This window comes from Balaenoptera acutorostrata, chromosome X (genome assembly GCF_949987535.1).
Source record: "Balaenoptera acutorostrata chromosome X, mBalAcu1.1, whole genome shotgun sequence".
NCBI classification, from domain to species: Eukaryota; Metazoa; Chordata; class Mammalia; order Artiodactyla; family Balaenopteridae; genus Balaenoptera; species Balaenoptera acutorostrata.
The window spans coordinates 49,556,954-49,629,042 of record NC_080085.1 but is presented as its reverse complement, the minus strand read 5'-3'; the positions used below and the strand labels follow the sequence as shown (position 1 = coordinate 49,629,042).

Genomic DNA, 72,089 nt, shown 5'->3' with positions numbered 1-72,089 from the left:
TATTATTAGGATAACTGGTGAAATTTGAATGGGATCTGAGGATTAGGTGGTAGTGATGGATCAACATGAATTTCATGACATTGATGGGTGAATTGTGGTTATGTAGGAAAATGTCCTTGTTTGCAGAAAAGCACACTAAAATATTCAGAAGTGATGGGGCACTAGGTCTGCAACTTGCTCTCAGATGGTTCAGGAAAAAAATTCTCTGTACTGTTCTTGCAACTTCTCTTTGTGATTGCTCCAAAATAAAAAGTAATTCATGAAATATTTGCTGGAGTATTTTAACCTAGAATCATCTGTTTGGCATTGTTGCTTCTCTCAATCATTTTGCATGCAAATCTGACATTTAGGCTGAGGAATGAGGCTTGTGGGGCACCCAAATCCAAATTTGAGATGGTCCTCATGACATAAACAACATTTATGGACATGGAGTTGGTCCTGGAAATATGATGACGTTGCAGCTTTACCCCAAAAGTTGTCCATTATGGTACTGTAGTTAATTTTAAAAATTATTTGTTTATTTATTTATTTTGGCCACGCTGCGCGGCTTGCAGGATCTTAGTTCCTCGACCGGGGATTGAACCCAGGCCCTCAGCAGTGAAAGTGCCGAGTCCTAACCACTGGACCACCAGGGAATTCCCTTGTGATGGTTAATTTTATGTATCAACCTTCCTGGGCCATAGGGTGCCCAGATATTTGGTCAAGCATTATTCTGGGTGTGTCTGTGAGGGTGTTTTTGAATGAGGTTAACATTTAAGTCAGTAGACTGACTAAAGCAGATTGCTCTCTCTGATGTGAGTGGGCCTCATCTAATCCATTGAAGGCCTGAATAGAACAAAAAGGCTGACCCTCCCAACAGGTAAAAAAGAATTCCTCCTGCCTGACTGCCTTTGAACTGGGACAGCAGCTTTTTTCCTGCCTTCAGACTCAAATGAAACAATGGCTCTTCATGGGTGGGTTGGACTTTGGGCCGTAACCACACCATCGATTCTCTTGGGTCTCCCACTTGCCGACTCACCCTGCAGATCTTGGGGCTCGTTACCCTCCATAATTGTATGAGCCAATTCCTTATAATAAATCTCTTTATCTATCTATCTACCTATCTATCTATCTACATTCTATTGCTTCTGTTTCTCTGGAGAGCCCTAATACTGATTTTGATACTGAAAGTGGTTCTAGAGGAACAGAATTTTAAGGATGAGTTTCTGAATTGGTTCTGGGGTTTCTGGAATTGGCTTTCTAATCTGATTAGATTTTAGAGACACTAATGACTATCCCAGTAGTAAAGAGAGCACGGATATTCCATGGCATGAACTGCTCATAGAGATACACAAAATATTACCAGTGGATACTCCTAATCAACCACTCGTAAGAAGCAAGGATCTGGGTGACTGTGTATTTATTTTTGAACATGTTTCTTAAATTAATGACTATAATGAGCTTGGCTGGTTGCTCCTAATGCTGCTCTACAAAGTGGGGAAAGTAAAGACCAGCTCAAGGATTTGAATTCCCAGCACAAGAGCCACATAAATGACCTGAAAGCTTCTAGGTGTGCCCTGGAGACCCTTATCTCCTGTAGTAGCAGGGCTGAGATTGCTGAAAATCAAACCCAGAATCTCATCCTGCAACTGGCTGAATTTCAACACAAGTTGAATTCCTGGCCTTACAGGGTGTCCCCTGTTAAAGTGAGAGAGCATGGACGGGGAACGAATAGGATCCTAAAAGTCAGAATGGTGAGCCCAGGTCTCCTTGAGGAACACTGCCAAAAGTTCATACTGTTAATCTTTCTCTCAGCCTTCCCCAAAGGGACCTACAGCCTTTTACCAGGGTAACCGTGCATTGAGTAAAAGGAAATAATCAGATCTTTGGGGGACTACTGGACACTGCCTCTGAACTGACACTGTTTCCAGGAGACCACACTGGTCCACCAGTCAGAGTAGGAGCTTATGGAGGTCAGGGGATCAATGGAGTTTTAGCTCAGCTCTGTCTCACAGTGGGCCTCGTGGATTCCCAAACCCATCTTATGGTTCTTTCCCCAGTCACAGAATGCATACTTGGAGTAGATCTACTCAGCAGCTGGCAGAATCCCTACATTGTTTCCCTGACCTGTGGAGTGAGGGCTATTATGGTGAGAAATTGCAAATGGAAGCCACTAGAACTGCCTCTACCTAGGAAAATAGTAAACTAAATGCAGTACTGCATTCCTGAGGGATTGCAGAGATTAGTGTCACCTTCAAGGACTTGAAAGATGCAGGCGTGGTGATTCCCATCATATCCCCATTCAACTCTCCTATTCAGTCTGTGTGGAAGACAGATGGATCTTGGAGAATGACAGTGGATTATTGCAAGCTTAACCAGGTGGTGACTCCGACTGCAGCTGCTGTACCAGATGTGGTTTCACTGAGCAAATTAACACATCCCTTGGTACCTGGTATGCAGTTATTCACCTAGCAAATGCTTCTTCTCCATCCCTGTCCATAAGGCCCACCAGAGGCAGTTTGCTTTCAGCCAGCAAAGCCAGAAATACACCTTCACTGTCCTACAGTTGTATAACAACTCTCCAGCCCTATGTCATAATTTAGTTCGCATGTAGCTTTATCACCTTTCCTTTCCACGTGATATCACACTGGTCCATCACACTGATGACATTATGCTGACTGGATCTAGTGAGCAAGAAGTAGCAACTACTCTAGACTTATTGGTAAGGCATTTACACATCAGAAGGTAGGATATAAATCTGACAAAATTTAGCAGCCTTCTACGTCAGTGAAATTTCTAGGGGTCCAGTGGTGTGGGGCATGTTGAGATAACCCTTCTAAGGTGAAGAGTAAATTGTTGTAGCCGGCCGTCCTACAACTAAAAATGAGGCACAATACCTAGTGGGCCGCTTTGGATTTGGGATGCAACATATTCACTTGGGTGTGTTACTCTGGCCCATTTACCAAGTGACCCAAAAATCTTCTAGTTTTGAGTGGGGCCCAGAACAAGAGAAGGCTCTGCAACAGAGCTAGGCTTCTGTGCAAGCTGCTCTGTCATTTGGGCCATGTCATTCAGCAGGTCCAATTATGCTTGAAGTGTCAGTGACAGATAGGGATGCTTTTGGAGCGTTTGGCAGGCTCCTATAAGTGAATCGCAGCCCAGGCCTTTAGGATTTTGGAGCAAGATCCTACCATCATCCACAGATAACTACTCTCTTTGCGAGAAACAGCTCTTGGCCTGCTACTGGGCCTTAGTAGAGAATGAACACTTGACCATGGGCCACCAAGTTACCATGTGACCTGAGCTTCCCATCATGAACTAGGCATATGACCCACCAGTCATAAAGTTGGGCGTGCACAGCAACACTCTATCATCAAATGGAATTAGTAAATACAATACATGATCGGGCCCGGGCAGGTCCTGAAGGCACAAACAAGTTACATGAAGAAGTGGCCCAAATGTCCACGGCCCCCACTCCTCCTACACTGCCTTCTCTCCCCAAGACTGCACCTATGGCCTCATGGGGAGTTCCCTACAATCAGTTGACAGAGGAAGAAAAGTCTCAGGCCTGATTTATAGATGGTTCTGCACAACATGCAGACACCACCCTAAAGAGGACAGTTACAGCACTACAGCCCCTCTCTGGGACATCCCTGAAGGACAGTGGTGAAGGAGATTCCTCCCAGTGGGCAGAACTTTGGGCAGTGCTCCTGGTTGTTCACTTTGCTTGGAAGAAGAAATGGCCACACATGTGATTACATATCGATTCATGGGCTGTGGCCAATGGTTTGGCTGCATGGTCAGGCACTTAGAAGGAACATGATTGGAAAATTGGTGACAAGGAAATTTTGGTAAGAGGTATGTGGATAGACCTCTCTGAATGGGCAAAAACCATGAAGATATTTGTATCCCATGTGAATGCTCACTAAAGCGTGACCTTAACAGAGGAGGATTTTAATAATCAAGTGGATAGGATGACCCATTCTGTGGACACTAGTCAACCTCTTTCCCCAGCTACCCCTGTCTCATCGCCCAATGGGCTCATGAACAAAGTGGCCAAGGTGGCAGCAATGGGGGTTGTGCACGGGCTCTGCAACATGAACTTCCACTCATTAAAGCTGACCTGGCTACGGCCACCACCAAATAACCCATCTGCCAGCAGCAGAGACCAACACTGAGCCCCCTCTACAGCACCATTCCCTGGGGTGATCAGCCTGGTGGCAGGTTGGTTACATTGGACCACTCCCATCACAGAAGGGGAAGCATTTTATCCTTATTGGACTAGACACTTACTCTGGATAAGGGTTTGTCTTCCTTACACTTAATGCTTCTCCTAAAACCACTACCCATGGACTTACAGAATGCTTTCTTTATGTACCATGATGGTGTTCCACACAGCACTGATTCTGATAAAGGAACTCACCAAAAGTGCAGCAATGGGCCCATGCTTATGGAATTCACTGGTGTTACCATGTTCCTTACCATCCCAAAGCCGCTGGCTTGATGAATAGTTGAATGGCCTTTAGAAGAGTCAGTTACAGGTCAGTTAGGTGGCAATGCCTTGCAGGGCTACAGCAATATGTGGTGTTGTTTCTCCCATAGTCAGGATTCATGGGTCCAGGAATCAGGGGTAGAAACAGGAGTGGCACCACTCAAATTATCCCTGGTGACTCACTAGCAAAATGTTTGCTTCCTGTTCCCATGACCTTATGCTCTGTTGGCCTAGAGGGCTTAGTCCCAAAGGGAGGAATGCTTCCACAAGGACACACAACAATGATTCCATTGAACTGGGAGTTAAGACCAGCTGCCCCACCACTTTGGGCTCCTCATGCCTCTGAATCAATAGGCAAAGAAGGGAGTTACTCTGCTGGTTGGGGTGACTCATCTCGACTACCAAGGGAAAACTGGGCTGCTACTCCATAACAGAGGTAAGAAAGAGCATGTCTGCAACACAGGAGATGCCCTAGGTATCTCTTAGTATTATGTATCCTGTGGTGAAAGTAAATGAAAAACTACAACAACCCAATCCAGGCAGGATTAGTAATGGTCCAGATCCTTCAGGAATGAAGGACTGCGTCACTCCATTGGGTAAAGAACCACGACCAGCTGAGGTGCTTGCTAAAGGCAAAGGAAATACGGAATGGGTAGTGGAAGAAGGTGGTTATAAATACCAGCCATGACAATATGGTCATTTACAGAAATGAGGACCATAACTTTCATGACTAGTGTCTCTTTATTTTGATATATATATATATATCTTTGTTTTCTTCCCTTTCTTATCCCCTTATCATGTAAAAGAAGATGTATTCACTTTATATCATAATATTTAAGTATTGTTAACTTTACATCATAGTATTTAAGTTATGGGATGTCAAAGAGAAGAGTAAACATCACACAAGGACTTTACCTCTTCTTCTGGGGAAGGGGTTAGTGCATTTTTGGTTGTATGCAGGATAGTTGTATCATGTTAGGTGGAAGGATAACCTTTTTATTATCTTCATTTGGAGATTAAGTGTGATTTAAGGAGATGCCTATGAGTGTCAAGTTGACAGGGGGTGAACTTGTGATGGTTAATTCTATGTATCAACTTGACTGGGCCACACACTGCCAGCTATTTGGCCAAACATTATCCTGGCTGTTCCTGTGAGGGTGCTCTGGGATGAGATTAACATTTGAATTGGTAGACTGAGTAAAGCAGATTGCCCTCCCCAATGTCTGTGGGCCTCATCCAATCTGTTGAAGGTCTGAATAGAACAAAAAGCCAGACTTTCCCCAGATTAAGGGAGAATTCTTTCTGCCTGACTGCCTTTGAACTGGGACATCAAGATTTTTCTTGCCTTTGGATTCGAAATGAAACATTGGCTCTTCCTGGGCCTTTGGATGGGAACTACACCATCAATTCTCCTAGGGCTCCTGCTTGCCCACTCACTCTACAGATCTTGGGGCTTGTCAGCCTCCATAATTGTGTGACCCAATTCCTTATAATAAATACCTCTCTCTCTCTCTCTCTCTGTCTCTCTCTCTCTCCCCACACCACCCCCCCACATTCTATTGGTTTTGTTTCTCTGGAGAACCCTAATACAGATTTGGAAACAAATATTTTTATAAATTAAATCTATTTATATGTTAGGTTCTCAAAAATGATATTTAATATTAGGATGCATTAAGAGTACTTAAAATGAACTTCACTGACATTTAAAAAATCTACATGTGGTAAATGAAATATTAATTTTTGGTTAATTTCATAATGAAAATTCTAAAAATTTTAAATATTCAAAATAAATATTACTTATACTCACATATGAACATATTTTGAATAACAGCGTTTTTGAAGTGATAAGGGCCTATAACAGCCCATTCTGACTTACTTAAATAATCCCATTATTATGTTTTCATATTTTTTTCTAAAAGTAAATGATAACCCAGAATGAAATTCCATCAAAAATCAGCATTTGGTTCATTGTTAACATCAAAACCAGTAATACAAAGAGATGGGGAAAAAGAGAAATTGGGGAGAGAGAGTGACAGAGAGAAAGTAGAGAGAGAGAAATAAAGAATAAGAGAAGGGACAGAGGAAGGAAGGGAGGGAGAGAGGGGAAAGAGAGAATGGGAGATAACAACAGAGAAAATAAACAAAATTAATGATGTTCCTTACAGCAGCACCTACTAATAGATGCTGATGATTCTGATAAGATATAACTTCCATAACTTCTGTATTACTAGAAAAAAATGTAAAAAAATTAAAACCCCAGATTGAATCTAATAAAAATTTAAATATTACACTTATGCACACAAAACAAATTATCTTGATGAGCGGGAACAAAGTAAAAATCATATTAAGTGGAATGATTCCCAGAGAAGGTCAGAGGAGTGTTGCATAGTGCAGCCTGCACAGAGCCGCTCTCTGATGGCGGAAGCTACGCATGGAGTCTTTCCTGGCAGCATAATAATCATGGGATCTAGAAGTTCACAGAGAAAACCATGCGAGTACTGTACTGTTCAAATATAGTTTCAAAATATTTTAAAACCGGTTTAAAAAAAGTTGTAAATGTTAGAGATATTTTTAAAACATTTGTCATTATTTTTAAAGTTACAGCTATCAATAACTCCCACCCGTGGAACTGATTTGCAGCACTGTAGGTTTCCTGGACACATGTGCTGGGAAAATCCACTTTAAAGAGTGAAGGCTTGTATTTTTGCCCTTGGAAGCTTCTCACTTGAAGAGACATACGTTTAGTTTTTTGCCTTTTCTTTTTGGGCTTAATGCTGTGATGAACACCCTCACATATGTCCCCTTATATATGTGTGTATTTCCCTAAGATTTATTATACCCAGGGGCAGAACTGTTGGGTCATACAGTATATGGACATTTCATTTGGCAAGGTACTGCCAGACAGCCTTCAGAATGGCTGCCCAAGTCCACACTCCCACCAGCCACGCAGGTGGGTTTACAGGTCCTTACAGCCTCACCAGCACTTGGCATTATCCTGCTTTCTAATTTTGTCAGTCTCATAAATGTAAAGTCATATCTCACGGTTATTTTAACTTCTCAGATTTCCAATGATCTTGAATACCTCATCATATATGCTGTTGGTTTTTCAAATTTCTTCTTCTGCAAACTGTCTGTTCTATGCTTTGCCCACCTGGTGGTGGTGTTCTCTTTTTTGTTGATCCACAGGAAGCCTTTGGATATTCTAGATATTAAATCCCTTGTTGATTTAGACATTGCAAATATCTTCTCCCAATTTGTAGGTTATCTCTTACCTTTGTCCATAGTCTTTCATCAAGACAAATCCTTAATTTTGATGTAATCGAATCAATCAACTCTTTACCATATGCATTATAGTCTTGCAGTTTTATCTAATAAGTCATTCCAAGCCCCTAGGTCACAAAGATATCCTCCCACAATTTCTCTTATTAACATTAGAGTTTTATCTTTCACATTTAGGTCCTCTATCTAGAGTCCATTTTTTTACATGGTGTGAGGTAGGGGTCTGGTTTTATTTTTCTCCAAGTCAAGAGTCAGTTTTTTCAACACCATCAACTAAGCAACTGTCCTTTCTCCATTGATCTGTTACACACTAGGTTCCTTTATATCCACAGGTCTGTATCTATGCTGTTCTATTGGTCTACTTTCCTATTTTTGTGCCAATGCCACACTGTTTATATTACTAAATTCAAAGAAATAAGAAAGAAATGATAATGATAAGGCAGAAATAAATGACATAGAGAACAACAGACAATAGTGGAAATTGACCAAACCAAAACTGGTCTTTGAAAAGACTCATAAGGGAGACAGACCTCTGACAAGAGTGATCAAGAAAAAAAGGGGGAAGGGGGAGAAAATTTCAAAAGCAAAATGCAGAATGAAGTTCTTTTAAAAGATGAATTATGAATGATATGCCAATGAATTTGAAAATCTGGATGAAAAGGATACATTCTTAGAAAAATATAACATGCTAAAATAGGCACAAAAGAAAGGTCTTGAATAGTCCAGTGAGTATTAAGGAAACTGAAATGGTAGTCAAGGAACTCTCCTCCTTCAAAACCCTAGTTGATTTTATAGGTGAGCTGTAGCAAACTTTCAAGTGTCCAATCTTATGCATAATAACAAAAGAGTGAAACTTATCCATTTAATTTTTTGAGCTTGGTGCAATCTAGATTGCAAAACCAGATAAGAAGAACCCAAGAAAAGAAAATTCTAGGACTGTTTCATTTATGAAATGAAAATCCCCAATAAAATGTTAGCCAACAGACATTAACAGTATATTCAAAAGTATAGATTATAACCAGGTAGATTTTACCCCAGGAATATAAGGATGTTATGGTTCAATATCAAAAGTCACTATATAAATGGTCTGAAGGATAAAAGTCATAAGATTAGTTCAATTGATGCAGAAAAATCATTTGATATATTCTTTTTACGTTGAAATTGGTGCATTATCTTGATTTTTGAGAACTGTGTAGGTGGGTTCCATTAGTAGTGAATTCCATTTCAGGAGAGTAAAAGGTACATTGGGTCTGATGAGTTGAGACTTACTGCTCTCAGGTGACACTGAGGCATATTGAGGACCAACAGGACAGTCTAGTTTCCCTACGGATGTACAGCCTGGGAAGGGACAGTTCAAGTTATTTGTTGTCGATGGTGGGTGAAGACAGAGTTTTGGGGAATTGGAGTGTCCTGAAACAGAGAAATAAAGAGATGCTCAGATCAATCTCAGAGGAGTCTGAGCTGGATTCATGGAGAAGATGATGGTGGGTTCAGAACTCTGAGATGAAAGGGGTGACATATTCATTAATGTGGTGTGGGTCCTGAACGTGGTGGCAGACCTGTTGGCTCTTAGGAATAAATTGCCTTTCTTACCAGGAGGACAGGGCTATTGCATAGACTCTGAGTTGGTATTAAGATGCCATGTTTGAGTGGATAACAACAAGGTCCTACTGTATAGCACAGGGAACTATATTCAATATCCTGTGATAAACCATAATGGAAAAGAATATTAAAAGAATATATATATATATATATACACACACACACACACATATACACATACACACACACACATAACTGAATTACTTTGCTGTACAGCAGAAATTAAAACACTGTAAATCAACTATAATTTTTTAAAAAAGATGCCATGTTTGAGGAGGACGTTGATGACAGGCTCTTTGGGACAGGAAGGTGGTAGCATATGCTGTGTAATTTTGATTTTAATGGGAATGTCGTAATCAGCTGCTCCCCCTTGTTAAGGTCAGCCATCCACAAGTTGACTGGGACATCTGTAAGAGCCCAACCCAGAAAGTTGGCTACTGTGGATCAGATCAGGTTGTTACAGAGAGCATTATACTCCAACTGGCCTACAGCACATTACTATGCTTCATTTGTAAGTAATATTTCTACCTGATATGTTAGTAGACACACAGGGGTTAGGCAGGAAGGTATATTGTATATAACACAGTAAGAGGGAGCCATTTCCTATGATTAGGGATAATCGGCTTTATCTCAATTTCAATCCCAGCAAACAACAGACCTAACGAGGCAAACTGAGCATGGGGAGACTAGGTAGAGCAGGTGGCCTTAGTATTGAGGGGGGAAATGCCCATTTGCCAGTCAATGGAGACGGGGATGCTAGGATTGGGGGACAAAACAAGACAGTGTGGCTAGGAGTGATGTGAGTAGACTCAGTGTAACCCCCATGATTCTTTTCCAGGCTGAGGATGGCTGAGGTTTACTCAAGCACTCAGCTTCCCAACTGCCAGCTTTTTGTTTCTTGTTTTTAAAACTATAGAGGAAATTTATTTTGCTTCTTCTGCTCTTCTAGGGACATGACTTTAGTCTCCTGTTTTCTCTGCTGGTTTTTGAGTTTTATTGTGAAATGGGCTGGTGTGCCAAGGGCTGTATTGGAATCCTCCAGGAATGCTGGGTAGGAGTCTACAGATAAAACTTTGGAGAGATGACCACTCAGAGGGGCCTTCAAAATCCTCCGCCTCGGGAAATTTTCTGTAGCAACCCTTTATTATAATAATCTTCATGTGATTTGACTTTGCACCTATTGGTTTTGGACAGATTTATAAGGCCCAGCTGCTTTATTCAATATTCAATTCATTCAATATTCATATTCAATATTCAGGTGCAGAAGGTAGAGGAAACTGTACTCCACATTATCTTTGACCACTAGAATGGATGTCTTTTTATTTATTTATCCATGCATTCCATTTTCTCTTCATTCTCCACTCCCATTTCCAACCCTCTGCCTCCATAGGTAGATATTCTAATGTGTTCACTGTGATTCTCTTTGATTCTACATGTTCTGTCAGGTGTAAATATTATTGGGTTTGAAAACTGTGCTTCTTTGAAAATTTTAACTGCATTCAACATATAGAAAAGTTTCTAAAACTTATTTGTACAGTTTAAGGAAGAATAATAAAACATCCATATACCCACCAACCAGGTTCAGAACTAGAACTTTACAGTATCTTAGAAGCCACCTGTGTATCCCTTCACATACCTCCTTCCCCTGCCCCAGAGGAAACCATTATCCTGACTTTTGTGTTACTCATTCCTTTGCTTTTCATTATAGTTTACCTAAATAATATATATTATTTTGTTTTGAAAACCGGAGTGGCAAACACACACCTAGCTGGTTACTGAAGTTACTGTTAGGTGAAGATGTCCAGGAGGGGATAAGCTGAACAGTCTCTCGGTCATAGTCTGGCTCCAGCTTCCCTAAGAGTTTATGAGAGCCGAGTCTAGGGAGGTCATCGGGGTGAGGTCACGTGTGAGTCCAGGGAAACACACATGGCTCACCACAGTCAGGGCACCAGAGGGCTGTTGTGCAGACCAGAAAAATTAGTTGTCTAGTAACAATATGGTTTGACGGGGAGTGGGCCCCTCTGACTTCTCTCCTTCTCATCTCCCCATGACCTGCTCCCCCCGCAAGAGTAGAAGACAGCAGATAACTTCTGTTGGGTGGAATGTATGTCCATGCCCGATCCAGGCTGTGCAGTACTTGGAGGGATGGGGTGCAGGAGCTTCGGCAGCATGTGGTCAAATTAGCAAAGTCCAGATACTCTGAGCCAGGCTCACCTGGGCATTCTGTCCTCAGGTTGACAGAGGACAGACGGGGCTGTTTCCTCCTTAGTGAAGAGCAGATGCTAAAGGATGAATGCCATAGAGAGTAGGTGACCTAAGACAAAGGAATACATGCTTTCTGTTTATTTTTTTCCTTCTCCCTTGCTTGTTTTGTTTACTCCCTATTATCCACACTCCCGTTCCACCCCAAATCCTACCTCATAGGCATCTCTTTGAATGTGTTTAACTTATATCCTTTTGTCCAAGTTCTTTTAAGATGTATATTTGGTGTATATGTGCATGTATTTGTAACTTATGTGAATAGTGTTTTGTTTTATGGCTTATTATTTTTCCCCCAGTGCTATGTGTTGAAGATCACCAGTGATGCTCTGTGTACATCTAACTCACTGATCTAACTGCTGGAAGGCCGACTATGGAGTGCATCCCTCACTATTTCCCTGTGCATCCCCTGGTGATGGACACCCAGAATGCCCCCAGCTCCCCACTGTTGCAAACCACACCATAACAAACATTCTCCTACATGACCTGTTATGGATCTGTGTGAGAATTTCTTTAGAGGGCACATGGGGATATTGAATTGGACTATGTACTGCCACATTCATCTCTGGGATGGCTGCCCAAGTCCCTTCTACCACTAGAAGTGCATGAGGGTCCCTATGCCTCATATTCCCATTATAGGACTTGGCACGATTGAGTTTTCTAAAATTTTGCCCATCCATGAGATCTAAAGTGAAATCTCATTGTAACTTTATTTTGTACTTTTCTGATAACTAATGCGTTTGAGCATCTTTTTTTAAAATAAATTTATTTTATTTATTTATGTTTGGCTGTGTTGGGTCTTCGTTGCTGCACGCAGGCTTTCTCTAGTTGCGGCGAGCGGGGGCTCTCTTCGTTGCGGCACATGGGCTTCTCACTGCAGTGGCTTCTCTTGTTGCGGAGCACCGGCTCTAGGCGCACGGGCTTCAGTAGTTGTGGCTCGAGGGCTCTAGAACACAGGTTCAATAGTTGTGGTGCACGGGCTTAGTTGCTCCACGGCATGTGGGATCTTGCCGGACCAGGGCTCAAATCCGTGTCCCCTGCGTTGGCAGGTGGATTCTTAACCATTGCGCCACCAGGGAAGCCCGAGCATCTTTTCTTATGCCCGTTAGTTTTTTCAGTTTTCTACTTCAGGAAATCTCTTGTTCATATCCTTTGTAGGCCTGTTTGTGGAGGCCCCTCTACTGTTTTTCCAGTGTGGGCTCTACTGACAGCACTGATCCTGTGGGAAGGCTGGACCCTAACCAAGGCTTCTGTACTCTGTATCACATTCTGTAGTGCCTTTGTATTTCCATATGAATTTTTTAAATTTATTTTTTAATTAAAAAAAATTTTTTTGGCCACCCCACGTGGCATGTGGGATCTTAGTTCCCCAACCAGGGATTGAACCCGTGCCCTCTCCACTGGAAGCGCAGAGTCTTAACCACTGGACCGCCAGGGAAGTCCCTCCATATGAATTTTAAGATTACCTTGTCAAGTTCTGCAAAAAAGCCTGCTGAGACTTTTAAAGGGATTATGAGGAATGTACAGATTGGTTTGGGGAGAATGGACATCTTAACAACACTGAGTTTTCTAACCCATGAACGAGGTGTATCTTTCCATTTATTTTGTTCTTTCAGCAATACAGGTGTACAGGTCTTTCTGTCAGATATATTCCTAATTCATATTTTTAGATGTTATTATAGCTGGAATTTTAAAAATTTCTATGTCCAATTGTTCATTGCTATATACAGTTGGTATATACAATTGTTTTGTGTATATTGATCTTGTATCTTGCAACTTGGGGAATTACTTATTAGTTCTAGTAGTTTGTTGTTGTTTGGTAGATTCAGCTGGATTTTCTACACAGTCATGTCATCTTCTATAAAAATATAGTTTTTTATAACTATAAAAAATATAGTTTTACTTCCTCCTTTCCCATCTGGATGGCTTGCCTCTCCTTTTCTTGTCTGACTGCACTGGCAAGAACCTCTGGTACAATGCTGAACAGAAGTGGTGAAAGCAGACATCCCTGTGTTGTCTCTGATGTTGGGGGGGGGGGTGAAGCTTTCAGTCTTTCACCACTAAATATAGTGTTAGCTGTGGGTTTTTTGTAAATGCCCTATATCAGGTCGAGAGGTTCCCTTACATTCCTAGTTTACCAAGAGGTTTTCTTTTTAAATCAGGAATGGATATTGGATTTTGTCAAATGTTTTTCTGCATTTATTGCAATAATCTTATGGGGTTTGGAGGGGGCTTGTTAACATGGTGAACTGCATTGACTTATTTTCTAATGTTACTCCAACGCTGCATTCCTGAGATAAACTCCACTTGGTTGTGATATCTTTTTAAATATATTGTTGGATTTGATTTGATAAAATCTTGTTTAAAATTTTTGCATCTCTTGAACTTTCACTTTTGACAGTTTCCTCAAATAGGCCTCCCCACCAAGCACTTATTTTCAGTATGACTCACTCCTCCTGTTCATATCCTCTAGATTGTGTCTGAGATAGTTACTGAGGCTGGGAATTTTCCCAAACTCAGAGAAGGCCCAGGAGAATTTAGAACAAAGACTGAAAGCATTTCTGATGTGGTCAGTCCTACCTCTGAGAGTGTGAATCAACTCCTGGGAGCAGACTTGCCCCTCAACAGAGTCATGTCCCCAGCCTGAAGAGCCATCACACCCTTTAAAGCCTCTCAGTACCTGACAGGTTAGTTCCAAAGAGAAAAGCATTATTAAGTGCTTAGGAAATCCCTTACCCTAGATTAACCCTCACTGTCACTACTCCCCCATTTGGTATTGTTCTACTCCAATGAGGAAATAGCCAATGTGGGTCACCTCTCAAGAGGGGCCTACCCTTAAACCCTGCTTCCCATTTTCCCACTGAAGAATCCTAACCCATTCTGACTACCTAATGAACTTGATATCCCACAGACTAAAGTACCCAAATAACTCCTCTAAATTCCCGACTTTGTGTTTTTCGTGAATGGCTTTTATTTCTAAGACATTAGGGGAACACACAGGGCAAGATATACTCTGTGCTTTCCTCATTGCACCATAGAAGCTTTTCTTCTCCCTTCAATTCCCTCAGCACAAAAGTAATAATGGTAATAATAGCAAATGCGTATATAGTGCTTACTATCTGCCAGACACTATTTAAACATGTTTTAGATATATTTACTCATTTAATACCCTCAATAACTCTGTGAAGTAAGTACTATTATTATCCCTGTTTTTACAGAAGATGAAACTAAAGAATATAGAGGTGAAATGACTTGCCCAGGTATGAAATGGCAGATCTAGGATTTGAACCCAGGCAGTCTGGCTCTAGAGTACACTGCACTACCATGCTATCAAGTGACGACTGTGGCACTGACCCATGCTTGTACACTAATGGAGCCCCCCTCAATATCATACAAACTCTCTCTAGGGCTTCAGAATAGGTTATGTCTTTGGTATCTGTGATGCCTTTGGCCAAATCTGGTAGCCAGTGAGTGTTTCTCACTGACACCCAAATACACATATTTGGAAACAAAAACTACGCAAGGAAAAGAACACTTTTTTGAAAGACATTATTATTTAATGTCCTCAGAGTGACAAGAAAAAATATTGTATTCATGAAGCAAGATCAGGAAGCTATACAAAGGAATATTCAGAGAACAACAATGATAAAAAGCCCTTAGAATCAAGCAACAATCAAAGAAGGATCTTCAAAGCAGCCAGAGAAAAAGAACACCTGAAAAAAAAAGACAATTAGACTGACAGCAGACTTTTCAACAGTAACAGTGGAAACCAGAAAACAGTGCCATAATATAAGTGTTAAGAGAAAAAAAAAGGTAATTCAGAACTGAGTACCTAGCAAACCTATCTTTCAAGAGGAATAAAGTGAAATAAAGGCATTTACAGATAAATACAGATTCAGACAGTTTCCTGTTAAGAAATCTGCCCTAAAGGATCTTCTAAAGTATATATTTCAAGAAAGAAAATTATCCCCAAAAAGGGGGTCTGAGGTTTAAGAAGGAAAGTGAACAAATAAAATAGTAAACAAGTATTTAAACACTGCACAAAGTAATAATATTGTTAATGTCCATCTAGTGTATATGTTAATATCTTCCTTAGAAAAGAAAATTATAAAATCCTTGTATTGTTTGGGTGGGGGATTATGATAATGTTTAACTTTAGACTTTAGGTTGAATATGTATGGTAAATTTTCTAGACTAACCGCTAAAAAAATCTCTGGAGGGACTAATCAAGAAAAAAAGGAAAAAGGCACAAATAAATAATATGAACAATATAAAAGATATAGCAGAAATTATAAAATAAGAGGATACGATTAATTTGAAAACTTAGATGAACTGGACCAACTAATTTATTTACTGGATGAGCCCACTAATAACCTTGACCAGACAAACATGGTAGATGACCAAAGGTGCAAAAAATCCTAAACAATTTATTAGCAAACCAAATGAGTAAAAAAAGATTTAACATAAGATGAAAATGTTGGGTTTACTCCAGAAATGCGAGAGCCAATTAACATTAGAAAGCTCCCATAACGAGGTAGCCCTATGACACTGAGGGGCTAGCTCAGTCCTCTTTGTTAGCCTTAGAGAGAGGGGGAAGCTAAAGGTAGGTCCCCTGGGGATGGGGGGGGTCTCTTGAGAGGGCAGGCGGGGGAGGGGTCTGGGGCCTGTGAAGGCTCCCACCTCGCATATATACCCTGCTACAAGAACACACATGATAACTCTGAGGTAGGTACAGTAACTTCATTTTACACATGTTCTAAGGCTAAAAAAGGTTAGGAAACTTGACCAAGGTCCCAATGCTAGTACGTAGTTGAGCTATAATCCAAAATCAGGTTGGTCTGGATCTTCAGCTCATGTTCTTAACCACTAGGCAGGCCACTGTCCCTTTAATATTGATAGTAGTAGGTGTTCAATAAATGGTAGCCAGGTGCCAGGTAACTCACATATGTTCTAACACCCACAACAACTGTCCAAGGTGGGTATTCAACTCATTTTACTGATGAGGAAACTGACACTTAGAGAGGACAGGTGACATGGCTAAGGTCACACAACCAAGACATGAGGGCTCCATACCTTGAAACTGGGCTTACCAGACTCCACAACCAACTTGTCCTAGATTATTACAGGTATGAATGAATCCCAGAGGACGTGAACCCTAATGTCTGAGGACAAGACAGACAGGCCCTGCCCATTCCCTGAAAGATGAATAGTCTTTATGCCACAGCTGGTATCAGGAGTCAGAAAAACTCCTCTCCACAATGAGATCTCCACACAAGGAGCTGAGGGAGACTCCATAACCTCCAGGACAGTGGGAATGACCCCAACCCCAAGGGAGGTACAAAGGAAGCAGGTAACATAAACACCATCATCTAGATAAGGAAGCCAGGAACACTGGAAGCTGGTATGAACAAGTTTGTGGACAGTTGTGTCCAACCAACTTTTCATTACCTTTCTGAAGAGTTAACAGATTAGCATGTCAAGGGAGGTCACAAACTCCTCATGTCAGAATTTTGGTATGTGCCAGAGTCTCCTAGAATGATCTCATAGAAAGAAAGGTGAACAGTGAATGCAGTTAGGTTGGTGTACACCATGCTGCTTCCCATCTTTCGGCCTTTGCCCATGCTGTACCCATTGCCTGGACTGCCCTCCTCTCCCTTGTTAGTCACCTAGAAGATTCCTACTCATCTTTTTGGAGTCAGTTCATATACCATCTCTTCCAAGAAAACTTCCTCGGTCCCCTGAGCTGGGTCGTGTGTTCCATAGGGGCTCTCACAGTCTCTCGTACCCATCACTATTACTGCATTGACCACACTGCCCTGAAATGATGGTTGTGTGTCTGAGAACACACTTTGTTCATCTCTGTGTCCTCAGTGCGGAACCGGAGGCCTGATACATAGTAGGTGTTCAGTCAACTTTGCTCAAGTGAACTTATAACTAGCTGGCTGGTTAAACCCAGTGTGATAATGATTAATGAACTGATGTTGGCCCGGTGGGGGGGGGGTCTCTAGGGGCGTGCCACAGGGACCTGTGTGTATTGATGGCATTCTGATGAAATTAGTGGGTTACAAAAAAACCAGGGGAGTAGGCCACACATTAAACAGAATTAGTACCCAAACAGTCATGGACAAACAGAAACACTGGAGCCATGCTGGCTCCCAAAGGGGTTAGGGAGAAAGTCAGGACTAAAACCTCACAATCTGTTGTAGCCTTTACAATGGAAAAAAGTTTTTTCTGAGCTGAAACTTACTTCCCTGAAGTGTCCACCATTATGATAGCACTTACTATGTACCAGGCTTTATACCAGCTCCTGTACAATTCCCCCCCAACCCAAGTACCACAGAAAAAGTCTAATGGTGGTGATTCGCTTGGCCTGGGGACCAAGAAACAGTTTCTCACAGGCAGGAGAAAGGAGGATCCTAGCTGGGACCAAAAGGCCTAATGAGAGCTGGGGCTTTGGTTTTCACTAAGTAACAGGCAGGCATGACAACACAGCAGTTTGAGGGCTGTTTGAAAAAGAGGCAGGTCCACCTTTAGGAGCCCAGGATACAGAGCGAGTCATACATGGGGCTTTGTTACCACCCTACCAACTCTGAACTTGCTCCTCAAAAGAACCCAGGAGCTATCCTCACTGCTTCTTTACAGCCCTCACCCTTCTGAACAATGACACCCAAGCTCCTTTGCATGGCATGAAAGGCGTTCATGCCTAGCCTAGTTCTCAATGCATTTCTCCCTCTATCCTCCACATTAATTCATTCATTAATTCATTCAGTTTATTCCACAAATATTTATTGAGTGTCTACTAAATATTACTATGCACTGTTCTTGGCACTAGAGATACAACAGTGAACAAAACAAGAGTCCTTGCTTTGTGGAGCTTACAGTCTATTGTGGAGAGACAAACACTAATCACAATAAATAAATATAGTATATCAGGTGGTGATCAGTGCTCTGTAGGAAAACACAACACATAAAGTAGGATAAGGGGATAGAAAGTGCTGGTGAATGGGGCTATTTTAGATATGTTTGTCAGGGAATGCTTCTCTAGGAAGGTGACATTTGAGCCTACTGGAAGTGGGTGGGCAAGTCATCAGATTATCTGGGAAGAAGAGTGTTCTAGACAGTGAGACTAGCAAGTACAAAGGCTCTGAAGAGGGGGGATACACGACATGTTTAAGGAACAGCAAGGAGGCCAGTGTGGCTGGAGAACAGTGAGTGATGGGGAAAGTGATAGGAGGCAAGGTCAGAGAGATGATGGGGACAAGATTGTGTAAAGACTTTTGGGCCACGGTGAGGGCTTTGGCTTTTATTCTGAGGGAGCTGGGAGCCATGGGAGAATTTTGAGCAAAGGAGTGACATGATCTGATATGGATTTTAAAAAGAATTTCAGAGACTTCCCTGTGGCTAAGACTCCACACTTCCAATGCAGGAGGCACATGTTCGATCCCTGGTTGGGGAACTAAGATCCCACATGCCATGTGGCGCAGCCAAAATATTAAAAAATTAAAAAAAAAAGAATTTCAGAGAAGAACTAGTAATGGTATTAGAACACCAGGCAAAAGAAAAAAAACCCCAGACAATTACTAGGAAAACAAAAAGGTATACAACAGAGGATATGTAATCAGACTGTACTATGTTGTTTGGATGTGAACAATATTTACAATGCCATACTTAGACAAACAGTGATTATTGGCTGAACAAAAATTGTATAACATGTTTAAAGAAATAATAAATGCAACCACAAAGATGAGCAAGCAACAAGAGACTATTAGGGATGACTAGGAAGATTAGAAAGTGAAATATATGAAGTTTGTACAAATGAAAAATACAATTCTTGAAATAAAAAAACTCGGTGGACAGATTAAACAGTAGATCAGACAAAGCTGAAGAGAGAATCAATAAGCTGAAAGATATATCTGAAGAAATTGCCTAGAATGAAGTGCAGGAAGACAAGAAGATAGAAAATATCAATGAAATGTTACGAGATGTGGAAGACAGAATGAGGAGGTCCAAAATATGACCAACTGAATTCTGAGAAAGAAAATACAGAAAGAATGGAAGAAAGGCAATATTTGAAGAGATAATGGCTGAGAATTTTCCAGAAATTATGAAAAACATGAATCCGGAGGCATGAAGCACATTTCCAAAGTAGAATAATAAAAAAGAAATACATACCTAAACATTGATAGAATGAAACTGCAGAACCCCCTGAATATACCCCTCCCCTCCAAAAAAGAGGGAGAGAGAAAAGTAGCCAGAATATAAGAAAACAAAAACACCTACAAAAAACAGCAATTAGACTGATAGTGGACTTCTAATATTACCTATAACAATCTACCTTTTAAGAATGAGAATATATACATTTACATATAACAAAGACTAGGAGAATTTAACACCAACAGATATGTACTAAAAGAGTATCTAAATATCGTAATCATAATGAAGGAAAATGATCCCAGAATGATGTTCTGAGATGCAAGAATGTATGTATGTAAATCCAAACACATACCATCTATATAAAATAATACTAATGATGATATATTAGTGAGGTCAGGGGAAAAAGGAACAAACTAACACACTCAAAAAAATAACATGTGGTCAAGATAGGAATGACTAGAGTTGAAGGTTTCTAAGGTTCCTGCATTCTTCAAGAGGGAGGTTAAAATACTGTTTAACTTTAAACCTTGTAAGTTAAACATGCATGGTAAAATTTCAAGGATAACCACAGAAAGAAAGGAAAAAGAATAGGTAAATTCCAAACAGTAGGGAGGAAAAAAAAATGATTAAGAAAGCAAACAAACAAATTTCAAAACTAAAAAGCAGGCAAAAAAAGAGAAAAATGAAGCATCGAAAAGGTGGTGGTAGGAAATAGAAATAAGAAAGTATGATGGTAGAAACAAGTCCAAATATATCACAATAAGTGTAAACAGACTAAACTTGACCATTAAAAGACAGAGATCATTATATTAGATGTTTTAAAAGGTGCAGCTATATGCCATTTCCAAGAGATATAATTAAAGCATAAAGGCATGAAAACGTTGAAAAGTAAAAGGATGGAAAATTATATACCACACAAATCCTAAGAAGAAGAAAAGTTTGTGTTGCTATATTAATGTAAGATAAAATAGACTTCAAGGAAAAAAATGCATTATCAGGAATAGAGAGGGTCATTACATGTTTACCAGGAATATGTAACAATTCTCATTTTGAATATTCCTAATAAAATACCCTCAAAATAAGTAAAAGGAAAAAAAAGAACTACAAGGAGAAATAGACAAATCCACCATCATAATTGCATATTAACATACCTTATAATTATTGGTATATTACAACCAAAAAAATCAGTTTAGATATAGAAAATGTGAACAATACGATTAACAAATTTGATAACAGACTTATGTGGAACTCTGTATTCAACAGTTAGAGAACATACATTCTTATAAATCACATAGGAAACATTCAAAAATACTGATCACCTATTAAGCTATAAAACAAGTCTCAATAAATTTCAGAATTGTTATCACACAGATCACATCCTCTGACCATAATGCAATTAAAGCTAGAGTTCAATAACATAAAGATAAACTTTAAAATCTCCACACATTTAGAAACACACTTCTATATAACTCATAGGTCAAAGAAGTAACCATGATGGAAATGCTGAAATACTTGGAACTGAACAGTAACAAAATATGACATGTCTGAACTTGTAGAAAAGCAGTAGTTAGAGGGAAAGTTACGTCCTTAAATGCGCGAAGTAGAAAACAAGAAAGACTGAAAATTAATAAGGTTGGTGTCCAATTTCAGAAATTAGAAAAATAACAACAAAATAAATCCAAAAAATGTGGAAGGAAGGAGATCAAAAAAAATAAGAGCAGAAATTAAAGAAATAGAAAACAAAGACAAAATAGAGAGGAGCAACAAAGCCAGAAGTTGGTTCTTTGAAAAGACTAGTAAAATAGACAAACCTCTGGTGAGATTGATCAAGAAAAAAAGTGAGAAGGCACAAATAACCAATATCAGCAATGAAAAAGGAGACATAACTACAGATTGTATACAGCAGAGAATAAAAAAATAAGGAAACTTTATGCCAATAAACTTGAGAAAGCAGACAAAATGGACCAATTCCTAGAAAACTATAACTTACCAAAACTGACTCAAGAAGAAAAAGAAATGCTGACTAGTCCTCTAACTACTAAAGGAATTGAAGCAGTAGTTAAAACTCTTCCTACCAAAAAACAAACAAAAGAACAAAAAACAACAGGAGGGAGAATTTTCCAGTTGATATGTGGATGACAGGTAGGTGAAGAAATATTAATCCCCTTAGGCCTGGAAGTGTCCACGTAGGCCTTAAGGCAGTGGAGACCCTAGGCAGGCCACTTCTCTCTATGGGCAGCCTCCTGTGGAGATCCTTAGAGGGTGGCCCTTAGTGAAATGGGGTCTGACAAATCCCTCTGCAGTCCCTGCAGGTGGTGAGCACGAATGAGTAACATCCAGCACTCAGTTACTGCTCTGTGGTAAATGTGCTAAGCAGGGCCGAAGAGGAGCTCTAAGACTCGGACAGTCTCTTCAGTAGCCAGCTTCTGTAGTCTTCTGCTCACTGAGGACAAGGGGCCTGCGGAGCTGCTGGAGGAGTCTGTGTTCCAGTTGCCAAGAAACACCACACGACCCAAGTTGTGACTGGATGGGGTGGGGTTGGGTGCAGGGAGGCCAAGCAGGGGCTTTTGGAGAGTGTAGCTCCAGGCAGAAGCCCTGAAACTCTGTCTTCACGAATATCAGATACTTCTATCCATTTGCAGCTGATGAGCCCTTTTAATGGTGTCCAAGCTAGCTGCAGGGTGATGGTTCTAACAATGATGCATGTTCTGCAAATAAGAGCTTTATCATTATTTTGAAATAGTTAATATGAAAGAGTTCAATTGGATTTGAAATCTAATCATATTATCACAAGACATTTTTAACAATATATTTGTCAGTGAAACAAAAAGAAAAGCTGTTAGATATAATTTCACTTTTTAAACATTTTTGAACAATTTAAAAGTTGGTTTTAAATACTTTACCACCTAATTATACAAAGAAAGATTTGTATTGATGGTGACCGTTAAGAATTTGAAGAATACATCATTAAAAAGTCTTGATCAGGATTTGTCTGTAGCCATTTTAAGCATAAAACCTGATATAAAATAAACATGTTATGGAAGCAGATTTCAAGTTTCTCATTCAAAATTTTGAAAATATTTTATTTAGAAGTTTAATATTCACTTAATATTAAAAAGAAAAGACCAAGGTGGTTTTACAGGAGAATTCTACCAAACAGATCATTCCAAAGTCATATAGTAGCATCTTCCAGAATATTGTAAATGAGGAAACACTGACTCATTCTATGATACCAGCAGAACTTGATGCCAAAGGCAAATAAGGATAGCATGAGAAAGGAAAATTAAAGACCAATTTATGGAAACAGATACAGAAATCCTAAACAAAATATTAGCAAACTGAATCTAGTATTGTAGAAAAAGGAAAAGATCATGACCAAGTTATGTTTATACCAGAAATGCAAAGGTAGTCTAACATAAGGAAAACCTATAAGTGTCATTTACCACATCATCAGATTATTGGAGGGAAAAAACCATAATCATCCTATGAAACAGAAAATGTATCTGATAAAAAATTCAACACCCTTTCATGATTTAAAAACAATAACAAAAACTTCTTAGCATGGAGGAACAGGATGGAACTGGCTTAATCTGATAAAACCTGTAGAAATCTACAGCAAATATCGTTCTTACTAGAGAAAAGTTAGTGGTCTTTCCTCTAAAATATACAACAAGACAAGGATGCCCACTGCATCTTTTCTATTCATCACTGTACTGGAGGTCCTGGCCATCTCAGTAAGACAAGAAAAATAAATTAAAAGCATAAAGATTGGAAAGGAAAAATCAAAACCGTCATTATTAATAGCTGATATGGTTGTCAACATAGAAAACACAAAAGAATATATAGACAACTTAAAAGGAAGCAGGGTTCCTTGAGAAATGGTCGATTCTGGGGTTGGGACTGGGGCAGGAAGATAAAAGATGAGTAGGGAGTATCTTGTAGCACTGACAAGTAAGGAAGTACTTAAAAACAAAAGGATGGGGCCATGTCAACGGGACACAGAAGCCAACCTAAAAGAGCCCCCGGTGGCCAAAGCTGGAACAATTTGAGCCACAAGACAAATAACAGTATTGGATTTATATCTCAAATTATTAAACAAATATGGCATGAGTTCATACTGAAATAAACAAGTAACTGAATAAATAAGTAAGTAAATAAAGGAGAAGAAACAAATCTTTTTTACAGAAGAATTCCAAATAATATATGTAATTACATCCCCTTCCAGAGGTGAAGCTTAATTCCTTCCCTTCTTGAGGGTGGGCTAGATTCTTTCAAAGAACAGAGAATGAAAAGGGAAAAAAAATACCAACTTTACAGTGGAGAAACCTGGCAAACACTACCTTAACTAAGTGGTGAAGGTCAACATCACCAGGGATGTCATAGGGATATCACATACCCCTGATATGATGTGATGAAAAGGGCACTTCAACTCTGTGGTATTCTTTCCAAGAACAACCCCAGTCTAATTATGAGGAAAACTTCAGACAAATCCAAATTGAGGGACATTCTATAGTACATCTCAAAACTGTTAAGCTTATAAAAAACAAGGAGACTAAGAAAATGTCATAGACCAGAAGACACTAAAGAGACATGACAACTTAAATGCAATGTGGTATTTGGAATTGGCTCCTAGAACAGAAAAAGGACATTAGTGGGAAAACTGATACATCTATATAAAGTCTGAAGTTTAGTTAATAGTAATATACCAATGTTGTTTTCTTAGTTTTGACAAAAATATCACGGTGAAGAGTATACAGGATCTCTCCATACTGTCTCTATTTACTTTTCTATAACTAAAATTATTCTAAACTTAAAAGTTTGCTTAAAGGTAATGAAAGTTTAGCAAGGTGAATGGCTATAATAACAATATAAAAAATCAACTTCATTTCTATATACCTGCAAAAGAGATAAAACACATTAAATAACAAGATCTTATTCATAATAGCAGTAAAAGTCATAAATACCAAGGAAAAAAATCTAACACAAGATATGCAAGACCTTATACAGAAAATTATAAAGTTCTACCAAAAGACATTCAATAATTTATTTAAAATGAAAGGATACATCATGTATATAGCTAGGAAGACTCAACATCACAAACATATCAATTCTCTTCAAACTGATCTACAGATTTATTCCAATTCCAATATTTTTGTAGAACACGACAAGCTTATTCTGAAATGTGTTTGAAATAACAAAGGGCCAAGAATATATGATACTCCTGAAGAAAAATAGGATGGGAAGATTTTGTTCTATCAAATATCAAGATTCTTTATGAAGCTAAAGTAATTAAAGGTAGTATGGTACTGATTCAGGGGCAAAAAGTTGGCCAATAGTAGAGATCCCAGAAACAGACCTACACAGATGTGAAACTTTGATGTACGATAGAAGTGGCACTTCAGATCATTAGGCTATCTGTGGGGAAAATAACACAACTGGCTTCCTATCTCATAACTTACACTACACAAAAATCAATTCCAGTTAGATTAAGGACTTAAAAGTTAAAGGTAAACCTTTAAACTTCTATTAGAAGAAAATAAAGAATATCTTCATGACCATAGGTTAGGGAAGACAACACACAAAAAGTGCTGGCTACAGAGAAAAAACTGAATTGTTCAACTCATTTAAAATTAGGAATTTCTGCTCATGCAAAGACACCATAAAGAAAGAAAAAGGCCACAAACGAGAAGATATTCACATATAACTGACAAATGATGAGTATCCAAATAATTAAATAACTTCTGTAAATCAATAAAAATGATAAAAATATCAATTTTTAAAATGGGCAAAAGATATTAACAGTCATTGCACAGAAGAAGAAGCGTGTGGCCAATAAACATGAAAAGATGCTCAATTATTCAGTAATTTGAAAAATGCTAATTAAGTCCATAAAGACTCACTATAATGACAAAAATTTAAAAGTGGCACAATATCAAGTATTAAAAAGGTGTATGTGAATCAATGGGACCTCTTACAAATTGCTGAAAGGTGTGTAAATTGGTACCAAGAGTTTAAAATACATTTTGGCATAATCCCATCAAGCTGAATGTTTACATGTCTTATTAACCAGCAATTCCATACATAGGTATATACCTTAGAAAAATGAGTGTCCATGTGTACAAGGAGACATGTACAAGAATGTTCATAATAGCACTTTTTATAAGAGCAAAAAGCTAGAAGTGACCCAAATGTCCCTCAACAGGTAGATGGATGAATAATTTAAGGTCACCCAATGAAATATCATATGGCACTGAGAATGAACAAGCTACAGCTACATGCAAAACAGGTGAATCTTGGAAACACGATAATGAATGAAAAAAGTAAGTCACAGAAGACCACATACAGTATGATACTATTTTTTACAGAGCTCACAACCAAGCCAAAACCACAATGTATTGGTTAAGCATCTCCACAAATATGAAAAAAAAATCAAAAAGAGCAAGGGAATGTTAAACACAAGACTTAGGAGAGTGGTAGTTTCTGGCAGGAGGGGTGAGAAATGGGACTGAAAATGACACAGGGATAGATGCTATCATTAATGCTGTTCTTGGGCGGGGTTGGAGTTCCTGGGTTTTCATTATTATTATCTCTATAACTTATGTATATAATGTATATATTATTTTATTATATGTGTAAGATATTTTATATGAACAAACAGTGAATGGGAGAAGAGTAGGAAGAAGTGAAGAATGACAACTCTTTTGAAGAGTTTTGTTGTTAGAGGAATAGAGAAATAAAGTCATATTTGCAAGGGGATGTGGGATGAAGAGAGTTTTACATTTTTTAAAGATGGGAGCAACAGGAGATCAATGGAATGGCAGAGTGAGGACTTTGGTGAGCCAGCTATCCCTCTAAGACAATGAAAATAAGGGCAAACCAACTAAAATCAATCAATTCAAAACTCTGGCAACTAACAAAGGCATAGAATGAAGTGAAAATCATTGATCCAAGAGAAACGACTGAATCTTGGCAAGACAGCAGGCTCTGTGCCTTTTTTGTGTGTGACATTTTAACTTGTGGCTATTCCCATCCTCCCTCCCTCTCCAGCTTAGTGGTTCAGTAGCCAAAAGCTGAATAAATTCCAGAAAACAGAGAGATGCCTTGGTCAGGAATTTAAAAGGAAATCCTGGAGAATGAGACAACTATAGAGAACTCTGAAAAGTTCTGACATATTCCTGGGAATCTAAAGGGCTGTGCACAAGAAAGAGCTGGAAAAGGAGAGGGCCCAAGTCATTACTTTTGGCTGACTGTGAGGCCTTGTGCAGGCAGAAAGTGAGAACTCAGGCTGCCCTGTAATCTGGCTGAAGTTTGAAGGCATGCCTTCTCACACAGATCCCCTTGGCAGAGGGTAGAAGACATATAGACAAGGTATTTAAAGACATCTGACCAATCAATGGCTGACCACCAAATTATACTTACCAGGTGTTACCCCTAGGAATCCAGGCTTAAAAATAAAAACAAGATCTTTTTTAAAAAATAGTTAGCAGAGAACTCAGAGGCCACATAATGCAGGTAATATAGAATCCACAGAATTAGTCAAGAAAAGTTGCCAAACAAATAAATGACAACAAGAAAAAAAACAATAACAACAACCACACAACATACACACATACACACACACACACACACACACAAAAACCAGAATAACAAACCTTGAGGGTGGAAGAGTCTGCTACTAGAGTTGTTAGAGTAGAATATCTAAAATGTCCAATTTTTAACAAGAAATTATGAGACATACAAAGAAACAGTAAAGTATGTTACATATACAGGGGAAAAAGCAACCAAGAGAACATGTCCCTGAAGGGGCCAATGTTTGGGACTTAATAGACAAAGACTTTATACTAGCTATTATAAATGTTTTTGAAGAACTAAAGGAAACAATATCTAAAGAATTGAAGGAAAGTGTGAGAACAATGTCTCACCAAATAGAGAATATCAATAAAGAGATAGAAATCATTTAAAAAATCAAATAGAAAATCTGGAGTTGAAAGGTATAATAACTGAAATAAAAATTTCACTTAGAAGGGCTCACCAACATATTTGAGCTGGCAGAAGAGAGAAAAGGTAAATTTGATGATAGGTCAAATAGAGATTATCCATTTCTTGAAAGCAGAAAGAAGAAAGAATGAAAAAAAAAAGAAACAGCCTCACACACCTGTGGGACACCATCAAATGTACCAACATATACATAATGGGAATCTTTGAAGGACAAGAGGATGAGAAAGGGGCCAAAACATCACAAATTTGATGAAAGATATTAATCTATACATTCAAGAAGCTCAAGTAGAATAAACTGATGAAAGTCAAAGACAAGAAAATCTTGAATGTAGCAAGAGAAAGATGACTTATTGAATATAAGGGATCCTCAATAAGATTAACAGCTGATTTATCATCAGAAACCATGGGGGCCAGAAGACAGTGTAATGATATCTTCAAAATGTTGAAAGAAAGAGATGGAGACTTCTTTATCCAGCTAAACTGTCCTTCAAACATGAAAGAAAAGTTAATATAAACAAAAACTGAAAGAATTTGTTGCTAGTAGACCTACCCTACAAGAAATACTAATTTCAGGCTGAAATTAAAGGACACTAAATGGTAACTTGAAGGTAACTACACAGGTATTATGAAAGAAAGTACTTTTGCTTGTAACACTTTTATTCTTCTATCTGCTTTAAAAGATAACTACATAAAGCAATAATAATAAAACTGCGTTGGCAGGCTTATAATGTATAAAGAGGTAATTTGTATGATAATGATACTATGAAGGAAGGGAGAGGGAGCAGAGATATATTAGAGCAAAGTTTTTATATACTATTGAAATTAAGTTAGAATTAACCCAAAGTAGATTTTCTCAAGTTAAGATGTTAGTTGTAATCCCCAGGGCAACCACTAAGAACGTAGCTCAAAAATATATAGTTAACAAGGAAATTAAAAAATTATACTAGAAAATATCTACTTGATATATAAGAAGAGAGGAATCGAAGCACAAAGAAACAGAAAAGACATAAGACATACACAAAGCAAGTATCAATCCTTCACAAACTCTTCCAAAAAATATAGGAGGAAACACTTCCCAATTCATTTTATACAACCTGTATTATCCTGATACCAAAATCAAAGACATCACAAGAAAACTACAGACCAATATCCCTTATGAATATAGATGTAAAAATCCTCAACAAAATACTAGCAAACCAAGTCCAGCAGCATATAAAAGGTATTATATAACATGACCAATTAGGATTTATTTCAGGAATGCAAAGTTAGTTTACTACCTGAAAATTCATCAATGTAATATACCATATTAATAGAACAAACATAAACTCCACATGATCACCTCAGTAGATGCAGAAAAAGCATTTGACAAAATCCAACACCCATTCATAGCAAAAACACTCAGAGAACTAGGAGTAGAAGGGAACCTCCTCAATTTGATAAAGGGTATCTATGTAAAACCCACAGCTAACAACATGCTTAATGGAGAAAGACTCAATATTTTCCCCCTAAGATCAGGAACAAGACAAGGATGTCTGCACTCATTACTTCTAGTCAATACTGTAGGTCTAGCCAGGCTAATTGGTCAAGAAAAATAAATACAAGGCATCCAAATTGGAAAATAAAAGTAAAACTATCTCTATTTGTAGATGACATGATTTTATACATAGAAAATCCTAAGGAATCCACTAAAAACTATTTGAACTAATAAACAAGTTCAGAAATGTGACAGGACAGAAACCAATAAACAGAAATCAACTGTATTTCTACACACTAGCACTTAACAATCAGCAAGTGAAAGTAAGAAAACAACTCCATTTATAATAGTAGCAAAAAGAATAAAATACCTAGGAATAAATTTAACAAAATAAGTGCAAGACTTGTACGCTGAAAACTACAAAACACTTCTGAAAGAAAGAAGATCTAAATGGAAAGATTTCCCATGATCATGGATTGGATGACTTAATATTGTTAAATGGCAATACTTCCCCAATTGATATATAGATTCAACACAATCCTTATTAAAATTTCAGCTGATTTTCTTTAGATATTGACAAGATGATCCTAAAACTCATATGGAAATGCAAAGGATTTAGAACAGTCAAAACAATCTTGAAAAAGAATTACAAAGTTGGAGGAATCCCATTTCCTGATTTCAAAATTTACTACACAGTTAATTTAATCAAGACAGTGTGGTCTGGCATAGTGACAAACATATCAATTAGTGGAATAGAATTGAGAGTCCAAAAATTAACTGTTACATTTATGATTTATGGTCAACTGATTTTTCACAAGGTTGTCAAGACAATTCAATGAGGGAAAGAATACTCTTTTCAACAAAAGGTGCTGGGACAACTAGATATCCACAAGTAGAAGAATGATATTTGGATTCCCTACCTCACAGCATGCACAAAAATTAACTCAAAATGGATCACTGGCCTAAATTTAAGAGCTAAAACCGTGCAATTCCTGGAAGAAAAAGGAATAAATCTTTGTGACCTTGGTTTATGGAATGGTTTCTTGGATACGACACAAAAAGCTCAAATGATAAAAGAAAAAAACAGATAAATTGAACTTCATCAAAATTAAAAACTTTTGTGCATCAAAGGACACCACCAGGAAAGTGAAAAAACAGGGACTTCCCTGGTGGTCCAGTGGTTAAAACTTCGTCTTCCAATGCAGGGGGTGTGGGTTAGAACCCTGGTCGGGGAGCTAAGATCCCACATGCCTCGTGGCCAAAAAACCAACCAAATAAATAAATAAATAAAACAGAAGCAATATTGTAACAAATCCAATAAAGACTTTAAAAATGGTTCACATCAAAAAAAAAAAAACCAACTTAAAAAAAAAAAGTGAAAAAATAACCCAGAATGGAAGGAAAGATGTGCAATTCATATATCTGCTAAGAGACTTGTATCTAAAATATATAAAGCATTCTTACAATCTAACAATAAAAAGAAAAATAATCTAATTTTAAAAGGGCTAAGGACAGAAATAGACATTTCTCCAAAAAAGATATACAAATAGCCAATAAACACATGAAAAGATGTTCAACATCATTAATTATTAGGGAAATGCAAATAAAAACCACAATGAGACACCACTTCATACCCATCAGAATGGCTATAACAAAAAAGACAGACAATAAGAAGTGTTGGTGAGGATATGGAGAAATTGAAACCCTCAAACATTGCTGGTGTGAATGTAAAATGGTGAAGCCACTTTTGCAAACAGTTTGGTAGTTCCTCAAAAAGTTAAACACAGAGTTGCCATATGACCAAGCAATCCCACTCCTAGGTATCTACCCAAGAGAAAAGAAAACATACATTCACACAAAAACTTGTACACAAATGTCCTGAGCAACATTATTTAAAATAGCCAAACGTGAAAACGACTGAAATATCTATCAACTGACTAATGAATAAACAAAATGTAGTATATTCACACAATGGAATATTATTTGGCAATAAAAGCAAATGCCACATGCAACAACATGGATGGACCTCAAAACCAGTATGCTAAGTGGAAGAAGCCACTCATAAAGGCCAATATATTGTATGATCCAATTTATATGAGATGTCTAGACTAGACAAATCAATAGAGACAGAAAGTGCGTTAGTGGCTGCCTACGGTTGGGGGGAGGGGAGTCATGGGGAGTAACTGCTAATGAGTATGAAGCTTCTTTTAGGGGGGAATAAAAATGTTCTAAAATTGATTGTGGTGATGGCTGCACAACACTGTGAATATACTAAAGACCACTGAATAGTACCCTTTTAAAGGGTGAATTTTATGGTGTGTGAAATATATCTCAATAAAGCTGTAACAAAAAGATGGAAGCAATAACAGGATGTCTGTGTGCTAATGGGAATGACCTTGTAGAGAGGGGGAAATTGAGGTAGGAGAGAGAGGGGGATATTGCTGAAGCAATGTACTCAAGTAGGTAAGAGGATGGGATCTAGTGCCAAAGTGGAAGGACAGGATTTTGATGACAGCAGGGACAGTTTTTCCATAATAACAGAAAAGAAGGCAGAGTATATGAGTACACATGCTGCTTGGTGGTTGGATGTGGTAGTGGGAATCAGTGGAGGTTTTCTTTTGATGGTTTAAAATTTTCAGTCAAGTATGCAGCCTGAGCCTAGGATGGGAGAGGAGGTGTTGGAGATTTGAGGAGAGAGAAGGTATGAAATAGTTATCTAGAAGGGTAGGACAGTGAATAAGGAAGTACAGTGGAGCTGGCAGAGTTGGATTTAAGCAGGGCTGGGGTTTTGCCTGATAAGTATGCTAAAGTGACAGAGGGCAAGGGAAGTGAGGATGTATGCAAGGGAATGATTATTATGATGGACCACGGAATCTAAGCTGATTAAAGGAAGGACATGGGAACATGGAGGAAGTAAAGGGTAGTGAAAACGTTCAGTTCCAGTGGCATTGAAGGATTGTTGGAATTGGGGTGCTAGAGGGAGTGAGCTAGAAGGATAAGTACTGGTTGGAGAGCAGGATGCCTGAAACTGAGATTATGGAGGAGATGCAGTCACAGGTACTGATAAGAAGGGTAAGACTATCGGGGTGCGTGGCTGAGGTGGGGCTGAAAGGCAAGAGCACTGTAGAAGAGCAGACAGAACTGAGAGACAAGACCACTGGAAGGGTCATCTACGAGGATATTAAAATCACCAAGAAGTAGGACTGGAGTAGTGTTATAGAGTGACAGTGAGCTAGTAGCTAAATCCTTCTAGGAATGAGGCGTGACCGGGGCAGGCATGTGTGCATGTCTGTACCTGACTATAACACACAGGTAGGTGATGGTATAGTCTGATGATTTGAGATTTAAAACAAAGTGGTTGATATTTATATAATCTTAATGTATCTCTCTACAAATTACTTATTAATTACAAAGGAAAAAGAGTAACTACAATGGAGAAACCTGGAGACACTAACTTAAACAAATAGTCAATGTGAGCAAAACTAGTATTGGGATAAACTGACATCATGTGCCTCCTGATATAAAGCACTGAAGACACATCTCTTCTGTGGTATTCTTGCCAAAATTACATAACTTAACTGTAATCACAAGGAAACATCAGACAAACCCAAGTTCTATCAAATAGCTGGCCAGGACTCTTCAGAAGTATCAAAGTCATAAAAGGCAAAGAAAGACTAAAGAACTGTCCCAGATGAAAAGTGCCTAAGGAGATATGACAACTAAACACAATGTGGGATCCTGAATTAGATCCTAGAATAGAAAAATTATATTAGAGGAAAAACTGATGAAATTCAAATAGGTTCTGTACTTTCATTAAGAGTATTGTACCAATGTTAATTTCCTAATTTTGATAATTGAACTGTAGTTGTATAATTTCTTAACATTTGGGGAATGTAAGTGAAGGATATATGGGAATTCTTTGTACTATTTTTATAACTTTTTAAAAGTCTGAAATTATTAAAAATAAATTTTAATTCTAAAAAACCAGAGTGTTTAAGAAGGAGGCAGAGAAAATGTCTGGGAAGGACATATAGAGTGAGGACACCTACCCCCATGTCCTGGCCTCCTGGCAGCAGGGGTATGAGGAGGCTGCTGGGGGAGCAGAGCGCTCAGGGGAAAGCCAGATTTCCATTCAAGCAGTGGTTCTCAGTGGGGGATTGAATAGACAGTCAAGGGGTGTTTCAGAGACATTTTTGACTGTCACAATAATTGGAGATTATAGTGACATTTAGTGGGCATTGACCAGGGATGCTCAGCATTCTGCAGTGCACAAGACAGCTCCATACAGCAAAGAATCGTACTGCATCCCATATGACTTTAGAATGTTCCACCAGACAATCATGTAGGTGAAAAACGTGTTCATTCATTCATTCAACAAACATTTATTGAGAGAACCTACTGTGTCCAAGCACTGTTTTAGGTAATAGGGATACATCAAGGCACAAAAAAGACAACCATCTCTGCCCTTCTGGAGTTTACAATCTAGTGGGAGAGCCAAACAATAAACAACAAACATAATAAAGATGTAAGATATATTATGTAAGAGGGTGAGGAGCACTATGGAAAAAACAGATCAGGGTATGTGCTAGGGGAGAGTTGCAATTTTAAACAGGATGGTCAGGGTAGGCCTCATTGAGAAAGTGACATCTGAGTAGAGGCCTGAAGGAGGTGAGGGCATGAGCTTTGTGGATATTGGTGGGGGGAAAGCATTCTAGGTACAAGGGATGGCCGAGTACAAGCCCCTGAAGTGGATGTGTGCCTAATATGTTCAAGTAGCCTAGAGGAGGTCAGGATGGGTGAAAGAGAGGGAGCAAATGGGGAGAGTGGTAGGAGATAAGGTCAGAGAGGTTATGGGAGCCAGATCATGGGTTTTAATATACAATGACTTTTACAGTAATTCAACAACCATATAAATTGAGGGAAGATTGCACTTTGTTTTGTTTAGAACCTCATGAAGAATTGTTCATCATCTAGGAAAATCGCATCACCCTATCCATGGTTTCTGAGTCACAGTGTAGCTGTCACACTCCCAGGTACAAGCATTGTATGTGCAAGACCATTTCATCATGTCTTCTAGTGGAATTATATTCCAGCCTTTACATATTGAAATACATATTGTTTTATTATAAATTATTTTTCCTTTATTTCTCCCTTATATTGAATTAGGACATTATATTGGTTTTGGGGGGAATTATGTGTGTAGACAGATTCTATTATCTATGCACTTCAATTCAGAACAGTGAAAGAGATGTTTCAAAACATACATCATAAAAATGGAGTGTTGTGTTCAAAAGGTATGAGAACCACTAAGGCATGGCAAGAAAACAACGGGACTATTCAGAAACCAGGCAGAGAATGAAGGGGATTTTGCTGATGACTGAAGGTGAGTTCCAGAGGCCTGGTCAATTCCAGGGCTGTATGGGAATGTAACTAGGAGACCCCTGGTCTCTGATCTTCTTGTGGAGACTAACATAATACAGGATAAGGGCCAGATCCACTTTTTCATCTAAGCTGCTCCCCACCCTGGGTGGGGGGGTCTCACCTGTTTAACACAGTAGGGTGGGGAACAAAGAGGGTTGTCTCCTCAATGAGGCCAGAAGCAGCCTAAGGCCAGGCTCCATTTTTTTACCCCCAGAACAGACAAGAACCCCAGACTAAGCTCATAGGCACTCTCAGGCCAAGCTCATTGCTATAAACAATGCACCTCTAACCTGTTTAGGGATGGGAAAGAGGCAGAAAGAGGAAAAGCAATAACAAAGAAAGACAGAAGCATTCAGAAAGAAGAACCAATTGGGGTGGGGGAAGGGTCAGAGACAGACAGGGAGAAAATAAAGCCAAAGGCCAAGAGAGACTATATTCTTTTCAATCATAACTGTCATTATTTATTGAAACTTTTCAAGAGGCCAGGCGCTGGGCAAAGTGATGCACTGTATTGTCTCAGGCGGAGATTATTAGACTCCCATTTGACAGATGGGGAAACTGAGGCCCAGCTGGGTGAGGCTCAAGGTCTTACGGCTAGCTTTAACTGGCTGGGTCAGGATTCAGCCTTATAGGTCTGGGCGGTCTACTATGTCTCAGAGAGGGAGCCAGACAGAAAGATAGAGACAGACAGACAGAAAGATGGAGATAAAGACAGAGGAAGGGGGAGTGGGGTGGGCAGAGAGTGAGAGACAGACGGAGACTTACAGACACGCAAGCAGACGATCACGTGAGCTGCAGACCTGCACAGTACACCGTTTCCCAAGAGACAGGAATGGGGGGAGCGCGGAGGGTGGGCATGGGCGGTGGGCTCCGCAGGGTACTCACCTGGTTGCCGTCTGGGGGCCGCAGGAGCACTCGCCCTCCCCTTGCTACCCGCACGATACTCCGCAACCCGCTGACCTAGGGTTGAGAGGCCGCCCAGGTAAAAACTCGCCCAGGTCCCACCCCTCACGCGCTCCGGCCCGGCGTCTTTCCCCCCGCGTCCTCCACCCGCCCCCGTCTTTATAGCGTCTCACCGGGAACCTCGGGCCGTCGGTGCAGCCGCTGCCTCGCACGAATAGACTCCAGGGACCGGCAGCTGGATCTCGCGAATAGACTGGACGCGTCCCTCCCGCTTGCTGGAGCGCTAGCGGGGTCGCAGGCCTCCACCGCTACCGACGGCTCCAGACTCCCATTGGAGGAGTGCCCTCCTGTCTTCCCTGGGATTGGCTGGAGATGGACACACTTTATTTTTACCCCCCAAGCCAGGATCCAGGCCGAAGAAAACCCGCCCCTTTGGGGGTCTTTGATTGGTTTATAAGCCAAGCCCACCCTTTAATAGGATTGGCCAGGAGGAGGATCTTCATCGCTTTTTGCCAGTCCATTCGACAGGTCTTCGGGAGGTTAGTTGGGAGCACGCAGGCGCGAACCCCAAAGTGAGGCCTGGCGCGAGTCACAGGACAGTCGGAGGTGCGCGGCTTCTTGACGTCTTATTCTCCGTAAGCCACCTTGCGTAAGCCACCGCTCCGCTAAGAGACACTACTCTGCCCCCAGTTTCCCATAGCTTACCCCTACCTGCAGGGATTTCTGAGCCAGGTTTCTCTCGCTCATAGTGAACGTAGTTCCTAGTTTTATCCCTGGAGGATGAGGTGGTTATAGGGGTCTGGCCAGTCACCCACCAGCCCCTGCTACTTACTGATTAAGACATTGGTCGAGTGACAGCCTCGCTTGGAGCCTCAGTTTAACCATCTGTCAAATGGGAAGATAATTTTTAAAAAAATCTTTCCTGAAAATGCCATTCATTCAATGCAGGATTCAATGAGAGAACATAAATTAATTGCCTGGAGCATAAACAATTAAGGTCTCCCCTCCCAATTCTTGCCTTTGCTGTTGTTTCAGACTTAGGGAACTATGGCCCAGAGAGGCAAACTGTTTGGCTTGAGGTCACATGGCAATAAGACCCAGCATAAAACCCAGGCTTCTGTCCTCCAAACGAAAGGGGTTTAAGAAGAAAGGAGATACAGGAAGGCCCTTCCTATTACCAGGGTTTCTTAATTTGGGTTCACAGATCTCCCTCCAATCCAGTCCAGGGACAGGGTTTAGAGGGGTCCATGAATTTGGATGGGAAAAAAATTACATCTTTGTTCTCACTCTCCTCTAATTGAAATTTAGCATCTTTTCAGTAAAGAATGTAACTCACCATAGTATAATAGTGATAGTACCTGTGACTCTGTCACTAATAGAAATCACAGAGATTTTCATATCATATTATAGATGTTGTACATTTCTTGAAATATCATGTAATCTCATCTCTATCTCAAAATCATGGTTGTCATTAGACTCTCCATTAGATCTCACAAGGAGCATATATATTACTATAACATATTTGCTTTTCCATATTTTAGTAACTATTTTTCAATATAGTCAATATTTTGTGGTTCTAGGTATTTTATTTTATGCATTCAAAAGATATTGTTTTCTGAGAAAAGACGCATAGGCTTCACCAGATCACCAAACAGGTCCATGGCACACAGAAAATGTTAAGAACACTTGTCTTCAACTCTGGGCTCCAGGGGGACAAAGACTTGGTCTATTCATGTTTCCTTGTTGTAGTCCTATCACCGAGTTTCTATCAGGCACACAGCAGGTGCTCAGTAATGTTTACTGAATGAAAAATAGGATGCTTCCTAATGAAAAACAGGATCCTCCACACCCCCAACTGAGGGAGCCACTGATGGCCTTTTTGATCACCAAAGAAAGAGGGATCTAGTTTCCTGGATCTAGTTTTGTTCCTGCCAATCTGCTTTTATTCACAGAAGTGGGTGGCACTTTTAAAGTCTGGCCCCAGGAAGTCCTTGGAACCTTACCCTCAGGAGCAGGGCCCTCTGCTCCAGGGGAGTTGGGTGAGTTGTGAAGGATACAAAGACAAGTAGCTTTGGCATGGGAAAGGCCCTGGGGCACATTGGGCCTATGACTCCTCATTCTCCTCCTGGTTTCTGTTTGGGGTCCCAGCAAATGGGCCTGTCTTCACTGGTCTTCAGCAAAGACTGTATTTTGGAGTTGGATGTGACCTTAAAGACCTAGAAGAGGGCTTCCCTGGTGGCGCAGTGGTTGAGAATCTGCCTGCCGATGCAGGGGACACGGGTTCGAGCCCTGGTCCGGGAAGATCCCACATGCCGCGGAGCAACTAGGCCCGTGAGCCACAACTACTGAGCCTGCGCGTCTGGAGCCCGTGCTCCGCAACAAGAGAGGCCGCGATAGTGAGAGGCCCGCGCACTGCAATGAAGAGTGGCCCCTGCCGCTCGCCACAACTAGAGAAAGCCCTCGCACAGAAACGAAGACCCAACACACCCAAAAATCAATCAATTAATAAATAAATTTAAAAAAAAAAAAAAAAAAAAAAAAAAAAAGACCTAGAAGAGTCTTCCCTTTTGGAGGACCAGACTAGGCAGGACCTGAAGCCACACCACACACTGAGGAGTGAGGGCACAGGGAAAAGATGTCACCCTAGGCAAAGAACATCTTCTCCTCCCATGCCTCAGTCCAGGACATGAGCATCCTGGCCAGCTATATTAGAATCACATAATTGGGTCCTAACAGTGTCCCTGAAGTCAGAGGCCCTCTCTAACAGGGTGGGTGAAGAGAGGCCTCAAATGCCAGGATGAGGGGCTAGGGATTTGATTAGAGAAACAGAGAGGAATTAGGTAAGAGCATGATGAAGGCCAGGCTTCAGAGGTCTGCTTCAAGGCTAGACTCCATCTTGGGATCTTAGGCTGGTTGCTTCTCCTGGGCTGATCCCCCAGCATGATTAGCCTATTTGCAGATGGGAAAACTGAGACCCTCTATAGAGGGTGAGGAAGTCACGTTGTGAGCCAGAGTATATTGAGACAAGGATACCCAGGCCGTCTCTCTCTTGAACTGACTGGGATCCTCTTGCCAGGCTGACCTCTTCCTGGCCCACTCCAGGTCCTTTGCCCCTCCTGCTTCCCCTGCCCCTCCACTTCATCACGTGCTCATTGGGACTGGCTCCAGATACTGCACATAGGCGTCTCTTCCCTCTGCACAAGATGCCTTGACTCAGCATCCTGCACTCTCAGCTCTGGCCCTGGGGCAAGATATTCTCCTTTCTGAGCCAGAGTCTCCTCTATCCACTTCTGACAGTGTGGTCCCAGGTCAGAACCAGAGGCATCCAAGCTTCCATGCTCTCCCCAAAACATTCATCAGAATCTGGAGTATGTCCAAGATCTGGTATTCCAACCATTTCACAGAGGAGGTCCCACAGCAACCTGGCAGTCATACCTGACTTCTCTCAATCCCTCTCTTCCTATACCTAAAGCCTGTTGATTCCAGCATCTTAAAATCACAGAATACACACATTTCTCGTACAGGAGAATTCCAATTAATTTATGTAGATACTTCCCCCTCGAGGAGTTGGAGGATAACTCCCCACTCCCTAAGCACGGGCTACACTTAGTGGCTTCCTTCCAAAGAGTACAGTATGGAAGGTGGGGGAATGGAGTAATTTTACAGTGGAGAAACCTGACATATACTACCTAAGCCAGGTGATCAAGTTAACATCAACAGTGATAAGGCATATCGATAGCGTGTACCCTTGATAGGATATGAAGAGAATGGTACTTTATTTCTGTGGTCTTCCTTTCCCAAACCCATAACCCCAGTCTAATCATGAGGAAAACATCAGACAAATCCCAGTTGAGGGACATTCTGCAAAATACCTGACTAGTAGTCCTCAAATGTTGATGACTCCAGGTCATCAAAAACAAGAAAAGTGTGAGAAACTGTCACAGCCAAGAGAAGTCTATGGCAACATGATGATTAAATGTAATGTTGTGTCCTGGATGGCATCCTGGAACAGAAAAAGGAAATTTGGTAAAAACTAAGGAAATCTGAACAAAATATGGAATTTAGTTAATAATAATGTATTGATATTTGTTCATCAGTTGTGACAGATGTATCATACTAATGTAAGACGTTAACAATAGGGGAAACTGGCTGTAGGGTATACGGACACTCTCTGTATTATCTTTGCGATAATTCTGTAAATCTAAAACTTCTAAAAGAAAAAATTTATTTAAAAAACCTTCCATATTGCCCCCATCACGCCACTCTCACCTTAGGTATAGCGTCAGCTTCCTCACTGCTCTCCCTCCCTCCAATCCATGCTCCGGGCAGCCAGCAGAGGGCATTCTGTAAAACGCAAATCTGACCGAGTCTGAAGACTTACAGCAAAGTAAGGGCGTTGGATGGAAAGTTTGGGAGGTATATTACAGAAGACATACCCAGATGTCTGTGTAAATTATCGTTATGATCCAGAAAGAATCTGAGAGGTTTTTCTGGTGTCCGTGGAAATAAAGTTACTGTATCCAAAATTTAAAGCCACTGGGCCTTTCAGACGCCCAACTCCCGACCACCCCCCCCCACCCCCGGTCACACAGCTACATAGTAATTTTCCTTTGCTTTTCTTTTATCTCTATGCAAACTCCCCAGTCTGGGCTGTCTTTTCTTGCCTTCTCTCCCAGGTCCAGCTCCAAGGATCCTGCACCCTCTTCCTAAGACGAGAGAGCACTCCGGCATTATTGGATTGTGAAGTCCCGACCGATATCATTTTTATTTTACTACATGCGGACAAGAAAAATGGATTCCTCTGGCTCCCCCACACTCAGCTCATACTAGGCCCGAGGAAAGGTTTGACGCACGATAAATAAAAAGATGAATCACTGAGTAAATGGATGTTCTAGGGCCCAGGGCGTTCCTGTGCGCCTGCGCGGAGGGGAAGGCGTGGGATGCTGTTTGCTACCTGCCTGGGTCTGCTGCGGCCGCCCGGAGAGGGAGGGGCTTCCTCGGCCTCGCTCTGCCATTGGCCAGGATGGTCCGCATTGGCCTGACGCAACATTTCTGCGGTCCCGCGGAGCTCGCCCCCAGCCAGCCACCCCCACCCCCAGCAACTACCATCTTGCAGGCCACTGCGTAGACGAGGCGGCTGCTTGCGGGCCTGTGGGAAGGGAGACTGGCTGCTGGGGACCGCGCACCGGGTGGGACAAAAGACTCGAAGCAGCACTTTGAATTTGCTCAGAATTTTATTAGGATTACCAGGGTTCACAGGGAACGAGGCGGGACTTCTGGGGGAGGGGGACCAGAATACCGCAATGGCGAAGCGGCCTTGCATAGACACCGAGGCGGGCTAGCGGGCACAGCGGGGAAGGGCGAGGGATGGAGGGAAAGAGAGAGACGGGAGAACAGGGTGGCGGCAGAGACCCCCAAGGCCACAGCGGCCCTCCCCGCTTTGGGATCAAGGGTGTCCACTCCACACAGCACGAGGAGGGGGATAGAGGGGCCCTGACCAAGGCATCACAATAAATACGTTTAGCAGCACACAGAAGCCTGCGGGAGAGGAGGGCCAAAAGGAAGGGGGAATCCCCCTTTCCCTCCCCCCAAAATAAGAACTCTGCAATTACTAAACCATAAAAATAAACTTTAAACCCGTGTACGAAGTCAGTCATCCCCCAGAAGTGTAATATGGGGCCGCTCGGCCCTAGCTGATACGGAGGGCAAATGGGGCAGGGGGAGAGGGATATAGAGAGGCAGCCCCCGCAAGGGTAAGACATTTATCCCGTTTTGCCCCTCTTCCCTGGGTTGGCCCAAGGGTTTGGGACCTGAAGCACCTCCTCCATGTCAGAGTCTTCTGAGTCTTCCCCTCCTTCTGAGTCTTCTTCGATTCCTTCCTCCTCCTCACTTCCTTCCTCATCATCACTGTCCTCACCTTCTTGCTCACTGCCTGTACAGGGGAGAGAGAAGTAAGGAGGGGAAAATGGAGGAGGATGGTTAGGTGGACAGGTAGATGTCACTCTTAATAGGGAACAGAGCCCACAGTCAGGGCTTCTGAGGGGCGGGACCATTCACCAAAAGCCTCTGCTTGGAACAAGCAGCCAAGTCTGTGTGAACTCAAGTCCAGAAAGTAAGGGCGAGTGGGAGGGAAGCAGGAAAGCAGAGTGGGATGCCTCTGTCCTATCAAAATTGATACATCTCTGAAAGTAGCTTTTTCACCCCCTGTATACAATGTGTGTCTCTTCCTGAGCTCTGACCTCAGCTGAATAAAACTTCTTCATCCAGAGGCAGCTCCCTCTCTCTTTCTCCCCAGTCTGATCCCAATAGGCCTCAGTCTGTCTTCTTCAGCCCAATTCCCCACCCCGGCTCCCACCCTAGGGTTGTACAAATAATTCTGCCTCCCCTTCTCTGAAAGAAGAGATGCCACCGAGTAGGAGGGGATGGGGCCGGCAATTCCCTCTGTTTCCCTACCTAGAAATATGTCTAGATTGTGGCTACTCGCTTATTCAATTCCTCCTTCCTCAGTGCCCTCAATGGAAGTTTGCCAGGGATCCCATGGTCAAAACCCCCAGGAGTGGTTGGTCTTCCTGCACCTTCCACCTACCCCAGGGGGCTGCCTCTCCTCCATCTGCCTGCCTACAGCCAGGCTCAAACATATCCCTTGTGTGCCTTCTGCCATCCCCTTCCTAGCCAAGGTTTGACTCTACTGCCTTAACCCCTGTTCATTCCCTCCCCATTCCTACTGTGGTCTGGCTCTACCCCCACCAATCCACTGAACTTACTCTTTCCAAGGTCACAGATGATCTATTCAGCCCCCAATCCGATGGACACATCCCAGTCCTCATTTTACTTGACCTTTCAGGAGCACTGAACACCAGTGACGATCCCCTCCTTCTTAGAATGTTCCACGACCTAGTGCTCCTCCTAAGTCTACCCTCTCAGAGCCTCAGTTTCCCCATCTATAAAAGGAGGATTAGTAGTACCTACCTCATAAGAGTTGCTGTGAGGATTAAATTAGTCAAAGCAAGAAAACCATTTAGAATAGTGCCTGGCACATAGTAAATACTTCATTAATGTTAATTGGACCCAATTAACGTTAACCAGCCCCAGAATCCAGAGGTAGGATTCTGCTCTGGCTTATCTCCTTTCTTTACAATTTCTGACTTCCCAGGCATATCACCAACCACCTGCCTCTAAGCCACCCATACCTTATATCCAACAAGCCCTTCCAATTCCATGTTCCTCCCTGCATCCCATCAATCCCACCACCATGCCCTTCCCCATCCCAGGAAATGGTGCCTCCTTTGGAGAGTCATCCAGGCCAGAACAAACCTAGCAGTCACCTTAAATACCGCCTTCTCCCTCAACCCCCCATATGCAACCCTTCTTCAGCATTTCCCAAAATGTATTCTTTGGTGGACAGTGAACAATGGCCTTTGTGATCAAGATGTTTGGGAAATGCTGACTTCCACAATGTTTAAATAGGTTTCTTAGAGCAGGACTTATCAGAGCCTTTAAGGTGCCAATGCACATGTGACTCTACATAAGGATATTATTGTATGCAGTATTTCCCCAACATATTTGACCACTGAACCTTTTTGTGAGCAGCTTTTGGAACCAGTGAAGGGTCCTCAGATGACAATTTGGGAAACCCTGCCCAACATACCATGCATTTTCACCCTTCCAGGTTCTTTTTCATGTGATCCCTTCCACCAAGAATGCCCCATAATGCCCCTTAATGTGAAGGCAGCCTCCAATTCAAATGTCACTTCTTTTCTCTAGTTCTCTCCTTCTTGATTCTGGAGATAGAATTAGCTCCTCTCTCCTCTGGACTCACTGAGCACACTGTTCACTTCACCCCCAGCTCCCCAAACAAGCCTGGGAGTTCCCAGAAGGCCAGGGCTGGGTACAGAGTGTGCTGAATTGCAATATGTTTGCCATTTTTTTCCCCTCTTTCTGTGTGAGAACCTGTCTTACTTAGTATACCACCCACTGCCTCCTATCTCTTCTCTCTGCTTCATTTGTCTTGTGCTCTGTTACAACCTATCTACCCATCACCAAGAATTGAAATTTGTTTTGGTTTTGTTACATTTGTGAGCTAAATGTTCCCTGACCTTGCTCTGTTTAAAAACTTACTCAGAATGCTTTTTTTTTTTCTCTACAAGAGCAGATTGTGCTCATGCTTTGATACTCTGACCATGGGCAGATTTTCTCTGAGAGAAGAGAAAGGAGGTAAGACAAGAGGTGAGGGTCTAGCTCACCTTCCTCACTGCCCTCCTCCTCTTCTTCCTCCACTGATGATTCTTCTACGGAGATGTTCTCTACCTCGTCCTCATAGTCATCCTGGTTGGTGCTGTTATGGTGATCCTTGTCAGAGTCTTCAAGGTCATTCTCATAGTCTTCAATGTCTCTGTCGTCATCATCGCTGCCTTCATTGTCACCTTCATTGCCATCATCATCACTACCTTCATTGTCACCTTCGTTGCCATCATTATCTTCAATGTCACTGCCGTCATTGTCTCCATTGTCACTGTCGCTGCTGTCCTGGTTGCTGCCGTTGCTGCTGTGGTTGCCACCTTTGGGGTTCTCATCATCACCATTGGGGTTCTCGTCACCATCAGTGTTCTCATCGTTATCATCAGTGTTCTCTTCGTTGTCATCAGGGTTCTCTTCATTGTCATCAGTGTTGTTGTCTTCAGGGTTCTCACTGTTGTCATCGGGGTTCTCATTGTTGTCATCAGGATTCTCATTGTTGTCATCGGTACTCTCATTGTTGTCAGTGGTCTCGTTGTCATCAGCACTCTCATTGTTATCAGTGGTTTCGTTGTCATCGGGGCTCTCGTTGTTAGTGGTCTCACTGTCAATGCTCTCATTGTGGTCAGGGCACTCGCTGTCACAGAGGCTCTCGCTGATGTCAGTTATCTCGTTGTCAGTGGTCTCGAAGCAGTCAGTGGTCTCCATGAAGTCAGAGATCTTGATGTCATGAATGGTCTCATTGTCGGTGATACCATCACTGTCTGAGGTCTCTCCAATAATGTCTTCCATGATGTGATAGTCATCAGAGTCTTCCACGATCACCACCTCATATTCATCCCTGTTTTTACTGTGGGGAAGCCTGGGGTTGAGTATAGGGTTGGTGGGAGGTGGTGTACCCAGAGCAGACACTGAAAGGTGGTAAGTAACTGGGGAGGCAGTAGGCTACAGGGGTTCCCAGGGACGAGGCTAGGTGGGGAGAGTCCCATTTCTGCCCCTGACTACATAACCTCAGGCCGATCACACCCCATTTCTGGGCATCACTCCCCACTTGTAAAACATAGTGGACTGGATTATCTCAAAGGTCCCTTTTGGCTCTACAAATACTGTGTGACACTAGCCTAGTCTTTGCCCCACCCCTAACAAACCACCTCTCAGCCACCAACCCCCACCATCACCTTTCTTCCTTTTCTTGCTTCTTTCTGCTTGCCCTGTAGCCCCCTTCTCCCATCATGTAGTAACGCACAGGGTTAACCCACAGGTCATTCTTGATAATCTGTTGAAAGAGACGGGGGAAGGGAGAACAGAGTTATGAGTACAAGCCACAGAGCCTACTCCCAATACCCCACGCACCCAGGGGCAAGCTAGCAAGGCCTTCCCTGGCAATGCCAGGAGGGGCCCCACCTCAGCAATCCTGTCGGCCTCTGGGAGGCTATGGTTTGAGAACCAGCTGAAGAAGCTGTGGCTGGCATCCTGGTTCCTGTGCCTGTGGGCCTGAGGTTCCTGGCCCCGGTGCCAGCGAATTGGGGTGGAGTGAGACACCAGCCGGCCTGGGGGGAAAGGAGGCTATGGAGAGGGCGCTGGACAAGGATAGATGGGGTGGGGGGCATGAATTTGCTCTGGGACTGCCTCTTACCCGAGCGATTGCGCTGGAACTCCTTGACGATCACCATATTTGTGAAGTAGGGGTTTGTCTGGAAGTACAGCTTCATTTTGTAGCCCATGGAGATATGTCTGAGATCCTGTACCTGCTCAGGGTGGGGGTAATGGTGGAATTCCCACCACACCGTGACCCCTCCCACCCAACCCCCCCTCACCTCCAAGGACCAGATTCCTTGCCCGGTCCTGGTAGAAAAGATATCTCTTTGGCCTGACCTGCAGATTGGTCAAGTAGCGGAAAATGTCTTCATCGCGTTGGTTGATCAAGATTGAAATTTTGGGGTGGTTGAGGAACTGATGGAGGGAGCAGTTTAGGTCAAGGAGTGACTGTTCAATGAGAAGGAGGGAAGGAAGGCCAGTCAGGGCTAGGCAGGGCAGAACAAAAGAGAGGCTGGAGCAGGAGAATTCCTTTTGTGGTCAATGGGACATGACCCATACTTTTATTCCCATGATACTGTCTGTGTGGTAAGAGCCTATGTTTATAAAATGTCAAACCTCTGTATTAAGTGGCCTTGCCATGGTTCATAATTGCTGTGTGTTTGGGTGCTGGGAGTCTATGTCCAAGTGATGTTGTGTCTCTGGGTGCTGAGGGCTTGTGTTCACAAGACATTGTGTGTCTGGGGGCTGAAGGCCCATGTGCAAATGATGCTATATCTGGTTGCTGAGGCCCTGTCATCACACGATGTTATATATATTTGGGTGTTATGGGTCTGTGTCCACATGATGTTGTGTATCTGGGTCTGAGGGTTTGTGTCCAGGTGATGCTATGGTCTGTGTACTGAGGACCTGTGGCCACATAATACTGTACCTGGGTGCTGAGGGCCTGTGATCATGTGATACTTTGCATGAGAGTGCCAAGGGTCTGTGTCCATATAATTCTATTAGGATGTTAAATCCATGTGTTCCTAACATGTTGCATGGTCCCCTAGAGATAAACTTATCACCAATAGTGAATTCTTGTTATTTTGCCCTTTCCTTCATTTAACTCCTTTCTCTCCATTCCTAGGTACTCCTTCTCCTGATCCTTCAGGGCTCCAGCCCCTTTCTAGCCCCCTCCTCTCCAGCCAGGATTGGGGTCTCCCTAGTATCTAAGCAGAGACCTAGGCTTGCACAGCCATGTGTGACTTGGGCACCCTTTCTGGGCCATTTCTCTGCTGTGTGCCCTTCTCCTCCCTCTTCACTGTCTCTGAGTCAGTTTATCTTCTGTGTGACCCTCCCCTCCTCCTTTCACCATCTCTGGTCCAATTTTTCTGCTGTGTGCCCCTCTACTATCCTCCCCCTTTCACCGTCTGTGATCCATTTTCTTTTATGCTATGCTCCTCCTCTCCCCCTTTCCCATCTGTGGTCCAATTTTTATGCTGTGTGCCCCCCTCCCCCCTTCACCATCTCTAGTCCAGCTTCTCTGATGTTTTGCCACACTCCTTCCATCCCTCCTCCACCAGACCTCGTCATTCTTCCAATAGGGGCCCGCCCCCACACCCTTTCACCCAGCCTGTCCCTCCCCCCACCGCCCCCCATTTCTGGTCATGGGCTCCTGGCCCATGAATATAGATGACAAGGATACTGCTTTGACCCAGAAGCCTGGGATATGCTGGATGATGAGATCTCTGCGCTCCAGGAAGGGTCTTCGCATCTGGATGAACTTGCGCTTGAGACGGAGGAAGGCCTTGCCCGCCTTGATATTCACCGCCTCCAGGTCCAGCTGAATGTTTTCCAGCGCCTGCAGGATGCACTCTATCTTCTCGGCATTCTTCTCTCGGCTTTCCCTCTTCACCTTCCTGGGCTTCCTCTTTCTCCTCCTCCTCCTCTTCCTCACACTTTCCTTTTCATCCTCGTCGTCGTCTTCCACGATGATGACGGTCTCTTCCCTCCCCCTTGGACCGGCTAACCTCTGGTACCCCCGCCCCCCTGCGCTACAGGTTTCTAGGGCCTTCTCTCCTGCAAAGCTGCTGGGCTCCGTCACCTGGAAGTCAATCTCCAGGCTTCCCCCAGAAACCTCCGAGGGAGAAAGCGTTTCCAGGCTCTCCGTGGGAGGGGGCGCCCCCCCGTACCCTGACTCGATCGCGGGCTCCCAGCCGGGACCCCCAGCCCCCAGGGTGAAGTACGCGCGTATCCCCCCCTCCTCCAGAATGACATAGGGCGGCGGCGGGGGCAGAGCGGGGCCCAGTCCCACCCCCCTCATGTCAGCCAGCACCTGTGCCGCCTCGGTTTCCTCCCGGAGCCTCGGGCGCTGCTGAGGTGGAGGCAGGGGCAGGCGCAAGAGAGGTGGCGGAGGCGGCGGCGGCGGCGGCAGCTCGCTCTGAGGGGACTCGGAGCTACTGAGGCGGCGGGCCTTGGCCGGAGGCCCCTCATCCGGGCTGTCCATGGTGACCGCGTTCGCACAGCTCAGGGGCTCGCGCTCGCCCCTTCGCTCTCAGTCAGGCCGCCGCTGCCTGTCACACCTGAGGCAGAGCCGCGCCTCACGCGACCAGCTCTGCTCTCAGCCTTGCTCTGGCGCTCCCTCCCACAGCGCCTGCCCTACTCCCTCCGCGCCAAGGGCCAGACCCCGCCCCCTCGCTGACGCCAGGGGCCATCCCGCCTCCCCATTGGCTGCCAGCCGCCGCGGCTGCGCTCGCGGCCCCCCGCCCCCTGCCCGCTCGCACGCAATCTGCTTGCCAACACCGCACCTCATCACTTTCCCATTGGCTCCCCTCGGGCCCGCCAATCACCGGGCCACCTCCCTCAGCGACCTTAGAGACGGTGCAGGACGATTGGCCTCGGGGAGAGCTGAAGGGAAGAAGACCCTCTACCTCACCCTGCCGACGTCTTATCCAATGGGAGAAGTACCAGTAGTTCTGAAGACCCAAACGCAAAACAAAAAACAAGCGCAAGCAGTGAGCGGGATGTGCTCAGATAGACTCAAGAGCCTCGCTGTCGTTCTCCCCCTCCTCTCCCCTCCCCGTCAGCAACTACGCACTTCTTAAATCTGCCCCTGCCCCAGCCCTGGCTTTCGCCCCTGCGGCGGCGAACTCGGAGGCGGCTCCTCGGGGCTCGGGTGGCACTCAAGGAACCTGGGGTTTAGAAATCGAGGGTCTTTGGTTTGGGGCCAGGTTTTGACGTGGCGTTTCCCATTTCTGCAAAATAGCTCTAGCAATAATAATTGCACCAAAAAAAGTAACTTCCTCTGCGTCATGAAAATGATTGCGATTCAGTTCATCTGCTAGATCTTTCTAGGACTTTCTATCTCTTCATCGACTCTATACTCTCTTTCCCATCCTTTCCTTTCCATTTCCTCAGTGTACGCTGTTTTAAATTCTATTTTAGATTTTGGGGAGCCAGCTGGATGGTCTCTCGTGAGGCACGGTGGTGGGGTTCTGGCTTAGGTGTGGGATTCGCGTCAAGGATCTGCTCCTCACTTAAACCCTGACCAAATCACTGCCTCTCTCTGAGCTTGTTTCCTCTCCTCTAAATAAGGAGTCCCTAAAAAGACATGTAGGAAACTGCCCATTGCAGGCTTGTTGTGGTAGCAGAGGATTGGAGGCAACCTAGAGACCCATCACCCAGGGGAATGAATAAGAAAAATGTGATACATGTATAAGATGGACCACTAGAATGAATTAGGTCTACATACGGTAACATGGCTGGATCTCTCAAAAACAGAATGTTGAGTGAAGAAAGAAACAGAACAAGATTTATAGTACAATACTGTTTATGTAAATTAAAACACATAACAATACCATACATTTTTCACAGATACACATATATGTAAATAAACACATGAACGGTGGATTGGAAGGACGTACGTTAAATACACGAGAGTGGGTGCCTATGTGGAAGGGGGCATGGGATCAGGGATGGGCGATGAAAGGGACAAAACAAAACAAAATAAAAAATATAAGGGCCTCATATGGACCAATGATGATATAGTGTGCCAAGAACTGAGGAGTATGGTCAACTCAATTCTGTGCATCTGAGAGAGTAAAGTAATTGAGTGCCCAGGGAACAGGCTGGCTGGGGAGACTCCCAGGCTATTTTTTTTTCCCCCTGTGACATCCCTCCCTCTGAATTTAATCAAAGCTTACCAAAATCCGAGCTGTATACAGTGGACCCTTCCGAAGGGCTCCTATCCCAGACTGAGCAGTCTCTCCAGAAGCCATTATTTTGTGTGTGTGTGGGGGGCGGGCATTACCTAACCCCAATAGTTCCCCCCAAGTTTGATCCCCAATTCCCAGTCCCCATTCTCCATGGTGGTCCACTTTCAGGAACACCTTATCTGGCTTTTTGAGAGGAGACTGATACAGGAGTTGGGAGTGGTACCTGGGGGCTCCAGGCTTTGGAAAGAGTTGGGGTACTCAAGTATCCTGTCCCCCATGTTCAGAGCCTGGGCCAAGGGAGGAAAATCTTATGAGATGGGAGTCTACCCTCTTGCTACATACATACGTACCGTTTTCAAGTTCCATCTCTCCGACCACTCTACTTCTTGCTGCAGGCACATACTCTATTTTGTCCCCTCTCAATTAGGTGCATATGTGTACATGTGTGCACATGTGCACTGTATATGTCTCCACATACAGGCATTTGCTCACATGTGTGCCCCAGGCAGGAGTGCCCCCCAACAAAGTCACGCAGACACACTGTCTCACTTGACCATACCTCCCCACGTGTAGTCACACAGACAGGACACACACACACACACACACACACACACACACACACACACACAGAAAGAGAAAACATCCAATATAGCATTGTTCATTTCAGTTTTCCATTTACAAAATCCAATGGTGAATCCACGCAGTTAGAAAAAGGAAATGGAGGAAAATCCTCCTGAATGTACCCTATCTACCCCCACCCCTGTGGTGCCCCCACCCCACCCCCCTGAAAGGCACCCCCATCACTATCACTGAGAGAACAGGTACCCCCCACCCCCAGCCTCTCAGCCACTCTGGCCTGCCTTTCCAGGGCCACTCCATAGCCAGGCTCATTCATGTCTCTCCTGCCTAGAGTACCTTCTCCACCCCTCTTGGGTCAAGGCTTGCCCAGTTCTGGAGCTGTCTTGGAGTAGGGAGGGAGTGTAGGACAAGGGCTTCTGTAGGGAAGGGAAAGGGGGTGGATAAATACAGATCTCCCTCTCTCCCAGGAGATGAGAGGGGGACAGAGAACTTGGGCAAGACCAGGCAAAGAATGCCAGTTTGGCTCACCAGTCCATAAGACTTGATGGGAGCCCAGAGTGGACTCTGCCCTGGGAAGGAGGCTTGGGATCTCCCACCTGGGGAATCTGGCTGCAGTCTGCTCCGCTTGGGGTGGAAGTAATGGTGGAGGGAGGAAGAGAGGAAGGGCTGTTCAGCGCAAGGAAGTTGGGGGCTGAGGGCCCAGAAGGCCAAGGGTTACCACAGAGGGGCTTGAGGCTCCTGAGGCTTGAGGGGGACAAAAAGAGATCAGAGAGGAATGGACTCAAGTCCACAGTGCCTTGGAGTTCATACCACTATGACTTACCAAGGCCCTCAAAGAATTTTCATCTTCAGGAGAGTATCATGAACTCAGGAGACAATTCTGGGGTTGAATTCCACTCTGACCCCAGCCTTTGGGATCCAGCCATTCTGGAGAGTTTGACTTTCTCCCTACACTTCCATGGGGTTGGAGTGGATTTCCATCCTCAAGAAGAAGAGTTGGGGGACGGGGATCCAGGAAGCAGCTTGAGAGAATGCAGCCAAGCTGGGGTCTCTTCAGCTCAAGGCATGTACTCACATCCTGCTCTTCACCTAACCTGGGCCCATCCCAGAAGCCCTTCTCCCTCCCCTCCTGGCTTCTCAAACAGATGCTCAAGAAACACTTGGGAGGTCTGGACATGGTGGGGACAGAGAAAAGACCGGGCTTGGGACCAGGGTTAGCCTAAAACAACATTGCACACAACGTAGCAATTAAACATTCCTTGCTCCCTGGGAACCCAGCACGCCCTTCGGTCCCTCTTGTCAGCAGATCAATTTCTCCCTAAACATCCAGGCCTTGCTAAAGGACTTGGAAGGGGAGGGTACGTGGGAGCAGAGGGGACAATAAGGGCTCTGGAAGTCTATTTTACAGGACAAACTTACCCCTTCTGGACAATGTCAGAGGAGAGACATTAAAGCAAGAAAGCCTGTCTCCTCAGCTGTGAGTAGAAAAACCTGCATTTTCAGGTTTTTTTTTTCTGAATTGTCACTTCTGTGTGTGTGTGAGAGAGAGAGGTGGGGGGGGGGGAGAGAGAGAGAGATTGTAGAAGTGGAGAAGGAGGTGGCGGAGACGGGCCCCACAGAACTAGAAATGCCTCTTTCCTAGTCCCCCACCCAGTCCCCAACCCTGGGGAGGTGCTGGCAAAGGTGCCTAGATTCCAGGTGGTTCGAGGGGCTGGGGCTGGAGCTCAGAAAGAAAGGCTCCTGTATGGAGCCCCACCTCTCCCCTTCTGTTGGCCCCATCATGGTGGCCCTGACTTTCTCCCTGCCTGTCTGCCTACCAGCCTGCTTCACATGACACAGTAGGGTTCTCTAGGAGCCGGGGCACCTCCTGTGCCCCAGCAGGGGGCGTGAGTCCTCAGGCACTTCTTGAGGTCCTTGTTGAGCAGGAAGCAGACGATCGGGTTGACGGCAGCCTGGGCGAAGCTCATCCAAACAGCGGTGGCCAGGTAACGGTGGGGCACGGCACAGGCTTTCACAAACACTCGCCAGTAGCAGGCCACAATGTAGGGTGACCAGAGGAGCAGGAAGAGCAGTGTGATCGCGTAGAACATACGGCCCAGCTGCTTTTCACCCTTGACCTCGTCCATGCCCAGCAGCCGCCGGCTGGCTGCATGCCCATTCTGCCGGATACCCAGCAGGGTTGGTGGCATGGGCCCACGGCCAAAGCCAGCGATCCAGTTGGCAGCAGCCTGGCCGGTGGCCCCAGGGCCATGGAATGTCCAGTTCTGGCTGATGGCTGGCACCATCTGCACGGGCTTCATCTTGCGGTGTCGATACTCGAAGAGGAGCAGCTTGCCATAGACAGCATGTGTGGCTGCCATGAGCACAGCCAACATAAGCATGAAGCCCAGCGTGTCATTGGCCTTGAAGTAGCGATGCTCAAAGATGCACTGGTCCTCCTCACGGATGAACTTGTAGGTGCCCACGTCGAAGACAGGTGGGAAGGCCATGGCCACAGACAGGGTCCAGGCCATGCAGATGACAGCTGCGCATGTCCAGAGTGTCATGCGCTTGGCGTAGAAGCGGTGGTGGGCGATGGCCATGTAGCGTGTGACGCTGATGCAGAACAGCATGAAGGCCGCATGGAAGCAAAAGAGCACGGCCATAAAGGCCACAATCTTGCAGCTGAGCGCACTGAAGGTCCATGAGGAGCCGTGGCGCACAGAAGCCAGCACAAAGGGGAAGCAGACGGCAGAGCGTATGCCATCAGCCAGGCACAGGTCCAGCAGAAAGTAGTAAGGAGCCTTGTGCAGGGCACGCTCCTTGAGCACCAGCAGGGACAAGATGGCATTGCCCGCCAGGCTCACGCACATGATCAGTCCCAGCAGCACCAGCTTCACGTAAGCCGATGCTGATGGCGGAGACAGTGCGCCGCTCACCTCCTCGGGCTCTCCAGTGGTGTTGGCCATACTGAGGGGCAGGGGCTGCTCCCAACCCTATGGGGTCAGCCAGTCCGGTACTCGATGGGCCCCGGGGGACTCCATCAGTTGTCCTGCTGGGCTGCACCTGCAAATGAGGACACAGACACAGAGAGACAGAGATATGAGGGCAGGAAAGAGACAGAGAGAAAACACACACACAGGGGCACAGAGACAGAGTGAGAAAGGACAGAACAAAGAGATAGAAAATGGACACAAATTGAGACAGAAATGGAGGGGATGAGAAAGAGAAGAGATAGGGAGAGAGACAGAACCAGAGAGACAGGAAGTGGGAGAAAGAAGGAGGGCGTAGGGAGGGAGGGAGAAAAACACAAGAAAAACAGACAGTGAGAAACAGGTGGAAAGGAAAGGTGAGGAAGAAACAGAAAGGGCAGTGTTAGTATGTCTAGGTGGCCTCCCCACTTATTCCCCGGCTGGTGTCAGGCCCTGCCCCTGGCCCACTGCTGCTCCTCCTCCCTCCTTGCTGGGTGAGGAGGTGCTTCGTCTCTCTGGATGTCCTCGGTTACCTGTTTCCCCCATTGGCGGATCTGTGGGATGGGGATGTTGGTGCGGCTCTTCTCTCCCTTTGCAAAGCCCAAAGTTTGTGTTCTTCAAACTTTTTAAACTGCCACCCATAGTAAGAAATACATTTTACATCACAGCCTGGTACACATACAAGCACGTGTACATAGAGCTGAACCAAAAGTTTCACAAAACAGTACAGATCCTATGTATAATGTACCTAGTTTCTATTCTGTTTCACAGTTCTTTTGGTTAATGCTGGTAGCCACTCATTAAATAGGTTTCTTTATTCATAACCAAGCATGTGCTTAGCATGCTCGTGGAACAATGGGAAGACCAGTGTGGTTGGAACAGAGTGGCAAGAGAGACAGTGGAAGGTGAATTCACAGAGGGGTCTGGGGCCAGATCGTGCAGGGCTGTGGGCCATGACAAGGACTTGGGTTTTTACTTTAAGTGAGGTGGAGAGTATATGTGAATATAAAGACGTAGGTATGCTTGTGTGTATTCATTTGTTGAAAAACTATTTATTGAGCACCTACTGCATGCCAGGCACTGGTGATACAGCTGTGAAATAAACCGACAAAGATCCCTGCCCTTGTGAAGTTGATATTCTAGACAATAAAGAAGATACATAGGTGAAGTATACTAGGTCAAATGATGATAGGTTCCTAAAAATAAAAATAAAGGAGGGAAGGGGGATAGGAAGTGCTAAGGGTGGGAGAAGTGCAGTTTTAGATGAGGTGGACAGGGAAGGCTTCATGGAGGAGGTGTCATCTGAGCAAAGACATGAAGGAGGTGAGAGAGTGAGCCATATGGACATCTGGGGGAAGAGAAGTCCAGGCAGAGAGAACAGCCAGAGCAAAGGCCCTGAGGTGAGACTGCATGTGGTGCATTTGAGGAAGAGCAAGGAAGAGGGTAGAACAGAGTGAGTGAGGGGAAGTGGTAAGAGGTGAGGTCAGAAAGGTGGTTAGGCCAGATCACATAGGCCATGGTGAGGACTGACTTTTACTCTGAGTGAGATGGGAGCTGTGGGACAGTTTTGAACAGAGGCGAGATGTGATATGACTCAGGATTGAATGGGATCCTGCTTTCTGCGGTGAGGAGCACAGATCATGTGAGGCAAAGGTGGAAGTAGGGAGACTCCTTAGGAGGCTCTTGCAGTAATCCAGGTGAGGAATAACAGCACCCCCGTGCCTCTTGCCCTGCTTTGCTTCTCTTCCTAGAATTTCTCTCTTCTAATGTACTATATAATTTACTTTTTAAATAGTTGTTTTAATTAATTAATTAATATTGATATATAGTTCATGTACGGTATTATGTAAGTTACAGATGGACAACACAGTGATTCACAATTTTAAAGGTTATACTCCATTTATAGTTATTATAAAATATTTACTTTAAAATTTTGGTTTATTGCCTGCCTCTCCCTATTAGAAGGAAAGCTCCACAAGGGTAGGGATTATCAACTCACACACTCTCCTCTAGAAGAGCAGTGCACAGCCCATGGTAGGCCCTCAGTCAAAAGCTGTCAAATCAATTGGTTGAGGAACTAGAGGGGCTGGTGGCTCAGGGAGGGCTGCCTGGAGGCGTCCAGGTAGGATTTGCTGAGAGAGCTGTCTGGGCAGTGAGTGAATGGGACAGCACAGGCAAAACTTGGGGGGAAGCAGGAGAGCTCCTAGTGTGTGCGGGCTGGGTGTGGGGTGTGACAAGGTAGCAGGGCAGTTCCCTGAGGAGAGGCAGCAAGGCAGAAGCTGGAGAAGCTCAGAACTCCTGCTGGGACTGGGATGGGCTTGAAGTTGGGGGAGGTGGGGCTTGAGTGGATGTCTTTCTACCTCCTCCCTCCCAGGAAAACGGCTCCCCTCTGCACTGTTTCCCAGCTCAATCCAACCTGGCCTGCCACAGCCATCTGGGGCCAGACTTTGATGGCACCCCAAAGTCTCAGAGCTGGTGCCAGTGGGCCAAGGGAAGGTGCTAGGGCAGGGGCTTGAGAGAAGCGGAGTTGGTGGGCCCCTTCAGCCCCTCAAGGCCTCATAGCTCCCACACAACTGTGGACCAGCCGATAGCTGGGTGAGTGTAAATATGCACACACACACACACACACACACACACATACACACACACACATACACACACACACTCCTTAGCCTTGAGGAGAGGCAGGGAGGAAGTGATAGAGACAGAGAGTGAATGTAAGACAGAGTCAGAGAGACACACGAGTGACAAAGAAGGAGAGAGGAGCAGAGAAAGAGAGAGAAAGAGAGACAGACAGATGGAGACATAGGAGGGAGGGAGGGAAGGGGTGGGAGAAATACACAGAGAAAGGAGAGAGCCTTATACAGAGAAGAGGAGCTAGAAATAGAGACAGAAAGAGGAAGAAAAGATAAAGTGAGAAAAAAGACACACACACACACACACACACACACAGAGAAAATGCAAGAGATAGACAAGGGAGAGAAATAGAGACAGAAAGAGAGAAAAAATAGAGACAGAAAAAATAAAGACAGAGGGACAGAGGGAAGGAGGGAGGGAGACAGAGACAGAGAGATAGAAGGAGAGGGATAATGCCAGGAAATAAAGAGAGAAAGATATAGAGAAATAGACAGGGACGGGGAGTGAGAGACAGATAAAGAGGGGACAGAGACAGAGGCAGAGACAGAGACAGAGAGAGGCAGAAATAAAGATGGAGACAGAGAGAGGGAGACACAGAGAGACATACTAAGACCGAGAAGGTGGATAATGTGTAGCCCAGAGTCTCAGTGAAAACAAAAACAAACACTAAAACAAAACAAAAAACCATAAAACAATAGAAGCAAACAAACAAAACTCTGGTGTTGCCTGGAAAGCTGGGGTGATTATATAAAAAGTGAGGAGAGTGTTCTTCTAAGCATAGACTGGCAGCCACAGCCCAGGACCATCCGAGACTAAGGATGTGTGTGCATACACATAACACGTACACACCTGCTCGTGCTCAGATGCCCTTAGAGATACACAGACACCTACACACACACTCACAAACACATAGGCTACTCCTATAGAGACCCATGGACAGCAACCAGCTCACACACAGGGGCACTGGTGTGCACACACGGCACTCACACACACACATACACACACACACACACACACACACACGGTATATCGTGTATGCCGCCTCATTCACACAGGCACAGTGTACCCTGCTTAAACACCAGTGCTTTGTCCTCAACAAAGGCATTACTGCCCCCTAGGGGACATTTTGGAAATTTATAGGAGCATTTTTGGTTGCCACAGTGCTGGGTGTGTCCTTCCAACATTTGGGGTTCTGGGCGAGGATGCTGGCCATCCAGTGACCTGCAGGGCAGTCTTACACAGCCAACATATGTCCCTCATCCCATAGGATTTTGGACTTGGAATGAACTGAACCTAGAATCTAACTCTATTTCACAGTTAAACACAGTTGTTCCTTTGATTTAATATACCCTGAATTATCCAGGAATGTGGCTGTCATGTAAGTCTAGAGACTGTACTTTGTTTTGTGGAGCACTTTCCTTGAGTTGTTCAGTATTTCGGAAACTCTCACGCCTAGGCCTTTGCCTGTCATTTGCCTGCACTTCGTACAAGGGGCAGCTTCTGATTTTTCCCTTCTCCTAAATCCACATTTACTCGTTATAAGATGTTACAAGCTTCTAATTCACTGAATCTCCTGGGGAGTGTCATGCCCAAGCATTTCCATATTGAAATGCAAATTATTTTCTTATAAGCCACTTTTATTTCTTATTTATTTATATTAGAGTTAATATAATGTGGCTATTGTATAAAATACTATATGAATTTTCTTTTGAAATTATATATGCAGAGAGATTGTATTATTTAAGAACTTCATGTCCAGATAGTAAAGGGGTGTTACAAAATATGTTACATAAAAGAGGGTGTTGGGTATGAGAGGGCTGAGAATTGCTCATATGCACAGACACACACACACGTGCAGTGGCCCACAAACCCACAATTATAACTCCCCTAACATACACACAAACTTTCAAATCGTGACAGATACACACACACAAACCTACTCATTGTCACTCACACGTAGACTCATATATACCCTTTGTCCCAGTGTACCTGATTATTCAAATCCTCTCACGTATTTAAACTCTTGCAACACAGCTGCAAGAAAACAGTGGCATACCTATATCATCACATATACAAATATGGTTACACACGTTAACACTCAGTCACTTACATACGCCAGCATGCTCACATGCACTTGAACCCTGCCACACATATGTATACACAGACTGCCCCTCAGATACCCACAGAAAAAACAGACAAGTAAAAAACTGCTCACATATACACACATGTACATATGCTAACACACTCTAACATACAGAGACCAACTGATCCAAAACCTCTCACATAGATTATGCACACTCACCAACACAGATGTGTACACCCTAGCACAGGTATACACAGATGCCCATTCATGTACACGCTCACTCATGCAGAGAAGTAGACCAGCTCCAACACAGACACAGACACACACACACACCCCTTAGCAATATGCAAGCACAAGCAAACACAAAGAAAAAAGCCAGATATAGTGTATACAGATACACTCTCACACACAGACGTCTATACACACACAAACTTGCTCACAAGCCAGATACTTACTTGACATATACAGCCTGCAACAGGTATACACCCAGAGACAAACCCGTGCAAGTGCACAGAGCAGCCAACTCCAGAACACACAGGTGGAAACATTAGCAGAGCTGTCTGGGGCTGGAGCAAGAGAGGGCTCGAGGGGACCATGTGAGAAGGGAGGTTGTAAATGTCTGGAATGCTTCCTGTCGAAACATCCCAGATAGTCAGATTATTACTTTGGTTGCCACTGGTTGTTCATCATCAGTGAGGTTTTTTGGCTTTGCCCCTACATGTACAATGTTTGTTTTTCTTTTAATTTGATCTCATTCTTATTTTTCCACAATTTTTTCTACGAAAATAGAAGGGCTGTATGATTGTAGCTGTTATTACTATTATATAGATTTAGGTGTTCCTAAAGAGAATATAACAATTTTGTTAATTTCCTTGATTGTTGCTTCTTTATTAAAAAAATGTTTTCTTCTAGAACATTTCAAACAAAAATGTAGAAAGAATCCTGTAATGAACCTCAGGGCATCCATCACCCAGACTCACTAACGATCAACTCATAGGGTCTTGTTTCACCTATAACCTCACCCACTTCCCCCACTTCCAGAGTATTCTGAAGCATATCTATTATGCCATTTCATCCATAAGAATTTCAGTAAGTATTTCTAAAAGATAAGAACTCTCGGGCTTCCCTGGTGGCGCAGTGGTTAAGAATCCACCTGCCAATGCAGGGGACACGGGTTCGATCCCTGGTCCGGGAAGATCCCACATGCCACAGAGCAGCTAAGCCCGTGTGCCACAACTACTGAGCCCGCACACAACTACTAAAGCCCGCGTGCCTAGAGCCCGTGCTCCGCAACAAGAGAAGCCACGACAATAAGCTCACGCACTGCAACAAAGAGTAGCCCCCGCGCACCACAACGAAGAGTAGCCCCCGCTCACCACAACTAGAGAAAGCCCACGTGCAGTAACGAAGACCCAACGCAGCCAAAAATAAATAAATCAAATAAATAATTTTTTAATTAAAAAAAGATAAGAACTCTTTTTAAAACATTACATTTTTATTATTTCTTTGCTTATTTATTGATTTACTTGCTACTGTCTTTTAATATTTAAAATTTGGCAAATCTGATTCTTGGTGGGATTTCATAATTAATTTCATAATTAATTATTATCTTTTGTTTTTAGGTAAAAATATTTGTCAGTAAATGAGTGCAGCCTGACTATAGTTGAATTGAATTGATTCATTAAAGGGAACTCTAGGCCTTTCTGGGTTTGTCTCAGAGTGCTGCTTAAAAATGCAGAAGACCTAAAACTTGATTTTTGGAAAAAATCAGTTTTCAGAAGTCACAAAGGGTCACACAAAGGGTCAGTCTGCTGACCCCTTCAATACTTTATATTCACGTAGATTTAATTTTTAAGATATTTCTTTCCCCATCAAATTGGACTTTTTGATTAAAGCTGGAAAATCAAGAGACTCATAAGACAAACACAGTAGTCTCCCCTCCAAAATAATCCAGGATGTTCCTAATTTAAGCAATTTAATGAGGATTGTCTCAAATTTGAGTTCAGCTGCCCAGTTAGCCCTCTTTTCCTCAGCCTAAATGTCCAATCTGTGTGGAAAACTTATCAACAGAAACCTTCACAGTAGGCTATGTTGGTCAACTGACCACAAAACACTCTATCACACAGAGAAAGATTTGGAGTTTTTGAAGCATCTGGAAGAGCAAATTAAGAAACTGGGCTCTTTTTTGAGATGAGTTAGAACATTCTTAGATGGAGTTCAACCAGCTAGTAACAGGGTTATACAATTAACAAGTAAAGCTAAGATGCCCACCCAGTAGAATCTCATATGTTAGCAGTCTGCCGGGAAATTATCCACACTATATTTGAGACCAACAAGGTAGAAGAAATAGGACAGGGGCCACTTTCAATTATTTCTGTTAGGAGATACGCTGGTGACAGGTCAAAGGACATCGAGATAACACTAACCCAGAAGATTGCTGAATCAAAGGGGTTTTCATTTTATATTGATGTATCTCAGGATGTTGATTAACTGTGCTTGGTTTATAGTACTAGTCAGAAAGCCTGAAGAGAAATGCCAGAAGCACCAAAATAAACTAAGGTTGAAATATTCGAAGTGATACATAAATATTTTGAAATACTGTGGAAACTCTGCATAAATCTGTGGACTGGCGCTGCTGTTGTGATGGCAGGAAGTTTACAGCTGGAATTTGTTCTGAAAATGCTGAGAGTCATCCACTGAGGAGCCTTAACCTATAAAAGTTTGCCTGAAGGTCTAACTTCCAGAGTAAATGATGCCAGGTGAATTTAATTAGATCCAAGGCACTACCCACCCACTTGTCAGCTTTCTGTGAAGCACTGGAATCAGTACACCCTTCTCTATTGTTTTAAGCCTAAGTGTGTAAAGATTTTATAATGGATTTATGAGCTAAAAGAAAAATTTCAGCATTCCTCTGTGAATGATTCTCACTTTGCAGATTTGATGCTTACTGGCTTCAACACACGGCTCTTTGAGCACATGAATAAAATCACATCAAAAATTTTCGACACTCAAAGATACATGAAAGTATACCGACAAGGTTTATGGATTTGAAGCTAAACTTCAACTTAGAAGAAATCAGGTCAAGTATGGTTCCTTGGGTGATGTTTAGTTAGCACTATAAGTTAAACACTAAAGAAGACTTACTAGGATGAATAGAACAAGGTCTACTTAGGGGAAAACTTCATCATTATTTTTAAATACTCAAAATGAAAATTTTCTGTTGGATTCAAAATTCATGAGCATTTGTTACAAGAAATTTCAACATCACATTTGACTGAAAGAAAAGAAAGAGGCGTTAGATTTAAAGAAGGATCTCACCTTTGAAGTACAAAATTCAAAGACTAAGAATTATAGATTATTGATGAGAAAAGAGTTTTAATCAATTAAAAAATACCCTTTGACCATTTGCTGCCACTTAGGCAAAGGGTTTCCTGTTGATGGTGACTACCAAGAGACAGAAGAGATTATGTAGCTATTCTGAGCATAAAACCTGGGTCTCTGCCTGGGCAGAGCAAGAACAAGTGAGTTATAAAAGGGAGGTGAAAAAGGGAGGCACGAACAAGCAGTTGTTCCATTTGTTAAGAAAGGTTGGTATGATGTGAAAGCACCAGCCATATTCAACACAAGAAACTGCACCTGATGCTTCAGAGAAACCAAAATGATACCTGATGACCCCAAAGCTCATGCTTTTGAGGTGAGTTTTGCTGACCTACACAACCATGCTGCTACATTTCATACATTCAAGCTAATTATGAGGACATTAGGGCAAACTATGCCTAAACAACCTCCATGGAATGGGTATTACCTTCAACAACATGCCTTCCAAGATCAAGAAGAGGCAGGCCACAATGGAAGTTTATATCCGTGTCAAAAGTACCAATGGTTATTTGCTTCATTTGTTTTGTTTGGGTTTTTACCAAGAAACACAACAACTTGGCATAAGGGATCTACGCTCAGCACCAAGTGATTTACCAAATCATGATGAAAATGACCGTAAAACAAATCAAGACAGTCATGACCAAAGATGCAGAACAAGTGGGCACGAATGTTGACCACTACAGATTTGCACCAGTGGATTAAAAAGTTATGTTTACAGAAGTGAGCTCAAGTGTACTATGAAAAAATTTGGAAAAGATTTCATTTGCAAGTTGCATACAAATTCAATATTAAATAATTCTCCTAAAACTTGGCATTTTAATTTTTCTTACCACAATTTTTATAATATAAAGAAAATGTAAGGAATTTCTTTTCACCAAACCCCAGTACCCCTAAATCCTCTTAAGTTTACTACAGTGTGCTATACAAATATTTCACCTTCTCTGTGTGCCTGACACATTCACAGCTAGTCGTATTGCGTGGACACTTGCACACATGAACAGATACACAGCACACAGGCATAGGTGTACATGGAGATTCAAATTTACACACACATCCAGACTTACCCCAGCTGATAGGTGCAGTCAGATGCTCACACACACACCTCTTCTACACAGAAAGAGGCATGTGTGTAGGTGCCCACTTACCAGCAAATCATGCAAAGATTTATATAACACACACACACATATATAACCACCCTTCTATAGAAATACAGGCCTAGGCACCGATACATTTGCTATTCACATGGGCACGTGCACACACATACACCTACAGACCAAATCGTACGGACCTATATGCTTTCAGACACAGTCATGTATGCACAGATATAAGAACTTGACATTCAGTCGCAGGGCAAGTGCTGCTCACATCCTACAGATCCAGGCCCTTCCCCACCCCAGGCTCTTACACTAAGAGATTAAAACCTACCATCTTATATGAACCCTGCCCTGGCACACATACATATATACACAGTACAGACTTGCTCGCGCATACAGACACATGGCTCAGGCTCACTGCTACACACAGAGGCAGGCAGGCAGGTGAAGCAATGCAGACTCACACATACACACCCACATAGCCACTGCTGCTTATAAACACAGACAGACACACTCATTCACACCTACACATACATTCACATGACACAGATACACACATCCTAGTACATGGCCATATAGGCATAAATCCTCTACACACACACGCATCCACCTACATCATCACATATAAACCTGAATACCAACCTTCTTACATTTACAGACACTCACAACATGCACACATTTACATCCTGACCACTATAAACCCGTTTACATATTCAGATAAAAACGCACTGTGCACTACCACAGATACAGGTATATGCACTCATACACTCAGATGTGTGTATGCTGGGAAGCATACACACAGGGCCAAACCTCTTCCATCAACCTCCTAGACCCACACTTCCATCCTCATACACCCATGGTTTTATATACACACTGGGACACATATAAGTACAAACCCACTTTTATGTATAAACACACCCTCACATACACCCACGATCAGCTCATTCTCTCACACATACATGTGGATACTGATAATGTGGCAAATATACACATAGAAACTACCCCGTTCACACTTGCAGATAGACACATACTGTCACCTACACATAGGCGCATGTGACAATTATAGTACTGGGTAACACCTTATATGGCAGAGAGGACTCATTATGTGCCAGGCACAGTCCAAAGCACTTTTTGAATATTAACTCATCCAATTCTCACTCTATGAGATAGGTAGTATTATTACCCCTACTTTATAAATGAGAAACTAGGGCTTAGTTGAGGTTAGGTGACTTGTCCAAAGCCACACAGCTAATAAAGGCAGAATTAGGATGTAAACCCAGAGCCTGGCTCAAGACCTTACAAATCCAACTTACTCACATGTAGAAACACACTCACCTCATACACATATACAGATACACACTACTTTAGCACAAGCACATGCACACACAAGCCATGTACTGACAGGCTCAGGTACAGTTACACACATACACATACACAAACATGGACATGCTCACATTTACAGACACTCCAGCAGAGGTATATCTTGCCCCAGGAAAGATATACACATTCATACAACGCCCACAATCCTGCACCCCACCAAAACACACCCACACTACTAAACACACAAAACACCCACATATACCACCTACACACCATCTAAATATATCCACACTCACATACAGATGCACCCACTTTCTCAGATACTCTCCCCACCCAGATATACCCAAACGCTCTCACACACACTACCCACATATATTCACATGCACACACATCACCCAGATATACCCTATCTCCCTCCCATACACCATCCTGAGAGAACCGCACACATCCTACTTAGATATACCCACTCCCACACGCCCCAGCCCAGGTGGCTACACATTCTCTTTCTCACACACACTATTCAGATGCACCCACTCTCACACACACACCCAATACTGATACACACTCTCTCACACACATCCCATCTAGACACACCCATCCTCATACACACATACCTCAAATACACCTACACTCACAGGCACTCCACCCAGATACAGCCACACTTTAAGCAAACTTCCAACTCAGTACACCCACACTCTCACATACAACATTCAGATACACCCAAACTCACACACACTCCCAACCCAGAGCCCTCATACCCAACCCAGGCAAACCTACAGTCTCTTTCACATGTGGTATCAAGATACACCTACAATGACACACACACCATTCAAACACACTACACTTACACCCCACCCAGATACTCACACTCACCCAATTCAAATACATCCACATGCACAGATACCCACCTACACATAATCCAGAGACACCCACTCACAAACAAATCCTATCCATACATGCCCACACTTCTCATGTTCTTTCTTTGTCTCTCTGTCTCTGCCTCTCTCACACATACACACACAAACAGAGCCCACTCACACAGCCCCAGCCAGATACATCCACACTCTCATACATACACACAACATCCAGATTCATCCCATGTGGACCACTGAGATACATTCACACCCATATGCATCATCTAGATACACTCCACTACCATCTAGATACACTTGCAAATTCACACACACACATCCCATCTAGATAATCCAACTTTCATACATGCCATCCAGGTGCACTTCCCCAGACACTCCACTGCCCAAATACATCCAATGTTCTCATCCTCTCCACACCACCCAGATGCCCCCACATTCCAAACTCACACTTCCCACCCAGTAATGTCCCCCAAACTCTCTTTCACACACCTCATCGAGTTATACACACACTCACACACATACCCAAGTACACATATACCCAGATATGCAACCGAAGCTCTAACAACACACCATCCAGATATACCTTAATACATACTCCACCACCCAAATACACCTGTGCTCTCACCCAGCCACCATCCAGATGCACTCACATTCAAACAAACTCCACCCAAAATACACCCACACACTGTCTCACAAACAGCCCAGATGTACCACACTCTCTCACACATCATCCAGATACACCCAGCCACATACCAAAACACTCACATTCACTCCCTGACCCAATCAAACCCAAACACTTCTACCCCATCCAGATACACCTACACACTTCTCCCACTGGATACATTCATGCTCTCACACTCCCACCACACTCAGAAACACCTATGCACTCTCTTATACATACACACAATCCAGCTCCCCCCCTCTCTTAATCACCATCATCCAGAATACCCACACTCCACGCACACCACGCAGGTATACCCATGCTCTCTCACACACCACACACACCTCACTCACATATAGCCCCCACAGCATCCACAGATACTCCCAATTATATACACACTCACATACACCCCACCCTCACCCAGATGTGCCCAAATTCTCTCTCTTACACACACACACACAGACACACACACCATCTAGATAAACTCCATCACACACTTATATTGCCTAGATACACTTGTGCTCTCACCCACCTACACACCATCCAGATATACCCACACTTGAATGCCCCCACCCCAATAGACCATACGCCTTCATATGCTCACTCTACCCAGAAACACCCACACTCCCTCTTACACACGTAACATAGATAGGTCCCCACTGTAAAACATACATCATCTAGATAACCCCCCACTCTCTCTTGCGCCATCCAGATACACCCATACCTACATACCCCTCAAATATATATATTCTCACACATATTCCCACACAGCCACACCCAAAGTGTTACTTATACCATCCTCCACCGAAATAGGCCAATGGTCTCATAGTGCCTCACAAATGCACCATTCACACACACCCACATCCACACTCATCCCTCTCAAACACACCCAAATGTCTCACACTCAAACCTTACCCAGAAACACCCAGGCTCTCTCTTACATACACGCAACCCAGATCCCTTCTCTCTCTCTCTCTCTCTCTCTCCCTCTCTCTCTCTCTCTCTCATCAAATATAGCACCCACTCCACACACACACCCCACTTCACCTGGATATACCTTCACTTTTCACTTATACATACACATTTAGATCCAGATTTCTCCCTGGATAGCACAACTTGGGTGCTGTGTGTGAAAACCATTTACTAACCCTTGATACCATACAATGCCATTTTGTCCTGGGCCTTTGATGGTGGGGGGAGGATGGGAAAGGAGGTCTTTGTGTTTCAAGGAATCCTTTTCTAAAGAGGTCACAGGCCCCCTTCCCTAGTAGGATATCAGTCATTTTTGGTTCTTACTTCTTGAGTGTGAATGATGACAGGAATTCTCCTGAGACCCTCACAGAAGCCCAGCACATGGTCAAGGCCAGAGAAATCCCAGAAGGGGGTCATGGATTGCTCAAGTGTTTTGGCTTCCATCATCTAGGATGTCTACACAATTAGAGCCAGACATGGTCTAGCAGGGTACCTGGCTTTCAGATAGGCACATAAATACACGCTGGGGTAAACATAGCATCACGCAGACTCATAAGTACCCTCCCTTATCACCCTCTCAATAATAAGGCCTATCTGAACAAGCCCAAGGCCAAATCTTTCTCCCTCTCTCACATACATACCATGAGACAGGCACATGCACAAATACCTACACTCATCCCTACAATAGGCACACCCACAGCAGTGCACACTCACACTGCACTTGGTCCCACATATGCACATCCATTTATTCTCAAACACAGACATATATGCATAGCATATACTCACATGACATAATGCCCACGAAGGACATACTTTCACTCACAAACACAGGTGTACACACAGGCATATTTACATATGTCCACAGACAGGCAGACTCTGTATCACACCCAGTGAGACAATGAACAAACATGACACACAGAGGTGAGCTCCCAAATGTATACACATACAGCCCCAGACACGACCACATAAGCATATTCACACATACTCACACCAGGATGTATTCACACACACAAACACCCAGATGTGCACATGCTTGTCAATTAGATGGTGTACTCATACATGGACATTCTAACACACATAGACTTATACACACAACTGGGCATGTACACCTATAAGCGTATTCACATGAACTTAGGCTTGTACATCATTCATTCCTGCAGGCACAGAATCAGACATGGAGACACAAATGTACTTACAAAACACACTCACACAATTACACACACCATTTATGTTGACACATGTTCATACACCCATATGAGAAAATATGCAAACAAAAGAAGACTCATGCACACATGGAAGAATAGTCACATATTCTCACACACTTGTACATCTGCACAAGAAGAATTGCTAACACTCATCACAGACAAACACATGCAAAGACAACCTCACACACAGACACGCACACACTCAAATGCATTTATAGGCCAAGAGTGGTGTGTACGTACATTCACTTACACTGTTCTACAACATATGCTCCAGAACAAACAATGGTAGATAAACACAAATACACATATGCAAATAATTAGAACTATACAAATTGGTGCAGTTCAGACGCCACCTATGCATTCAGACAGACACACACCCTGGCATATTTACACACACATACACTTAGATTTGTGTGAATACACAGGCAAATATACAGACATGTTCACTCAAGTGCACACACAGCTAGATGTTCACACATACCAGCATATACACACACATTCACTCAGTCACTCACAGGCATTTCCACACACACATTCACCCTCACTCAGAAATTCAAACAAAATACATAATGGGACAGGTGCATCCAAGTATTATGAGTTGTAGTTACTCATGCTCACCACACTCAGAGATGCACTCACACACAACAGTGTACCCACAAACACAACTAGACATATACATGAATGCAGCCATTTACCTATGCACACAGCCTTTTGTGCATATATTTAAAGGTGTACACCCCCCCAGCCATACCCATATATATAATCAAATGTGCACACATAGGCAAACCCACAAGGCATACTTTCATGCACAAAACATGTGCATTCACACACTCTCCCCTACCCACACAATTAGTTCTCCTTATACTAGTGTGACCATCTACACTAACATTTCCCTAATCAGATGTAGACCCGTGGGTCTGTCTACAGACAATATGTATTCAAACATGCACACAAAGACGTAGACATAATTCAAAATGCTGGAGAATCCACAAAGACATTCACACACAGGCCTACTCATACATATACATGACAGGCACACCCACGCAGAAGCATGTGTACCCGCACTTACCCTCCCATACATGCATGGACACACACACATACACATGCCCTTACACTTACAAACACACCATTTAGATGCACTTGTATTCATATGCACACAGGGGCATACACAATTATACACAATCAGATATATCTGGGCAATCACCTAATAGGACATGTACACCCAGGCATTCTGAAACCCTCACACTCATACACATACAATCAGACATGTACACTCAAAGACAAATGTATACCACATACATATATTTAGCGAGACATTCAACAGGCCTATTGGCTCAGAGAAACACACCCTCACTCAGGCTCAGGATCCAACATGCCCATTTGCTCACCCAGACAGACATGCAAAGTCATACCCACTCTCTTGTACACACACCATCCTACCCAGACACCCACACACTCTCACACCGTCATGTGACCTGCTAACACACACAGACTCATACACATTCATAGTGCCCATGAACAGACAGACACACACAGCCATATGTTTTCAGTTGCATATATACACCCACACTCAGGCCTAGATGCCTCTGGACCACAGGTGGGGTTTTCTCCCTTCTGCACCAAAGGCTTCTTCAGAGAAGTCTACTCTATAAGCCTACTCTATATATTCCACCCCTCCCTGCTCCCACAGAGGAGGTCTGCTGGGCCTCAGTGTTTCCCCTCTTCCTAATGCTCCCCTGGCCTTGAGGACTCTCCTCCAGCCACTGACCCCTCACTCAGTGTTCCACCACATCTCCACACCCAGAAACCAGCCAGCAGACCCAACTGTCCCTCCAGCCCAGGCTCTATGTTAGCAACTCCCTGGGACCCGTCCCCCACAGCTCTGGCTGCTGCATGGGCCACACCCGAAGCCCTGTGATCTCAGAAGCTTCAGCCCTGTCCCCACGCCCTGCCAACCACTGACCACAGGCCAAACTCTTGCCAAGTCTCCCCTCAACAGGGAGATGCATACATCACCAGAGTCAGCAATGCTGCAGGCTGCAAGCCAGGCCTCTGCTAGCTCATGGGGGCTAGAGCCTCTGTGTGTGTGTGTGCACAGACAGGGGCAAGTGCAGGAAAGGAGCCTGGAAGAGGGTGGGGGCAGGAGGCTCTGCTCACAGCCACCACTTATTCCTCCTTACAAATGAGGAGTAACAACACAGAGTTGCTCCTGCCTCCTCCTCCCCTCCCCTCCCCCATTTACCTACCTGCTGCCCTCCCCAGATCTCAGCCAAGACCCTGGAGAAGAGGGGCCAGTCCTTCCCCCAAATAACTAATGACAATATTAATCATGAACAATCAGCAACAATATTGACCATGAGCTTTGCTGACATTGCTTCAGGGCCACTTCTATACACATCCTTCACTTATATGCACCAACTCATTTAGTTACTACACACAGCCATGAAGGAAGGGTTACCAGTCTCTTTGACAGATGAGAAAACCAAGGTTCAATAAGTAGCACACTTTCACTAAAGTTGCAGAGCCAGTAGTTGAGGGAGGTGTCCCTGGAGAATCCATGTTCTCCATGTACCAGGCTTTCCTGCTGCTTCAGACAGAGGGACCACAAGGCCATAATATCTGGGGAATCCCATACACAACATGGGAGTCCGAAACAGAGATTGAGAGCCTTGGATGAAGGCTGGGGCCCACACTGTGGGGACAACCTTGTTGCGTCTGGCCCCTGCAGGGTGTTGTGTGGCATGGTCCTTGCCTCCACCAAGGCATCAGGCAGTCTAGGGCCTGGAAGTGCTCCCCACCCCCACCTCACCTTCCTTTTAGCCCTACAGTGGCTTCCTCCCCCTAGCTGGAAATCACAGCGGTATCTTCCCTGGTGAGTGAGCAAAAGTCTGTGCTACTTGTGGGGAGAGACAGGGGAAGGAAGGAAGGAAAGAAGGAAAGAAGGAAGGAAGGAAGGAAGGAAACAAGGAGTGGGGGGTGGTCTGGGCTGGGAGCAGCTTCTCTGTCACGTCTACTCACCTGCCAGCTCACACACTCAGGCAGACACACACACACCCTGCATGCTGGCCAAGGAAGCTGGCGGAGAGTGGAGGAGGAGGGAGAGGGAGAGGAGGCAGCTGCAGGAGGCTGAGCCTGCCCAGGGTGCAGGCATCGTGAGGGGAGCACAGCCGGGCTCCAGGCATGCCTTCCACAGATAGCACACAAGGAAATATTAACACAGCCTTGTGCTCAAATGCGACCATAATGATAAAAACAGACCTTGTATGGGGAAACAGGTGGTGGTTCCCTTCCTCACGGGACATTTGGGATTGAGGAAGATGGGGATGGCTAGAGGACTCTCCAGGCTTGAGTGCCCAAGTAGCCCTTGTGATGGAGCAGAAAGAGAGACTAACAGAATCAGAGAGAGACAGAGAGCATGGCAGTGATGGAGACTCTGGAATATGTGTGGGGAGACAGAAGTCCCAGCCCCCCATCCTCGGTGGAGCGATGCTGACTACTTACCTAGGCTCTCTCAGCAGGGCTGTCTTGGAATCGAGGGAGGGGCTCAAGCTGTCTCACTCAGGATAAATCACAGCCCAGGCCACATTGTGGGACCCTTCGTGATCTGGCAGCCAGTGACACTCCTGCTTCTGTTGCCGTGGATACAGCCGGGCTGGTCTAAATCGCAGACATCAGGGGAAGCAGGCACTGGAGGAGTGCACTGGACAGGGCTGGGGGTGTTGGGGAACACCGGGTGGGCAGCACACAGCCTTGGGGTGCCCAGCTAGCTGGCAGGTGGGGGTCCAGGCAGGTGCTTCCCCAACTACACACTCCCACCCCCATCTTCACGCCACCGCCAAGCTGAGAGGGGGGCCAGCACTGACCCCTGCTACCCGTCTGCCCACCTGGCTGCCGGTCCCCCCTTCCCCCTCCCTGTCTGCCCGCTGGCCGCCGCCTTTTGTCCTCAGAAGACACGGTCCCCGCGGGGCCTCTGCCAAGCCTCCAGCAGATGCTCAGGGTCTGGGGCTCCTCCCTGGGAGCACTGGGGCCATGGCCTGGGAGAGCCCCAGGTTGTGGGAGCTCTCATCCAGGCTCACTCCGCTCCCCAGGCCTGTCGGGGATGGGGAAGAGGTGCAGGTCCACAGCCAGAGGCAGCAGCAGAGGTGGAGTTGGGGAGGGGATGGACGCCAGAAAGAGGGGGTGGGGTGGAGAGAGAGGCTGGCCTGATAGCTGTGTCCCGGGTTTTAGATCCGGGTTGAGGAGGGTGGCTCAGAGCATCCGAGGGGGGGGTCCTGATGCAAAACGGGGGCACCGTGGGCCTGCCGGAGGGACCCTCCAGGCCTGGGAAGCACCCCAGCTTACACAAATTTAGGTCCCAAGATGCTGGGGACACCCAGCCTGGATAAGGCATCGGCGGGGAGCCCAGGGCACTAAGCTGGACCCCATCCGGGCTGTCCGTCCCCCCTCTCCTCGATTTGCACGGTCCCTGCCTCAGGGGCGGGCGGAGGAGGGAGGGAGGCAGGGAGGGAGAGGGAGGGAAGGAGGGAGGCTGAGCAGGCAGGGAGACTCCCAGCCGCCAGCCTGGTCCTCCCTGGGGCGGGGCGGGGCAGGGCGGGGCGGGGAGGGGGTGCTGGTGAGGCCGGGGAGCAGCCGGCTGGCTGGCTGGCCGACTGGGTGGGGATGCTGGCTTGGCGGCTGTGCTGCCAGGACAATAGCTGCCTGGGGAATTCAGACTCCGGCCTTTCTGAGATGCTGGAGAGAGGCATGCGTGGAGGTGGGGAGAGGTGCGAGGGCTACAAGTGCAGAGGAGGCAGGGGTGGGGGGATCTGC

General features: G+C 43.9%; 2 protein-coding genes and 1 long non-coding RNA gene across 4 annotated transcripts in view; all 3 read right to left on the bottom strand.

Moving 5' to 3' along the window:
* Window positions 1-35,900, bottom strand: part of LOC130706207 (uncharacterized) — a 52,713-nt gene extending 16,813 nt beyond the window's left edge. Inside the window, exons 1-3 of one of the 2 annotated variants that reach the window (XR_009006586.1) lie at window positions 35,735-35,900; window positions 35,544-35,618; window positions 19,067-22,473 (exon numbers count right to left, since the gene is read on the bottom strand). This is a non-coding gene — a long non-coding RNA (uncharacterized LOC130706207). Of the gene's footprint in view, window positions 1-19,066; window positions 22,474-35,543; window positions 35,619-35,734 lie in introns of those variants that run through there. The other variant, XR_009006585.1, reaches the window with a different exon arrangement.
* A 4,882-nt stretch (window positions 35,901-40,782) lies between these two features.
* LOC130706511 (testis-specific Y-encoded-like protein 2) lies at window positions 40,783-47,977 on the bottom strand. The gene is made up of 7 exons (XM_057538961.1): window positions 47,020-47,977; window positions 45,672-45,749; window positions 45,433-45,544; window positions 45,201-45,346; window positions 44,975-45,072; window positions 43,805-44,646; window positions 40,783-41,493 (listed from the first exon to the last, which is right to left on the bottom strand). Exons 1-7 carry the CDS (start codon window positions 47,818-47,820, stop codon window positions 41,324-41,326), a joined length of 2,247 nt encoding a protein of 748 aa, XP_057394944.1. The 5' UTR covers window positions 47,821-47,977; the 3' UTR covers window positions 40,783-41,323.
* Window positions 47,978-50,330: 2,353 nt separating this feature from the next.
* LOC130706217 (probable G-protein coupled receptor 173) lies at window positions 50,331-71,486 on the bottom strand. Its single transcript, XM_057537533.1, has 2 exons — window positions 70,782-71,486; window positions 50,331-53,152 (listed from the first exon to the last, which is right to left on the bottom strand). The coding sequence occupies exon 2, from the start codon at window positions 53,053-53,055 to the stop codon at window positions 51,934-51,936; it is 1,122 nt and encodes a 373-aa protein (XP_057393516.1). The 5' UTR covers window positions 53,056-53,152; window positions 70,782-71,486; the 3' UTR covers window positions 50,331-51,933.
* Between the last annotated feature and the right edge of the window lie 603 nt (window positions 71,487-72,089).

Coding starts and splice junctions, on each gene's coding strand:
- LOC130706511 (XM_057538961.1), bottom strand. CDS start 47,820: ATGGACAGCCCGGATGAGGGGCCTCCGGCCAAGGCCCGCCGCCTCAGT. Junction 45,750..47,019: donor CAGGCTTCTGGGTCAAAGCA/GTATCCTTGTCA, acceptor TCCCTCCATCAG/TTCCTCAACCACCCCAAAAT. Junction 45,545..45,671: donor GCTACTTGACCAATCTGCAG/GTCAGGCCAAAG, acceptor CACCCTGAGCAG/GTACAGGATCTCAGACATAT.
- LOC130706217 (XM_057537533.1), bottom strand. CDS start 53,055: ATGGCCAACACCACTGGAGAGCCCGAGGAGGTGAGCGGCGCACTGTCT.